Source organism: Ictalurus punctatus, chromosome 21 (assembly GCF_001660625.3).
Source record: "Ictalurus punctatus breed USDA103 chromosome 21, Coco_2.0, whole genome shotgun sequence".
Taxonomy (NCBI): domain Eukaryota; kingdom Metazoa; phylum Chordata; class Actinopteri; order Siluriformes; family Ictaluridae; genus Ictalurus; species Ictalurus punctatus.
The window spans coordinates 9,736,242-9,808,330 of NC_030436.2; the positions used below are offsets into that span (position 1 = coordinate 9,736,242).

General features: G+C 38.0%; 5 protein-coding genes across 7 annotated transcripts in view; 1 reads left to right on the forward strand and 4 right to left on the reverse strand.

Annotated features, from left to right (window-relative positions):
- Positions 1-1,011, forward strand: part of mfsd4aa (major facilitator superfamily domain containing 4Aa) — a 15,442-nt gene extending 14,431 nt beyond the window's left edge. Inside the window, exon 10 of the mRNA XM_017450184.3 lies at positions 287-1,011. Within this exon, the coding sequence (XP_017305673.1) occupies positions 287-345 (59 nt within the window). The 3' untranslated portion in view covers positions 346-1,011. The remainder of the gene's footprint in view (positions 1-286) is intronic.
- A 2,675-nt stretch (positions 1,012-3,686) lies between these two features.
- On the reverse strand, positions 3,687-15,575 carry elk4 (ETS transcription factor ELK4). 2 transcript variants are annotated; one of them, XM_017450186.3, is made up of 7 exons: positions 15,380-15,575; positions 13,668-13,882; positions 12,875-13,555; positions 10,062-10,256; positions 8,986-9,033; positions 7,813-7,929; positions 3,687-6,780 (listed from the first exon to the last, which is right to left on the reverse strand). In XM_017450186.3, exons 2-7 carry the CDS (start codon positions 13,872-13,874, stop codon positions 6,679-6,681), a joined length of 1,350 nt encoding a protein of 449 aa, XP_017305675.1. In that variant the 5' UTR covers positions 13,875-13,882; positions 15,380-15,575; the 3' UTR covers positions 3,687-6,678. The 2 variants fall into 2 exon arrangements, with proteins under 2 accessions (XP_017305675.1, XP_047005490.1); XM_047149534.2 differs by lacking the exon at positions 8,986-9,033 and having other exon boundaries at positions 15,380-15,574.
- Positions 15,576-19,736: 4,161 nt separating this feature from the next.
- Positions 19,737-26,420, reverse strand: si:ch211-117k10.3 (Krueppel-like factor 15). The gene is made up of 3 exons (XM_017450183.3): positions 26,285-26,420; positions 24,144-25,144; positions 19,737-23,822 (listed from the first exon to the last, which is right to left on the reverse strand). The coding sequence occupies exons 2-3, from the start codon at positions 25,055-25,057 to the stop codon at positions 23,654-23,656; spliced, it is 1,083 nt and encodes a 360-aa protein (XP_017305672.2). The 5' UTR covers positions 25,058-25,144; positions 26,285-26,420; the 3' UTR covers positions 19,737-23,653.
- Positions 26,421-28,361: 1,941 nt separating this feature from the next.
- LOC108255092 (solute carrier family 45 member 3) lies at positions 28,362-43,815 on the reverse strand. 2 transcript variants are annotated; one of them, XM_017450754.3, is made up of 6 exons: positions 43,708-43,815; positions 34,785-35,039; positions 33,069-33,255; positions 32,031-32,653; positions 31,067-31,332; positions 28,362-30,941 (listed from the first exon to the last, which is right to left on the reverse strand). In XM_017450754.3, the coding sequence occupies exons 2-6, from the start codon at positions 34,924-34,926 to the stop codon at positions 30,522-30,524; spliced, it is 1,638 nt and encodes a 545-aa protein (XP_017306243.2). In that variant the 5' UTR covers positions 34,927-35,039; positions 43,708-43,815; the 3' UTR covers positions 28,362-30,521. The 2 variants fall into 2 exon arrangements, with proteins under 2 accessions (XP_017306243.2, XP_053530013.1); XM_053674038.1 differs by lacking the exon at positions 43,708-43,815 and adding an exon at positions 36,886-39,571.
- Positions 43,816-49,056: 5,241 nt separating this feature from the next.
- nucks1a (nuclear casein kinase and cyclin-dependent kinase substrate 1a) lies at positions 49,057-59,955 on the reverse strand. The gene is made up of 8 exons (XM_017450752.3): positions 59,670-59,955; positions 57,109-57,158; positions 54,035-54,128; positions 53,207-53,253; positions 52,890-53,045; positions 52,594-52,746; positions 51,140-51,292; positions 49,057-50,773 (listed from the first exon to the last, which is right to left on the reverse strand). Exons 1-8 carry the CDS (start codon positions 59,684-59,686, stop codon positions 50,529-50,531), a joined length of 915 nt encoding a protein of 304 aa, XP_017306241.1. The 5' UTR covers positions 59,687-59,955; the 3' UTR covers positions 49,057-50,528.
- Between the last annotated feature and the right edge of the window lie 12,134 nt (positions 59,956-72,089).

A 72,089-nucleotide genomic window follows, 5' to 3' on the forward strand; every position in this document is an offset into this window, starting at 1 on the left:
AAAGATGTTTAGAAAACTAGACTTGCTGAATGAACAACAGTGATTTTATAATAAAAATAAAATAGCTTTAACAGCTCTGCTACGGTATTTTTCGAGAGCTTGAGTCAGTCTGTTGAAATACTTTGTTGCGTTCATGTGGACCGTGGTCTACCAGTTGATGACCCCTGTTTTTCCACAGAGATAAACTAAAGAACCTGTTAGAGTTGCCTGTATGCTATGCTGGTAAGGAGGATGATGATGATGGAAAAACTGTTTTAAGGTTTCTTTATTGTCTGTCATTGAACAGCTGCTCCCAATGCCATCCCTGAAGCAGAAAGGTCTGGGACTAACGAAGCTGAACACTGAGTGCCTGGTGGCGCTTCGGAGTCGGACCAAAGATGGAACAAACAGACCAAGATGGTCTCCGTCTGAGACCGTTCCGTAGGAGGGAAGGGGGCAAGACTGGATCGTAGTCACTGGTTTGAGACAATCCTCAAATCCTGAGAAGTGTTGGACCTTTTATAGAACTGTAGTTACATAAAGACCAAAGATGATTTGTTGTTGATTTGTGTGCATAAAGCAGGCAGATGTGCCTGGGGAAATAGGGGCTTTCGCTTCCAGATCTTGCTGTCGTTGCCAATAAGGGAAGAAAAACCTACCACTTTCCTCCTGTTTGGACATGTTTGGTATGTCAGTTGGGCTAAGACTTGTTAAAAGCTTATTTTGAGTATTCTGGAAAGCTAAATTTATACCATCACAGTTTGCTTGTGATGTTTGCAACTGATTTCTGAAGCTGTAAATAATTAAACAGTGCAAATGAACAAATAGAACACTTTCAATCTAGTTTAGTTATAAATCTCACATTAACAAATGATGCACTTTTTATTTGGGGGGAGGGGGGAATTATAATTTTTGTGGTTAAGATGGCATTCATTAATTATTGCTTGGGGGGGAGGAAAAAGTTAAATGGATTATAATGTCCAAGATGTAGGAAAATCCAGCAATGCAGTGATTAAACTTGGATCAGATGTATGGCATAAGCTTCTGCGTGAGTTCTTGTTGCGTGTTGTACCATGTATTGCCTGTGGATGGTCTTTTTTTTTTTTCCCTTTTCTTTTTCTTTTTTCTTCTTCCCCACAGATGTCAGCGATTTCCCAGTATACACTTTCCCTACATGACACATGGGTAAACTTTGCCACTTATTAAATTCTGAAACTGCAATACTTCAGCCAAATAATGAAGTTGAAATTATTCCTCCAAGTTCTGTATGAGCTAACTTCTTATTTATTAATTTTTCAAAGTACCTCTGTGGGAAATATTTCTACCAAATTATACCACAATGCTGTTGCGTTCTTGCATCTGATTGGTCAGATCAATGCACTAGTTCTCATTTTTAAAGTAACAGCTTACACAGGGACTCCCATGTAGACAGATCTTCTATATAATACCAATTAAAAAAGGTTATTTAATAGAGAAATGTTTAACATTTTATTTATGGAAGGAGTCTCCAGTGTCAGTGCTACATTTTTTGGTGAGAGGAGTTGGTGTGGGGTTTTTTTTTTTTCTTTCCCAAATCTATTACATTTGTGTACAGGGGGGGGGGTGGAGGTTGTTTAAGCAGAGCGAAGGTTTATAGTTGTTATAATGTAACTGAGAACAGTAACTAACTTGTCTCGTGGATCTTCCACAACATTAATGTAACTATAAATGTATAAAAATTAGGATGTGCTGTACATAAATCGAATTAAGGGGAACAGCTGTGGTATTAATGATAAACACTTAGATACACGCTGTTATGGGAAATTAATCAAGTTTAGGATGGTAATAGAAACTCTGCTTCATCACACCAACGTTATTTTTCTAGAACAGCACATGCCCAAGTGTTTATTTCTCACATAATGTTTAAAAGTATCTAACAATAGAATAGAGGATCAAATATTTAGAGTCCAGTATCCAGAATTTTTGGTCCAATTACCAGTCATTTAATCAGTTATTCACATTCCAAACATTGACAACTTTTTTAAAAAGCATTTATTTTAAACAGAATAAATTCTAATAAGATCAGATCTTCAAGCAGAGACTAAAATGCAAGCGTGCTTTTGCATGCAGAAAGTCATAAAATGCAGATCCTACTAGTTTCTTGGAAAAGCTTCCTCGTATTGTGCTGGGTAGCTGCAGGCATATTGGGCCATGACCTTTGACCGTGAAGAAGCGGTGGTAGGGTTTTAAAATGCCAACGTATTTTTAATATTGGCTGTACAGCATTAAATAGCTGCTTATTTGCTTTTGTCTGGGCTTCACAGGTGTCAAAGCTGCCAAAGTTAACACAACAAACCTCAGACACGGGTTTTTGATTTTTTTTTTTTTTATTCAACGTCTACAATAACTATTAACCCAAATCGACAGTTGTAAACATTTGCGCTGGTTGTCACAGGTTGGGACAAAACATTAGAAAATAGCATTCGGACCTAGTATCATTGTTTTTCTTTACAGGCCAAACAATATTTACATGATATGTTTAGGACTGCTCACTTATCAGGGGGGAGGAGGGGGGGTTATTACTTATTTCACTAAATTTACACTTGTGCATCTTGAAGGCATGATTGTATGACCCCACATCCAGATTCTTAGAAAACTATATTCTTAAGAAAAATAGATTAATTTATAGATTAATGAATGGGCCATAAAGTAAGTATAACTTTGGAAAAAGTAAAAGATGTAGGTGCATAGATTCTTCTTTTGTAGTAGGGAAAATGGAGGCACACTTTTTTTTTTTTTTTTTTTTAAGTTTTTTCCAAGTCTGAACAGAATTTAAGTGCCACAGAGAAAGTTAACACTGAAAAGTTGTACACAAAAATATATTACAGAATTCTGGGAATGCTACAAAGGTTTAACTAAAAGGGGAACGGGGCGGGGGAGGAACGACCCTATTTTGGAAAAGAACATCTGGAACAAATCACTTAAAATTACATAATATTTACACACAAGCAGACAAACGTAGAAAAACTATACATCAAATGTCAACTTTTTTTTTTTTTTTTGGTGGCAAAATATTTCAATTACAAAGTATTTTAATAGCTGTGTAATAAACAGGAAAGAATATAGGGGGGGCTCCCAGTAATCTCCCATTTCACATCACACACTAAATAGGTGTGTGTGTGTTCAAAATACACACTGTAATGAGGGGTGAATACTTTTCTAGGAATGCTCAAGTCTAATAATTAGATCTGGATTTAATCATTTAAAGCGTATGGAGGAAATCTGAGGTTGCAGCTATTAAAGAAAACTCATTACAAAGTATATCCACTTTCACTTGGTTGCTGCTACTTGGAGGGGGCAAAAAAAACAACCCAATGTTTGAAAAAGTCACAAAAACTTATTGCAAAATAAACAGCCTGAAAACCATCATTTCCAACTTTGAGGTGCCTATGGTCCTAAAACACTCACGTTACACGGTAAACCTCATTAGCTTAAGTAGTTAGCATATGTTACAGCTAATATTTCTGTGTTCTGTGTAATTTTGTAAAGTCTGTAGCTCTGTAAAGCACCGACGGCCAAAATATTGACCACTGAGAAACAAAGGAAAGAAGAAAAGAAAAAAAAAACGCACTTCGAATTCACTAATTCACGTTTATTTCATACTTTTCACTTTTTAATCTTTTAAATTGTATTTATATAAAAATTTGACATCTAGTTTTTTTAAAAAAAAATAGTTTTAACTGATGAACATTTAAATGTTAATTTTGTTATAAACCAATAAAGCAAATCTTGTTGATTATGTATTTATATTTGTTACTTAGTAATCGTAACATAAGCATTAGAAAGAATGCTTATTAGAAAAATTTAGCAGCTATATTTTGCATGACTTTTTAAAAACAGCTTTGATGTCTGGGTTTTTTTTTTGTTTGTTTTCATCAAAAAAATTATTTTAGCTGAAATTCTAAAACTAAAATCAAATTAAGTCACTTGTTTATTTTGCCTCTTTTTATCCATCTTTTTTATGTAGTTTTATTATTGGCTGTGTATTTATAATGCCCATGTTCTCTAACTATGCTTTGTTTATAAAGTTAATCACTGCACGTCAAGTTCCACACACACTGCATAAGTGCTTGGTATTTGAAAGTATTTAACATACCTGAGACTCAGTCTGAGATGCTAAATAATTTCCGTTTCATAATCTTTTACTCTGTCACACATTTGACACTGAGCTTTAGGTTAATTTGCTCTTCAAGTGCTCGCAGTGCGCGTGTGCACTGAGCGAATAACAATGCCAGGCTGCGTGTGGCCGTGAATCCAGTTCTGCGTTTGAGTCGTGGCTTGACGAGATCCTAATTCAACACAATGATAGAGGTAGGATTTTGCATTGTGCAAATATTAGATATGTATTTCCTGGATTTCATCATAGCTGTAGGAATTTGCTGGCTTTAGTAATCGAAAGAAATTTATTTGACAAAGACGCCACGCTGCAAATGTAGAATTGTAGATTGTAGAAGGTGGAAACTTATGGAATGAGAAACATACCACTACAGTGTGAATTTATGTGTTACCTACAAATCTTTACATGAATTTGGAAATAAAGTTTTGTAGTTGATTGAAATCATTAATAGTGTATTCCATGGCTGGAATTTGTGTCCAAGGCTTCAAATACAAGATGATAATCAAGTGTAGAATTTTTTTCAAAACACTACATCTGGGGACTTCAGGAAAACAAAGGAGCACATATTTGACTTCTCAATTCAGTCTGAGCCAATTCAGTCATGTTTTGAAAATTCAAGTCTGAATTTGAAGAACTGAGTCTGAAATGGACTGTGCCACCAAAAAACTAATTTGAGTCTTCTATACCTGATTATTATAAAACTAAATTTGAAACCATGCACACATTCAAACCATGGAATACAATTTCAATTTGATGTAATTCAACTATAAAAGTTCATTTAGAAATGCAAAATTATACTTTTAAATTCAGATTGTAGTGACATTTTTCATTCCATAGAAATTAGCTGTTGTCAATTTGTCAACAAAAGTACCAAATTAAAAGACCTGGCTGTTTTACACAGTTGTAAATCTATGCCTTGTTTCTACAGAATATTTGCACCAATCGGAACTTGAATTTCATACATTTCATTTATATTTAAATTTACTTTAAATATTAAATATTTGCTTCTATTATATATATTTCTACTCCTTTATGCTTGCATGTGAAATTAAGTTCAACCAAACTGAACCTGTATGCAAGTCTTTTAAAACCAGATTCATATTATAATACACATTTGAAAATAATATTATGCACAAATTTCACGTTCTATTTATTTATTTATTTTCTGGTGGCACAACACTTCAATTCAGATTCAAGATTGTATGTAAAAGTAAAGCACAGATTCAGCTATTGAGTTTTCAGCCTAATTGAATCTGAATTCGATGCGGTGAATTAGAAACGTGGCGCCTGCCAAAATTTACATTTTGACTATTTTAATGTTTAATTTTTTTTAAAAGCATTAAAAAATTCGAAAGTCTAGTGGCTTAAATATAATTTCCAGATATTCTTTCTATTTCTTTGTCTGTAAAGTTACAAAAATAGCTTTTCCAGAAGAATCCAGGGCTGTTTTTATTTATTTATTTATATATATTCTTTTTTTTTTTATTCACTTTTGACACCTGAATTCAACTTATGTCTTGAAACCTCCATGATATACGAATATATCTCTTGAAAAATAGTAGGATTGCTATAAACCGTATTTGAACAGCCGATACAAAAATAAGCATCTGGATGTTTAGAGTCCCTGTGTCTTATTTTGTCATAACCAAACTAGATTACAATCTCGCGATATTTCTGAAAAGAGTTTTAAATGTCTGAGGCTTAATTAGTGCGTAAGTGCATTGTTAAGTGACTGATACAAGTGTTTGTGTATCAAGTTGCTTGTAGATTTATGGCAACAACAAAAAAAAAGGTGCAAAATGAATGGATTGACCTGACAGAGAGGCAATTTACATATGACGCCTCACGATGGAGAAGTAGGGATGCATCGATAGTCACCTTGTATCAGTAAAATAGGTAGCTAATATGCTTTAAAATCAACTTGGCTAACTTTTATACAAAGAATATGGTTTCCTGATCGCTGTTTAAACTGGGGCAACATAAAATAAGCAAAATGGTCTGTATGTGATTAGATACTAAGCAGGTTACTCATTTCGGTATCTACGAGCACCAAGAAACATACTTGGTCAGGGCAATCGATGCATCCCTATGTAGAAAGTATAAAAAGAAAATCAGTGTCACGTAAGAATCGCTGTAATAGGAGTGAAAACTCCTGAAGAAACAAACTGCGATAACAGTGATTCCCTGAAAGCCAATCTCCGAAAACAACACAAACACTAGCAAATTGAAATGACGGAGAAGTTAACACTAATCCTTTCGGGAACTACGCTTCGATGGCTCGACGACCATTTGAGCAAAGAGAACACCATCACAACTCTCCCTCCAGGCTGAAGACGAAGTTCCACATGAAACCCGTAATGAAGGTCCTAATTACTTATCGCCTTCGTCACCAGAAGGGAGAATTTGGTCAACAGGTAACACGCGGTGGGTCTGCATCTTAACACGGACAAACAAAGGTGTGGGATGAGGATGTTTTGTGTAAAGGCAAACCCACCAATCGCAGCAGTCTATTTTGCTTTTTTTTCTTCCTTTTTTTTATCCTCTTATGTCTTCTGTGGATCTGGAGAAATCGGTCCTGGCGTGTTGGTGCCGTCCAGACTGTGTACCGGCACTGAGAACTGGCTGGAGCTCAGGACGGACGGAAACTACGGAGATAGAGGATGCAAAGAATATCAAGGAGGGAAAAAAAGGGAGTCAAAACTTCAGTATCAAAGTCAGCCACTAAAAAGCTTATGTGTATTTACTTACATACTTAGGTACTTAATTGCATACTTATTTACTCACTTGAGTACTTGCTTGCTTGCTTACCTATTTAGACACTCACCGTCCACTTTTATTAAGAACACCTCTATACTTGTCCGTTTATGCCGTTATCTAATCAGCCAATCATGCAGCGGCATAAAGTCATGCAGATACAGGTTAAGAGCTAAGAGTTAATGCTCACATCAAACTGGGGGGGGGGGGGTTGATCTCTGTGACTTAACTGTGGTTCAAGCTACCAGGAAGTCTATAGTAGCTCAAATAATCACTCTTTACAACCGTGGTGAGCAGAAAAGCATCTCTGAATGCACAAAACATCAAAGCTTGAGGTGCACAAGTTAGAACAACAGAAGGTTCCACTCCTGCGGTCATGTGGTCTTCTGCTGTTGTAGCTCCTCCACCACAAGGTTTGAAGTTTTGTGTGCTCTGAGATGCTTTGCTGCTCAACACGGTTGGAAAGAATGATTGAGTTACTATAGACCTCCTCGAACCAATCAGCCATTTCCAAGGCGTTTCCACTCACGGAACCGTCGCTCACTGTGTTTTTTGCACCATTCTATGTAAACTCGGGTGGGTGTGTGTGTGTGGGGGTGGGGCGAAGTGTGGAAATTCCAGATCAGCAGTTTCTGAAATACTCAAACCAGCCCATCTGCTACTGCCAACCATGCCACGGTTAAAATCACGGAGATCACACTTCTTTTTAACTTTTTTTAAAAATACATTTTGTCTTTCTCGACTGCCGGCACACAATTTTACGTGTAATCCTCTGAGCCTGCATTGTTTAACTTTTTTTTCCCTATTTTAAAGACGAGGCTGAAAAATAAAATAAAACAAACTGAGCACGGTGACTCACACTGGCTGGACGCAGAAGACGGATTAATAACAGGATGTGAAGATGAGCTGAAAAGAAGACTCACCTGAAAGAGTGTGTGCGCGCCTTGTCTTCGGGCCGGGCTGATGGGAGCAACGGGACTGAGCGTGCTCCAGAAATGGATGTTGGAGAGCAGAGGGCTTGGTGTGAGCAACAAGGGTGTCTACGGCAAAACCAATAACAACCAATCAGCTACCGTGCTTACCTTACATTCCTGTTCTGTTCACTGTTTAGCTGCAACATTTTATTTTAAAGTACATAGTTATTCATCTTCATTTCAGTTAATAGCTGTAAAAAAGAAAAATCTCTATACACAACACTAATGCAAATATAACCCACAGAATGGCATCGGCATCTTTCTATACTAAAGCGGTGTTGAATTCCGATTGGTTGGAAGGTGTTGATTTAATTTTCCGTAACAGCAGCAGGTTTATATTAATGCATAGGTTTGAACAGGTATTGCTCCACGTAAACCGATTATATGATGATTTCTGTGTGGAGATGTGCACCATTCATGGAAGGAGTCTCCAGTCTCGGTACTTTCTCACTGCTGAGGGAATGTTTATAGCTGCTGTAATGTCAGGGTAAACAGGAACTAACTTTGTGTTTGTGGACCTTCCACAACATTAAATGTAACTATAAGTGGACAAAAAGTACCATGTCATTCTTTAATAAATAAATAAATGTTAAAATCGCTGTGGGATAGAGCATGGCAGGTAACGGCGCTTCATCATCACACCACCCAGTCGTTGGTTATTTTCTTACGACGGCGTTTCTTGGCACTTTGACACGAATAGAACGTTAAGGTTCGTTTCCAAATATCTTATCGTCGTTTCATATCGGATCAACGTGTAAAAATGTTTTGTTACACTCTGTAACAATGCAACTAGGGGGATGTTTGAGGAACAATGTAAAAAGCACTCTCGTTGTACTTGATTCGTTTTAGGAAATAGAGGAAACCCACACGGGTGTAAGGGTGACAACATAAAAAGTCAAAAACAATACAATCCCTCGTCTGTCACGTAATTTAAAAAAAAAAAGATGGCAGAGAGACAGCTGAGTGCCGTCATCTGGAGCCCAGCAAATATCTGATCATAAAATCAGCCATTGTGTGGCCTTAATGAGGTCATCCATCAAAGCGTCATTCAACCAAATCTCATCACGACCCCTGTGGGTGCGAGTAACCCACCCATGCAGACGGTTTCACAGCAAAACTAACCTCCAAAACTGGTGCGTTACTGCCATCTACTGTCCGAATAACAAGCCTCTGAGTGGAAAAGAGTGAGATTATTAGTCCATATTATTAACAAAAAGCTGTAAGGGGAATATTACAGCCTCCAGAAATGTATTTCACAACATATCGCTTCTGTGGTGGCCTGGGAAAACCCTTCACATGGTCAACTTTGGACATTTCATACTATAGAAATGAACTGAAACTGAAATATCTATCTCTCTTGTTTGCATGTGTATCAACCACAAAAAAAAAAAGGAAAACAACTCGTTTCTTTGCAATTCCTCTGAAAGAAAGACCTACCTCTACATTTATATATATATATATATATATACACACACACACATATATATATATATATATATATATATATATATATATATATATATATATATATATATATATATATATATATATATATATATAAACATTGCTGAGAAAACAAAGAATTATCAACATCATACACATCAGTCTCCTGGTGAATGGTTAATTAATATTAATTAATCAAAAGTAATTCAGTAAATATTATGAAAAATCACAAGAAAACACATTAATTCATCACAGACTTAACTATATTTTTTTATTCATATTTAAAACAATAAGGGAAAAAATATAATGATTAAATAACAAATCATTTATTAAGTGCTTTTGCTTAAAGACGGATTGGTCCGCTATTTTCTCACGTGATCGTGATGATTTACGGCAAGCGCGACCTGAACAAACGGATTTTCGACACGTGCCTAGAAAGGAATTCTGCACTCGGGTGGCATCGGCAAATTGCGAAGCTACTGTGAGTTATAGAGCTCTGACGGAGCCGCTGATTTCAGTGCAATAGTGGCGTACTGTGTGGTGTTGAAAAAAATGGATGAAAAAAAAAACAAGGTGGAATATAGGATTGTAGCCGCTAAGTGTCGGGACAGTCCTCGGAGAAAACCGCCGTATGTGCGGCAAAAAAAAGGAGAGAGAACGCAATCGCACGTGATGCAACATTGTGATGATTTTGTGACCTGTAATCAAAACACTGGCAGTAAATCAAAGACCTGGGATGGAGGGAGGATACTGACCTGCAGGAAGGCCGGCGTGAGCGAGGCTGTAGGGAGCGACGGACTGGACAGGTTGAGTGGACTCAAGTCCGAGCTGCTCACCAAAAGCGTGGGCATGATCTCCAGCCCTCGGGGCTTCTTTGACGTTTTGCCGCTCTGACTACGGCTCAGGTACAGAGACAAGTCCGAACAGCTGGATTCAGATGAGGGCTGAACCTGGGGCAGACAAGTGTCAAACATTCAGCGTATATGGAAGGAGTCTCCAGTGTCAGTGCATTGTCAGACCACGGGAAAGTCTTCAGGATAGAGGAGTTTACACATTGTGGTTTCTCGGTAACTTGACAAGCTGTGTTTTAGGTCTTATTATCTTCAAAGGAGAATTTCGTGATGGATTGACTTTATAGCTGCTATAACACAAGTAATAACAGGAACTAACTTATTCCTCAGCATTACAGCTGGTTCACACTGAGACATTTCTCACAGCGTTTTTTTTTTTGCGGGCGAAGCGCTGAATCTAAGTGCAAATTCACTCCCTGACAGTAGATGGCGGTCATTGAAAAGCAGAAATACCCTGATAAACAAGCTGGTGCTGCACGACTTTCCGTTTCTGACATCCGCTTATCACTGAGAAGAAGAAAAGTGCCAGTATTTACATCTTTGAACGCACTTTCTGCGAACCGGCTCACTGAAAATGGATGTTACGTCTGGAAATGTATGGTATTTGGTGATTTGGCCATGGCAACACATGCTTCTTTAAAGATAAATCCTTGTTTAAAGTTCTTATTTTAAACAATATACTCTCTTTATATAAGTAACGATCTGAATACATTCAAAGTCACAGCAATAGCACTCGCATACTTTTGGGACGGGGTGGGTGTATAGAAGGCAACTATTGTTGTGCCCAAACAACGTTATTGTTCCTGCAAATTGATGAGGTGTTGATTGAATATGAATAATCTTTTTTTTGTGGTTAATATAATAATACAACGATGCAATTATGGTGCACTTAGGTATTTGAATAAGAGGTCAAGAATATTTATATGCACACACACACACACACACACACATATATATATACACATACACACACACACACATATTATCTCACAAAAGTGAGTACACCCCTCACATTTTTGTAAATATTTGATATCTTTTAATGTGACAACACTGAAGAAATGACACTTTGCTACAATGTAAAGTAGTGAGTGTACAGCTTGTATAACAGTGTAAATTTGCTGTCCCCTCAAAATAACTCAACACATAGCCATTAATGTCTAAACCACTGGCAACAAAAGTGAGTACACCACTAAGTGAAAATGTCCAAATTTGGCCAAAAGTGTCAGTATTTTGTGTGGCCACCATTATTTTCCAGCACTGCCTTAACCCTCTTGGGCATAGAGTTCACCAGAGCTTCACAGATTGCCACTGGAGTCCTCTTCCACTCCTCCATGATGATATCACGGAGCTGGTGGATGTTAGAGACCTTGTGCTCCTCCACCTTCCGTTTGAGGATGCCCCACAGATGCTCAATAGGGTTTAGGTCAGGAGACATGCTTGGCCAGTCCATCACCTTCACGCTCAGATTCTTTAGCAAGGCAAAAGTCGTTATCATGCTGGAATACGTCACTACGGCCCAGTCTCTGAAGGGAGGGGATCATGATCTGCTTCAGTATGTCACATTACATATTGGCATTCATGGTTCCCTCAATGAACTGTAGCTCCCCAGTTCCGGCAGCACTCATGCAGCCCCAGACCATGACACTCACAACACGAAGCTTGTATGCCTCACCTGGTTGCCGCCACACACGCTTGACACCATCTGAACCAAATAAGTTTATCTTGGTCTCATCAGACCACAGGACATGGTTCCAGTAATCCTTAGTCTGCTTGTCTTCAGCAAACTACTTGCGTGCTTTCTTGGTCATCATCTTTAAAAGAAGCTTCCTTCTGGGAGGACAGCCATGCAGACCAATTTGATGCAGTGTGCAACGTATGGTCTGAGCACTGACAGGCTGACCCCCAACCCCTTCAACCTCTGCAGCAATGCTGGCAGCACTCATACGTTTATTTCCCAAAGACAACCTCTGGATATGACTCTGAGCGCGTGCATTCAACTTCTTTGATCGACCATGGCGAGGCCTCTTCTGAGTGGAACCTGTCCTGTTAAACCGCTGTATGGTCTTGGCCACCGTGCTGCAGCTCAGTGTCAGGGTCTTGGCAATCTCCTTATAGCCTAGGCCATCTTTATGTAGAGCAACAATTCTTTTTTTCAGATCCTCAGAGAGTTCTTTGACATGAGGTGCCATGTTGAACTTCCAGTGGCCAGTATGAGGGAGTGTGAGAGCGATGACACCAAATTTAACACACCTGCTCCCCATTCACACCTGAGACCTTGTAACACTAACAAGTCACATGACACCAGGGAGGGAAAATGGCTAATTGGGCCCAATTTGGACATTTTCACTTAGGTGTGTACTCACTTTTGTTGCCAGTGGTTGAGATATTAATGGCTGTGTGTTGAGTTATTTTGAGGGGACAGCAAATTTACACTGTTACACAAGCTGTACACTCACTACTTTACATTGTAGCAAAGTGTCATTTCTTCAGTGTGGTCACATGAAAAGATATAATTAAATATTTACAAAAATTTGAGGTGTGTACTCACTTTTGTGAGATACTGTGTGTATATATATATATATATATATATATATATATATATAAAATATATATGTGTGTGTATGTGTGTCCATTGCAAAATAAATACAATGCACTGTCAATCATCACATTATCATTTGCATATTTTCAGGGAAGTGACAAAGAAACAAAGTATTTACCTGTAGCTGCAGCTCTGTAGGCTGAGAGGAAATGGACTCGACGTCTGTGTCAATGATCAGCTCCTTGGAGTCGGCGAGTGTGCTGGGAGAGGGCGAGGGACATCCCAGAGAAGGAGAAATGCCTGAGAGGATGATGTTCATTGGTGCTGCGTCAGTACCAGAGTTCACCTCGAGCGGCGTGGTGGGAGTGAGCTGCTTTTCCTCGGGCTCTGATGTCTGGATCGGGGGCTGAATCGGCTGCGCGGGCAGAGTCGGCTTCTCCATCACGCTCTGTGTAGGCGCTTTCAACAGAGGCGAAGTCCCGAATTTGATGACCGACGGAGGCTGCGCGGCTTCCTTCTTCTCTGCCATCTTCTCTCCTGGGTTTTCCATTTTGATGGACTTGAAGAGCTGCGTTCCTGACTGGAGAGAGGTCAACGTGAAGGACGTGTACAGACCTGAGTGGATGTAGTCGTTCCGGCCAGACGATTTGGGTTGGCTCGGAGCCGCACTGCCAGGTTTGAAGGTGTCCTTGGTCGGTTTGTTGCCCACTGGTTGGCCTTTGTTTGGTTGTTGCTCGGGAGAAGGAAGGGGACTCGCTTCGGTCCCCTCAGCTCGGGCTGCGTAATCAGCTTTTAAAATGTCCGGGTAGGAGACGAAGCGGTATACAAACTTCTGCCCGTTTACTTTCTTAATTATGTTCTGGGAGAGGGAGGGGAAACATTTATTCAGAAGAGAAGCAACTTTCTGAATGGATTTACGTGGACATGTATATAAACAAATTACGGATACATAAAACTCATGCGTCACTGACCTTGTCGTAGTAGTAGCGCAGGGCTCGGCTCAGCTTGTCGTAGTTCATGCTGGGCTTGTTCTTGCGAGCGCCCCACAACTTGGCCACCTGCTCAGCCTGCAGCAGCTTGAACTCGCCATCCTCGTTGGTCCAGCAGATGAGCTGCTCATTGCCAGGGTCCAGCAGCAGCTGCAGCAGGAACTGCCACAGGGTCACTGAGCTGTCCATGCTCTCCTCTATGAGGCAGAAAAACAGCCTACGTTATGTATAACTACCTTGCTATCCACCAACGCTAGGAATTGCGCCGTGGTCACCGGCCGTGCCTTAATTCTCGAATTGACTTGGCTTTTCTCAGATATCTTGATAAAGCTCAAGATGGACGTTCTTACCACTCATTTAACAAACAGTAAACGTTGGGTCATGACGGACCCGGAAGTGGACAGATAGTGAAAACCGAGTACTCTTGATCTGAGGGCTACACGACTACTCGCTCAGCGTGATTGTGCTGCTGAGTAACCAAGAGCCAAACCTGTAACGACAAACCGCAGTGCGTGTTTCACTGTAGAAGCACTATTTTACAGCAATGTTGGTTTGACGGCACTCGGCTGTAGTTGACTATGTTGAGTAGGACTTTTCAAGTCGATTGGGTGGCGGGGGGGCATTTTATTTGGCTTTTATTTGTTGGCGGTTGAAAGATAGCAAACAAGCCCAGAATCGCTCCTGCGTGCAGATGCGAGAACTCACTCCAAGCTTTTCGAGCCACCAATCCAGCTACAGGAATGTTTTTTGGGTTTTTTTGGATACTGGAAGAAACCCACGAGCAGACGGTGCGAGACATCACACGGAGCTCAGGATGGAACCCTGGAGCTGTGAGGAAACACCACAATCCACAGTGCCACCTTGTCTTGTATCAGCACATCCTTACGTCTTCTTTAGTTTCTCCAACCACCATGTAGGATCCTCCATCATAATCCTCATGGATGTCCTTATCCATGAAAGGATTAAAACACCTTTAGAAAGCTAGAACCTTCCAGATTATCCCTATTTCAGTGTCTACAGACATTGTAATTACATTCTAATTACTCCAACCTCAACAAGATCATTAAAATGAATGAGCAGTGGAACTGGACTTGGCTATTTGATTATGTTGTGATTTTACTCAACACTGCAGTTGTATTATTATTATTATTATTATTATTATTATTATGACCTGGTTTAAAGTTAAAGCATCTAACACAGCTAGCAAAAGTGCACACGTAGCAGTCTGCGACCAAAGTTCACTGGCTAGCTAGCAACTCAGTTAGCTACTTAGCTAGCGAGCTAGCAAGCACAATTATTTTAGCCACATTTTAGCTTGCTTAAACTGAGTATTTTTGCGTCAGTGGGGAGAAATAAACACCATGTACACTTGAGCTTTCAGTTTCCATACAGTTAAGTGCTAGCAAGCACTTAGCAACGCGCTAGCTAGGTAACTCTTGCTAACTTATCTTAGCTTTCCAGGTAAACAAAACTAGCTACTTAGATAGAAAAGAGTTAGCAGTCTGATCATCAATACAACGCCAATAATTATTTATTTTAACTTGGGTTGTTGTTTTTTCCTGGAGCGACTTGATAAATTAGTTTAGGGGTTTGGGAATATTTGGAAAGGAGACTAGCTAACCAGCTAAACAACTCACCTTGCTAGCTACGCTAAATTAGTTATGAATATTCCGCTCAATTATTCATAATCATACCTGCCCAATTTGATCCATCCAAAATATCTGAATTCTCGCGTCGTAACAAATAAAAAAACAGTCTTCAAGCCATTTAAAGGATTAAAACTCCGAAAGTATTATTTTGGTTTTAATCCCATCCCCTAGTTTTGTCTTAAACCAAAAACAGGAAGTCTACGTTTCATTCCTGTACTGAGTGAAGTAAAACCGGGGCTTGGGCTGTATCCTAATTTCCTCCCACCGTCTAGGCATTGTACACTTTATACAGCACAAAGTAATGTCTCTAACGACCTAACAAGTGCACTATGTAAAGTACACGGCGGTATTTAAGACGCGACACAGGAATATTAGTAGAAATGTAGGAAGGATTGAAAATGGTTTCAAACAAATCAACAAACAAACAAACAATCAAGTGGGGTGGCAAGGTTTATTTCAGGGGTGGCAGCTGCCACCCTGAGCCACTTCTCAAACCGCACCCTCTCGTAGATTTGAGCAACAAAGTTCAGAAATAACAATAATCTTAAATTGATTTATCTGTGTATTTACGTTAGATGTATTTGGATTTGCCTTTGTATTGATCTGTGATGGTGTGTGAAAACAACCCCATGGATTATATTAATACTTGCCAACTCTTTTCAGGGGAAAGATGCTGACGGCTGTTCAAAAAAGTCGCTGTCACCTGATGACATCATAGATGGACTGGCAGATTCACAGTCGCTGTGATTGTTTGCATATCGAAGCGTATTACATAAGAAGGACGGTTTTCGTAAGAAACCTAGAACATTATGGAATAGAGGTTGTTGTTTTTTCCAGAATAGAGAGTAATAGATTAAAACATATTTCTTAATGATAGTGGTCTTCTTTTGTCACAGCACCTCAATCAATCTAACAGTTTATGTATTTACAAAACTATATAATTTCTACCAAGAATGTAGACAAAATGAAGCAGTGGTAGTGAGGAGCCAGTTACGGATGGAAATCTTGCTTTAGTATTTGTAAATATTGCCAAGAAGGGAGTTTAAAATGAAGAACGAAGAAATGCATGTGTGGACAAGTAATGGTGATCACTGATTAGTCATTGGGGAAAAATCGTGATCAGTGATTGTCGTTTGGAACTATGTTGATGAGTGATTAGTCATTGAGAACAATGGTGATCAGTGGTTAGTCATCAGGAACAATGGCAATTAGTGATTGTTTATTTGTGCGGTTGGTTGTTGGGAACAGTGAAGATCAGTGGTTGGTTGTTGAGAACAATGGTGATCAGTGGTTGGTTGTTGAGAACAATGGTGATCAGCGATTGTTTGTTGGGAACAACGATGAGAACTGATTGGAAGTTGGAAACAAAAGTGATCAGTGATTGGTCATTGAGAGCAATGGTGGTCAGTGGTTGGTCATCAGGAACAATGATTAGTGATTGTTTCTTTGTTGTTTTTTTAACAATGGTGATCAATGGTTGTTGAGAACAAAGAAGATCAGTGATTAGTTGTCGGGAACAAAACGACGTGAAGTGATTGGAAGTTGGAAACAACAGTGATTGTTGGGAACATCAATGGGCTCACACAAATGTGATTCAGTCAGATCTTACACACTCATATTCACTTGAGTGAATTTGCTGTCCCAACTTTTATAACCAGCAGCTGTGATGCAAGCTGTAGAGCTGTATCAAGTAGTCACTAGGACTTGTCGCTTGGCTCTTTTTTAAACATAAAATTGCTAAAAGGGTCTAAGAAGTGTACAAATCTAACAGCAAGGTAAAAAAAAAAAGAAAAAAAAAGAATGGTTGTGTTGTCATTATTTTGTCTGGGAAAATAAACCAACAGTAAATAGCTGTGCGATAAAACAGCAGGCCCACAGCTTTCAGAAGACCTTTTTATCGATCAGACATTTTTTTTATTCAGTCCCTACACCCGTCAAAATCTGGTGATGCATCAACAGGTTGAGCGCATCAACAATAAAATTATCCTCTATTAGAAAATGGGGACATTTTTTGTTGACAGTTAAACCTAGGTATCAAAAAATGGGCAAAATAGGCCTAACATAAAAAATCCAGTACGACATACTGTACCATTACTGTAAACGAACATTACAGTACGGATGCTGTAAATATTAATAACAGTACCTACCTGCCAACTCCACTACCAGTAAGTTAGTGTAAATGTACAGACATATTTTTTTAAACAGTGTGCATCAGAATCAAATCAAATGTTGAAATTCCCACCTTTAAACTTCTCCATCTCCAACGGCTTAATCTTTTACAAATGCCCAGGTTTTTTTTTTTTTTTGACGATGGAATGGTATTTTAAACAAAAACAACAGCTGGCTTCTGAACCTGCCAGTTATACCGAGTCTGCTATGCTTTTTAAACCCACACCAGGCCTTAAAAATTCACCACAGAGAGCCAGACATTCCTGTTTAACAGGCTGTCCAGCTTCCAGGGCCGATACTCAGATTCCTTTCCCACATGCTTTAGACAACGCTACAGAGACAATCTGCTACGGAAAAACCCTCGAAACAGCTTCAATTCGGAGACTCTGGTTGGGGAGGATAAACGTGTAATCCAGTACAACAGGCAATATATTACAGTGTCTGTAATATGACATATGTAATATCTTTAATATGTAAAAACCGAGCTGCTTCACCTCCGGTAATTTATCAGAACAACCCAGAAATAATCTTTTCTGACTTTTCCTGGAGGAGTTTGGTCTTTGACAAGCGGGCGACCATATTTTAAACGGAAAAAAAAAGACCATCTACAATATATAACATATATAAAGCGTACCTACATAGGGCCTTCATAACATGTTCATAAGCTTTGCATAAATCTCTGTCATAAGACAACGCTGGAGAATTCATGTAGAGCTTATGTCAAAAATTGTGCAGTCCCGTTAAGAGGTTTTATATAACGTGTATCTGATGTCACAAGAAAAGTGAATAACCCTGTTATAATGCATAACGGAACGACATGTATTCTTCGACATAATGCATAAATAATTTTCTCTGACTTTTGCCCGATGAGTCTGGTCTTTAAGGAACAGGCTAACATGTTTTAAAAGAAAAAGGTAGAATGCTTTAACGGGTATCTACACAGACCCTTCATAAGACATTCATGAACGCCGCATAAATCTCTCATAAAGCAATCACGGAGGATCCATGTAAAATTTATAAAGCAGTCATTTCATTCCCATTTACATAGTGACATATATGGGCTTCTGAAATGCGTAGAAAGTATACACTAGTGCTTCATAACAGTGTTATAAAGGCATGATTGAGTTCGAGAACAATATGGGATAATAAATAAATAAATAAATAAATAAATAAATAAATGAATGAATAAAAGAATGAATTAATGAATGAAGACGTAGAAGCTGTACATTGCAACGGCATGGTGCTTTATATTAGTGTCCTAAACCCAAATTAACACAAGTCTTTCTATTAAGTAGATATATAAATACAAAAGCTGGCATAACAGGTCAATACTTAAAAGAAAATGGCATAAAGCATCACAAATGTTCTTTTGATCATTAGACAAAAAAACAACAAACACAACAACTGAGAGCTCTTCTATAACCTAAATCATAAAAACTGTAACGTCACCTCACAAGTGTTGGGGGGAAAGTCTTATATAAATTCTCCAGAATTGCTTTATACTGTAAGAGATTTATGTAATGCTTGTAAATGTGTTATGAACAGCCAAAGCAGTGAAAGGCGCTCTATGTATTTGGTCTATAAAAAAAAACAAGCTGCTATATTTTAAAAATGTCACATTTCAAGCTCTATACAGTACTTATAAATACTGTTTTAATATTCAAGGTATCTACATGTATCATAATACATTCATTACACACACACACACACACACATATGTATGTGTGTGTGTGTGTGTGTATATATATATATATATATATATATATATATATATATATATATATATATATATATATATATATATATATATATATATAAATAAAATGAATATGTAAATGATTCTGGAGGATTTAAAAAAATTAATTAAATAAATAAATAAATAAATAAATAATGTGCAAATTATAAGCTAGCTTTTAGTATTGATGTTAACATGTACGAGTTTGAATATAAACCTTACATAAATCCTCAAGAAAGGCTTTATAAAGAATTCATGAAAGAAGATGTAGAATTTGGAAGAAGAATCGAGTCCTGTCATTAATGTAAAAAAAATAAAATAAATAAAACATAAAACCTCAGTTTTTCATATTTCATAAATAAAAATCCCTCCAATTTCCTTTAATTACTTTTTTTATAAAATGCTTATGAATGTGTTATGAAGGCCCGTTCCTTCAGAAGAAGTGCAAATTGCGTAACAGTTTTTATGCAACGTGAAAGAACTGCTAGAGCTTTTCAGTGAATTGCTTCTTGTTTTATTGTCGTACATAGGAAAATAACATTTATTTTCTTCAGTTATTCAAAAAAATATAACCTAAACATCTCCAGTTACATGGCTGAGCAGCTATACTGGATGGCTTTAATGTTGAAATTAAAGTGTTAATGCATTAACGCGAGTCTGGTAAGGCAAAGGAGAGAGAGGGAACGGACAGGGAGATGGCCAGCTGCTGAGAAGGAAAAAAAAATTGGAAAAAAAAAATATATATAGCACATATCTCCAACAAAGTAGTGAAAAATCAAAAGAGGTCATGAAACGTGTTTCAATACTGGTTTTAAGATGCCCTCATTGACGTCCTCTTAGCAATCTGTGCATGAACTTGCGACACAAAATCCAGATTGAACGTAGAAACTCCAATGTTACGTTCACTGCCAGTCGAAAGTTTATGAATATGCTATTAGAATTTTAGTTCAATCGACCTCATTTTAAAAAGTGTTTATTATTAAATGTTTGGTGACTTGAGAAATATTAGCAATGACTATTATACTGGAACAATCTAAATCTAAATCTAGTCAAATCTTTAAATCACTCGAAATACTCAGAGAGCATGATATGCCAAAAATATATCACATATATCGTATCACATCACAAAGACATTTCTACGATACGCAACGTGTGTCACGATATTAGAAATGTCGAGCAGGACAGCAGTAGTGCTGTGTCAAATAAAGGGGGGGGGGGGGGGGGGGTTGGGGGTTATTTGGTGTCTACAAAAATGAATGACTCCACAATGCACAATGAAAAAGGAAAAAAAACATTTCTATAGATTTAGAATGTTTTTTAAAAACCAAGTACAAAATTTGATCGTTAAAAACATTTTGAATTATTAAAAAAAAAAAAAAAAAAAGAGGTATCACAAGATCCGTGATATCTCAGAAAAAAAATGTATTGTGGCGTAATTTATCACGATATCGATACTATATCGTCACACTGCCACGCCCTTCTAATTAGACACTTTAGGCACCACGTAGTTTTGCTTTCACAGTTAATACTAAGAGCTTTTATCGACAGGCTTAACGTCTTTACCCTCCAAACGCGTCCACCTTTAATAAAGCGCTCATTTAGAGTCGTGTTGGGGATCCAATAGCGAGAAGATTACTCTTTCCTTTCCGTTTACTTTCCTTTATTCTGAATCGTGTTATTGAACTGAAACAAAACATCCAGGTGTTCAAAAAAAATGTTTCGTTTTTTTTTTTTATTGACAGCGTCTTCAATATTTGTTATTTTAATTTACACCACAGCACTGCCGAATTCTGGATTCTGATTGGTTGGGAGGTGCTGATTAGTTTTCTATTACGGCAACTCGAACCGTACCACAGCTGCAAATCCCACGGCCCACGTAAACGGATTTTTTTTAAAAAAACATGAATTATTGTTGAATCTGTAAGGAGACGTTTATTTAACGTTTACGGAAGGAGTCTCCAGTGCTAACGCTTGATAACAGTCTAAAGCTGTAACAGACGAGGTTGCATTTTGCGGTTTCTCAAAAACGTGACAAGCTGCGTTTTATTAAATTGTCTTATCAACTTCGGGAAATGGCGAGAGACGACGATGAAGGAATGACCATTCAAAGCTAGTATAACGTAAGCGATAACAGGTGCTAATTTGTTTTATGGACGATTGGAGAATTTGGAATTGTTGATAAATAGCTGTGCTACAAAAATACCAAAACACTTCCGTATGTATTCCTACAACATCACGAATGTCGTTTGTACAGTATTCCTTAGGTTTTTGTAATGGCTCTGGCTTTTTAAAACACCTTTGTCCACCATTTTGTTATGTTTTTATATAATCGTAAAATAAAATCGTGTCGGAACGCAGTGATTTCTGTCCTATGGCCGACGATTTCGTTACTTTCGCAAGATTCCGCCCTAGCGGAAGTGACGAGGGTGTACTAAATACAGTATTGAAACAGACAACATAAAAGCACCCTCGTTATGTGACACCACCGACCACTGTAACATGTTACTCGACGTCCGCTCGTACAAGAGCTGGAGTTAGTAATTAAACAGTGAAAAGTGTAATTAACCATAACACCAGATGTTCCATAAAGGCAATAGTGAGGAAGATTTATGAGCTATTGATCAGCTCTCTTTAAATGAATGGAACTTAAAGGACGGAGTAAAAAAAAACAAACAAACAAAAACCCTTCACTGATTCATGATTTACAATCATAACAGGATAGCTTCATTAATATCGAAACGTTAGAATACGAAATACGAAACATTCATCTGCTCCTGATGAACTGAAACACTATACAGCTCTGCTCTTAAATGTAGCTTATAAACCTCAAGTTTGGATTTGCTGTCCCTAGCAGGGATGCATCGATACCGTTTTTTGAACATTTCCTTTTGTGTTTCAAACAGCGACCATGAAAAGCGCACACGTAGCGTGTTCGTGTGTTTACGCTACTAGGGTCGCTCTTTATAGTGTTAGCTACGTAACTTTAAACGAAGTGCTTTAACTAGCTACATTAGTCTGCTCGTATTGGGCTGCAGGGGAAAAGAGCAGGGTTTTGGGATGGTCCAGAAAAGCGCTTTTGTACAGCTGTATTTAAAGTCCCTCGTCGTTAACGACTCATAACGGAAGAACAACCGAGAATAATTTCACTCGTCTGGCGTCGTCTGTAGATATTTTTTCTCGCCTTGTTAGCTTTTACTAGCTGGAGTTTTCTACCGAAGATGGTTTATCAGGAGTAGGAGGAGAAGTAAAGCCACAGATTGATCTGAACGCCATCGTTACTCATGAAATACATCCGGATTGCTGTCTCTCACCGTCATCTGTCCGTTAACCCGACAGCGTACGTTAGTCTTACGTCACATGGTATCAGGTCATTTATTTATTTTATTTGCTCGAGTACGAGTAAATAAGCACAGTATCTGATACCAGATACCGGTATCTGTATCGATGCATCCCTCTTCCTTTAGCTTATGCGTGTTTTTACAGTACGTGAGCGGTAATTCCTTAAAACGTAGTCAAACGCCAAAGTCCCACTGATAACCGGGATCTCTGGTTTGGCATATTAGCCTCTCTCAACAATCTGAAAGAGATGCGAGGCACAGCATAGACGCACTTTAACATGATTTGGTTCAATCAGGGATGTGATTGGGCCGGGAAGAGGACAGGTAGAAAAAAGAAAAGAAAAAAAAAGGGAAATAAAATCAGTAACATCAGGCATTAGTACGAAAAAAAAAAAAAGTAAGAAAGTTACATCAAGATACATCACGGTACAAAAAAAACAATCACACTGGACCTTGCATTGATTTTCAGAGGCAGGAAATGTTAAACCCTTACCTTAAGTGCTATACATTAGATACTATTCCGTGATAGTATAACGATTATCCAATTCAAGCTGAAGTGCATATTTAGAAAAAGAAAAATCAGGATTATCTGATTCGGTTTGTCCGTTTTAGCATACACAGCATACACAAGACTTTTTTTTTTCACCTTTACAAGCCAGTATACATGATGCTTAGGAAAGACACTGCTTTAAATATAAGGCAGTCTAGAGACATGCTCACATCTGGACTTCGAAGCTTGTACAGAGTCCTTTTTCCGATTCAGATTACTAGGGAATATTCACAAAAACGCACCAGTTTAGCACCATGCTTATCCTCGTGCCAGATTTTTGCATCAAAATCTCAGAATTCCGAATTACATCAAGAGCGTACAAGGGTAGTGAGTTGTGTGCAGCGGGGCTGCTTCGGGGCTGAACAATCACATCCCTGAGGTTCAAGTTAGCCAGCGTTAGCACCGAGAAAAGCACAGATCTGGAGAAAACCAAGCAAGAGGAAGAAGGAAGGAAGGAAGGAAGGAAGGAAAGTGGAAAATAAAGGAAGATCTAGCTTTTCCGGGTTTAGTGGAAGGACGGTGCTGCTTCAGATGCTCGGTCTGGCCAGTCTGCTCGCGCGCGGGCTCCTGTGCACCTTAGTGTGTTTGGACAGGTGGTCGCTCCTGGCGAACTTCTTGTCGCACATCGTGCATTTGTAAGGCTTCACGCCCGAGTGCGAACGCCGATGACGGGATAATTCATCCGACCGGGAGAACCTACGAGCATAGTAAGGTGAAATTGTTGGGGTTTTAAAAAAAAAAGAAAAGAAAAGAAAGCAGAAAATATGGACAAAACACACCTCCTGAACAAGAAAATATATTTATGTGTGATTACTTATACATCTATAGTCAACTTCAGAAATACTGGCACCCTTCATGTAAATAAATGGCAATTAATATATAATATAAAATGAAAAAACGCATAAAACAAGTGATATTTTAGAATAATATTACATAATGTCGATAACTGAAACAGGCTAAAAACAATACAGAAACAAAATACATTTGGAAAAAAATTAGAACTGTAAAACGCCTCACCTCCAGCCGCAGTCTGGCCAGCTGCACAGGTACGGCTTCTCCCCTGTGTGTCTTCGGAAGTGAGCCTTCAGGTGGCTGCTCTTGGTGTACATCTTCTCGCACCCTGGATGGGAACACTTGTGCACACGCAGGTTTTCCGTGGATGACCTGGGTGAGCATGGAGGGATGGCTTTGACCAAGCTGGTCGCTGCTATGCCAACCGCCCTAAACGCGATGGGCAACGGGGCGATCTTCACATACTTTTGGTCTTGGCATCCGGTCTCACCCACTATGGGCAGCACGGTCGCAGAGGGCACCGGAGGGTAGAGCAGGGCAACATTCTGCCCACCCTGGACACCCAGCACCAGGTGGGCCACCCGCAGCCCGTTGGCAGGGGGGTTCGTTTGGGGAAGCGGGTGGCTGATCTGCACGGGCTGAATCTGCAGTACCACTGGAGCGCCAACTAACACTGGAGCAGAGCTAGCTGTAGCACTAGTGTTCTGACTAGTGGGGGTTTGGGCGGAAGATTTGACTGCCGTACTGTTTAGCTGACTCGCAGGAGATGGCGCGTCTTTATCTACCGCCTGCTCTGTTTCTGTGTCTGGAATGACGAGGTCTTTTTCTTCCGGATCCATCTTCTCCATCAAGAACTCTTCGATGTCCTCAAGAGTCGGAGAGAAGCTGCTTGAAACGTGCAAGGTGAAATCCGGAAATCTGGGAACTTCCTCCATACCTGAAGTGAAGTCAAAGTTCAAGAGACCATCTTCCTCTTCTTCTTCTTCTTCACCCAGACCGGTGGCAGTGTCGCCCGTCTCGGGGCTGGAGCAGGAGACTGAGCTGCCTCCTTCACTGCCCCCCACCTCCATGCAGGGCAGCTTGAGCAGCATAAGAGAGTCATTAGCAATGGCCACTGGTTTATCACTTAATGAAACCATTTATTACAGTCCGGATATTTAAAAAAAAAAAAAAAAAGGCAGGTGAGTGAGGGAGTGTATCACCGCAGATGCCTCGCTTTAATACCCCTAGAGCACAAGAAAGAAACAAAATTATGGTGGAAGTAAATAACTCATAAAGCATTTCAAAGTGTGTGTATTATTAACATGGGATACACGAATGTAAAATTTAAATAAATGCAAACATAACAGAAAATACTCAATCCTATAATCTTATAATATAGCGAACCGGTACATGAAGAAAATATTTGCAATCAGTATTTAAAAATTACACTAGTAAAAATAAATTACGCGACGAAAAAGTGACGGAAAATGTAAAAGTCGATTGAATACAAATAAGCAGGGAAACCGTAAAGAAGTAAAAATTTAAATTGTAAACTTTTAGCCTATGATATGGTCAAATGGAAAATGATTGGCACACCACGACATGCATAGGGGTGCCGATAATTTTGAAATGAGTGTTTTGCAGAAAATAAAAACATTAAACTAGTGAAGAAGACTTAACGTATTATGTGAAGTAAAAAATGTAAGGCAAAAGAAAACCTACAAGAATGTGAAGTGAAATGAACGCAAAATGTACCATTGAAAAAAATACTTTTGAAAAACGAGCAAAATCTAAGTCACATCGACTCAAACTGGTTTGCCAATAATTTCGCAATTAGTTTTCTAATGCATTAAAATGAAACTATACAACGTCACCATATGTTTAAGCTTTGAACAAGCTCAGTGCATGTTAAGTCATATTTTTTTTGGAGTTAACTGTATATTATAAATATCAAATAATCGATTTTTTTTGTATATTGGATTTCTGTTGCTCTTAAAATGCATGTGTCTTTTTTATTTTATTTTTTCTGTTTTTAAATGAATATTTTGAAAGTCTGTTCTGCGCAAAACGTGCGCAGCCACAATTCCAGTAACGCAAAAAGTGCGTCAGCCCTCCGGATTCGCAAATCGTTTGCGTAAAAAAAATCGCGATGGGATTAAAAGAAAAACTCCGTAGCTAGTTAACGATTTTCTCAGCAAAAATCCACATGAAAAACACCCTACACACGTGTCGCAGAGGAAAAGCGCACACGCGAAAAACACAGTCTGCGTTTTTGCAACGCAGGGTCATCGAGAAGCGCCCCCCATTCCTTTTCCTAAACCCCGCGTGCAACTTTAAACATTACGCATTTAACCGTTACAAAATGACGTATTGTTGCCCATTACCTCCAAAGTGTGACGGATGCAGAGTTCCGGTGTGTAATTAAACAAAACTTGGCCTGGACCTAGGTCCCTTTTTCGTATTATTGTAGCTGAAGATCTCGCCCTTGCCTCGCTTCCATGTTGGCATTTTCTCGGAGGCCCCCCGTCACATGACAACACGGATCCGGTTCCTTCGCTCTGATTGGCTGCTATTCCGGAGGCTCGCCTTCAGTCGACGCGTCTGATTGGTCGCACCGCCACGTTTCATGCATTATTTATTTTGAGGAAAGCCAGGCGAAAGCACGAGGCCACATTTCTGAAAACAGAGCCAGTAAGCCATGCAGCACAACAAGGGCGCGTGCGTGGACAAATATCCTCACCGGTCACTTTATTAGGAACACCACATCAATACTGGGCCCTTTACATCGCTCACACACACACCCAGCTGCACCTGCTAGGACCTGGACTGTTTTATCATATCATTAATTCCAATAGTACACACATCACACACATACACCCCAAATCATTCATGTACATAATGTCTATAGTATGTATCAAATGCACTTGCATTTTGCAATGTGCATTCTGTACAAAGATATTTATTGTTATTTTCCCTGCACTGTATTGTCCTGCAATGTTGGTCACTTTATGTCTTACAGTACGTGTATTATGTGTCTTTGGTCTTTGTAATGTTTGCAACTGTAATGTGGGAACTTGCGAGTAATAATTTCACTGCAAGAATTATAAAACATGTTTAAGTGGTAAACATGTAAGGTGCTGTATAGAAGTACACTTCTGTGATTTGTTTAACATCATTCTCAAACAACTGGCATATCAGACCACAATAGAGTCAAGCCACTGAGCAACTATATGCAACTCTCCATAAATCAGTTTTATATCGAATTACTGAGAAACTCTCCATGTTAAATGGAAATGTGAGGAATTGGTGGTGTGGTGATGAATTTGGAAAAGATGACAATATATATCATCATAATTATATGGTAATTATTAATAATTATTAAATTATTATTATAATTATAATTACAGATCACTCAGACACAAATTAGTGATGGATGCAACAGTTCTTTATTTACATGTCTTTACAGTCATTAGAAAGTCAATAACAATAATAATAATAATAATAATAATAATAATTTTATATTAGTAAGATGAAGGTCTAAAGATCCAGCTTGCCAAATTTTTGTCCAGTGAACACACATTTTAATAGTTTGACTTAAAGTTACCTCAGACCTAAAAGTAGGCTGATGCAAGTGAAATTCTATAGATAGCAGCAGGACAAAACTTCCTAGACAAACCTTCTCCTAAAGTGTTGCAATAACAAAAATGACTAGCAACACAATGCAAGCACACCATCTATTATTGAAGATGTATAATTCAATATAGCTGTCAAATAAATATATCCCTTTCAAGTATTTACACCCTTGCATTTTGCAGTGTGGCACCAGAATGGCAGTGAATATCTATTCATGAATATCATATAATTTTATTTTATTTTTTATATATGTCAATGATTTTACAAATTATATCAACTTCACCCACCCCCCCACCCCCCCCAAACTCCCAATTGCAATATTATGTGTGATTTTGTATACATTCATGATGTAAAATCTCTATGAAGTCCATGTCTTTTTATGGTTGTAACACTACAAAAGGCAGAGAGGTTCAAGGGGGTGAATACTTATGCTATGCACTGTATAATTATGTTCGAATGTAACAGAGAAAACAGACTAAAGTCTATTGTTCATGCTTCAGCCTTACGAATACATTACACGTACATTACCAAAGCACATAGCCAGAATCCAGCCTCTGAGGCAAAATTATAAAAATTGTGATAAGGGAGTAGTCAGCTAAAATAAAATAAATATAATGACAATGAGTTGCTTATTTTCATCCAAATTTGTCATGAGAAAGCAAAACATACACAGAAACATTTGTTTTAAAAATAATTAGTTCAGCAATTTACAGAATTTTCTCAAATGTAGTCAATTAAGTGTTTAATATCTGCTTATTGGTGTCTTAACTTGTAAAGTCTTGATTGTGAAATAACAAGGACGTTGAACACTGTTGCTAGGCAACTGAGGAACATGAACACCAAGCACAAGGCCTTTATTTCGCTACCCAGTTTGTAGAAGAGTCTTCTACAGACAACATAAAGAAAGCATGGCAGTATAAACAACACAAAAGTGTGAGGAACGTCAACGTTTCCCTCAGATATGTTTGTAAATTTCCCAGAAAAAGGTCTCAGTGAGCATTATCACTGTAATTATGGTTAGCATAGCATGCTAATCAAATATCTGTGAGCGCCGCCATATTGGGAAACATCAAATTTTTACTTTAAAAGTCACGAGTAGAACAAGTCTGGACGCATATGTATTATGATTGGGGAGTGAATTATTGAAATATTAAGCATATTATTTAATATTTTTGCTCTTCACTGGAGCAATGGAGCTTTTTTAAATATCTGAATGTTCCACCAAGAGACCACATTACATCCAAGTTGATATTACTTATAGGTCGACATGTTGGAGCTATTCAGGTTTGAATTAAACCTGTTCAATTCAAGTGATCAGTGAAAAGAAAAACAGTAATAACTTTGATAAAGCTGCATTGTGATTTCCACCATTTTAATAAAATGAAAGAAATCATGGATCCCAATTTAAGAACCAGTGTCTTATGTACAACATGGGAAAAGGATTATTCACAAAAAGCAGAAATACCAGAACAAAATCTCTTCAATACATCTTCCAGTCTCAACATAAAACAAAGAATCAGTCACCTCTACAAATATTCTCTGACAATAATATTCTCTGAGTCTATGATTAAGAAAAGCCAAATAAATACATTATACATTCAAATAAGTTATGAAAGTGTCTTAAATGAACTCAAACCATCAATAAATCAATAACACTACATTCACAATAGCAAACGACTTCATTACACTTCCAAGCTCCTACCCTTGGAAGGAAGTAGCAGAGATCAGTGGTGTCTCTAGTGTGTGTACATAGCTAGTACAGTTAACTGGCTTTGTTAATCTGCCAGTGAAGCCTAAGACATAACGTATTAAAAAATAACCAATTTTCACATCAATTTGTGCATTAGTTAATTTGTGTTTAACTAGTTAGCTTATACAGCTACTATTGTTTCTCATCAGAATGAAGAAATGCCCACATAACAACAGCAGTCACTACATGACCACAAGAGACAAACTACAAGTGGCACTACAAGTCACACTTGTCTCTTGCTAGTGTGAACATAAATTGCTACAATCCTTTCTCTAACTAGCATGAGACAATAAGCAATAGCATCTATGTAGCATGGTGATGAAACCAGATGTAGTAAAACAGATGTGTACTAACAAATGAAACATGTGTATTGAATTTATATTTTTACACATTACACATTTAGTGAGTGAGAGGATATGGAGTGTGAAAACCAAGTGTGAGATTTTGAGAGAGAAGTATGAATCCTTCAGTCTCGTGTTCATGCTCATGTGAGCAATATTTACACAATGTGTGATCACATTTGCAGTTTTGCACAAAAAAAAATACATTTCCTGTATCGTTGATTTTTTCAGACGACAAAAAAAAAAAAAAACCAACGGAAAAAGGATCACATTTCACTAGAATTCAAACATGCGTTACTTCTATTATGGTGTAAAAATGGTGTTCTGACACTTTTTTCCTGCTCGTTTGTTAGCTGTAATGGTCTGACTTAGTTCACCTATGATCAGATAGATAAACAAATTTGAATCTGTCCGAATTCCTTCAGGAGTGGGCAAGATTGTTAAGAAATCTATTGGGCGTGGGGGAGATTTGTTGGAATTCCTTCAGGAGTGGGCAAAATTGGTCAGATTTCCTTTGGGAGCTGGCAGGATTGGACAGAATTGTGTCAGCGGGAGAGATTCATATGAATTCCACCGGGAGTGGGCAAGATTAGTCAGAATTCCTTTGCGAGTGGGCAGGATTGGTCAGAATTCCTTTGGGAGTGGGCAGGATTGGTCAGAATTCCTTTGGGAGTGGGCAGGATTGGTCAGAATTCCTTTGGGAGTGGGTGAGATTGGTCAGAATTCCTTTGGGAGTGGAATTAAAATACCAAATGCACACCTCTAAGTCATGGTGCCTGTGTTCATTTGTACATTTAAGGCACTTGAAAACATAATGCTCTGTTGATCCAGAATGCACTTGATATGATATATATTTACAGCATTAAATGCTATAGACACTGTCAGTCTAAAGATGAGTCACTTTAGCATTTCCATTTCCTGCCTGGTGAAGATGATCCTGCCGGAAAAGACAATGGCTAGCAGGCTGAGGACCGATGCGCACACCATGTAGGCAGTGACGCTGCTGAAAAGCTGCACGATGGAGCCCATGAAGAGTGATGGTATGACCTGCGACAGGAAATATGCACTGTCCAGGATGGCGATGTCCAGACACATCCCTCTCTGAGACTGGTAGGAACCTGGCGATGTGTTCATGTCCAGGGAAACATGGGATTTAAGTGACGAGGAAACAGCGGGTTTGGTTGTGGAGGGTACTGCAGCATGGCCATTCAAACACCCGTTTGGGCTCCGGTACATGGCAGAAATTTGCTTATGAGCTGATCCAACCAGGTCACACCTGCTGGACGGGTGTTTGGGTCTACTGCTGGAAAAGAACACCTGAGTGGGGGGGAAAAAAAGACTGTTTATTCACATTTCCACATGTAAGTAATATGTGATCATGTGTGAAAAGGTACATTTCAACAGACGTCATGTCCTGAAGATGCACTTGTCTTGCAGCTCACCTGCTTGTCTGAGTGGTAAAGACAGGCGAGTGTGTACGGCAGGATCTGCAGAGTACAGAAGGTGTAACCCGTCGCTGCAGCCATCGCGGTCACCAGGATGACATTCTTAGAGACTGTCATTACGGCCGTGCTCAATGCCAGCAGTGCCAAGCTACTCAGATAGAGTACACGTGCACCAACACACGCCACCATCCGCTCCATCAGTATCGAGAAGGTCACCGAGGTCACACACTGCAGGAACAGGCCGAAACTGGCCACGCGCACACCTGAACAAATCAAACAGGTAAACCGATTACTCTTCTACACCTGTATACTGTAATGATTTATAATCTCACTTGTCATCAGGCAGCACAGGGAAGAGGAAGAGTTCGAGAGTCTGGTTCCTTTCACGGTTTCGCATTAGGGATCTAAATCTATATCTGGATTTTTGTAAAGGCATCCTCAAGATCTATAATAATCTATATTACAATAACAATAAAATATAATATACAAGTCTTTTTCATTAAGGGAAAAAAGCCATTTATTTTAAAAAGAAAAATGTAACTATATGTATTATATTTTTGGAGGAAAAAAACACCCAGATATAAATGTATTATATATTTATTTTCAAGAAAAATAATAATAAGGCAAGTTGATACCCTTTTAACTATAAAATGAATGAATGAATGAATGAATGAATGAATAAATAAAAAATCCATGCATCTGCTCAATCCAGATGTGTTTAATAAATTAATCAAACTACTCAATTATTAGACCAGTTATTTAAATGTGCACAATAATGTTTTGGCTATTACTTGGGGCCATAGCCCCCCCACAAACACATTTTTGTTAAATTTGTATGAGATTGTAGATGATATTGTTGTAGACATTCAATTATTTATTTCTAAATGATTGAAGTGACCAGTTAAACAGATTAATAACTATAAGGAGTCAGTATTAATGGACTGTGATGGCAAAACAATACCATCCTCGTAGCGAAGTCTCTCTGGAGAGCCTGGTTTAGCGCTGGGCACGCCGTCATACAATCCCTCCCCCATGAAGTCCGTATAAAAGAGCACAAATGTCATCAGAGCCATCCAGCTGCACAGCTCGGCCACAAACAGCCTAGCAATCACTCTGGGAATGTGGCTGCACAGTGACCGGAGTCTGGGCATGACTGCGAACAGGCTAACTATGGTACGCTTCAGCGTCTGCGCCCTGGAGAGCAACCCAAATGGCCAGCAGCACATGCCGTAGAAGTTCTGAGATCTCCTGGATGACTCTGTCACTGCCTCGGCCGTCTGCTCCTCTGAGATCAAGGTTGTTGTCAGGAGGCACATAAGGAAGAGTCCAGTGAGGAGAGCATAGATGAAGGCCTCCTGGCCTCCCAGGAAAGAGGATGCATCCAGACCTGTCCAGTCCACGGCTGGGAGCAGATACCCGATGCATCCTCCCAGGCTGAGCATGATGGAGTAGATGGAGAACGCCTGACGGCTCTCCTCTTCTCCAGGGTAGAGATCAGACACCAGCGCCTCCAGAGGGGTGAAGCAGGCCTGACCGCAGAACTGCAATACGCAGATGGACAACACCAACAGCAGAACCTCCAACCTGATACGAAAATTCGACATTGACCACCAAATATCACAGTAGCTCCTGGACAATTGGGTGCAAAAATATGTACACTCTTAAGACAAATTTAATTTCTCGAAACATTTAAAGATAGCACATACAGTGAGGCCGTAGAAACTTTTGCATGCAGGACAAAGTGATGGAACTTTTACCAACAAGATATTTAGCATGTTAGGGTTCAAAGACAGCATAAATATTAGAGTGCGTAAGTTTGCACACCCTTAAAAGGAAAAAAGGAATTTATACCAAAACTTTTAAAGATATATGCAGTCATGGGCATAAAAACATTTGCACTCGTGACTAGGGATGCATATACTATTATTGGGTATCAATCTGACACCTTGCTCATTTACTCATAGGAATGCGTTTACATGAATAGGTTACGTGAATGTACCAATGCTGATGCTGTTCGGAGGACAGAGAGGCGATCTGGGAAGCACGAGGAATAACCACAAGTCCAAGCAGCACACCAACACACAGGGGCCAGATGAAGGGGCGCCGGCGCCCATAACGACTCTTCCATCTGTCACTTGCTGAACCGAGCGGAGGGACAAATATTAACCCCAGTACAGGGCCCACACCTGCACAGCAAGGAACAATGTCAATGAATAAAACGTTAAAGATTCTGCATGAACATTTTCATCTGTAAATACACCCAAAGTAATTCAAATACAAAAGTTATGAGAGATCATTTCTCAGTGCTGTTTGTTCTGAACACATTTCCATGTCATAATGTTCATGAAGGCTATATTCATGTGGGAGTAACATTAATTACCAACTACTGACCTTTTTTAAAAAAAATAAATAGATAAAAATTGTAAAACAGGCATATTTCTGACAGCAGAAACATTAGCAAGAGATGTGCCAATGTCTAACATGAACACAGATGTATGCAAATTATATGAACAACAACAAAAAACAACACAATTGCAATCACAATTTTTATCTAATTACAAAATGGCAACATGTGAACTTTTTCAAGTTGGAATAACAGGAAGTTTTTCCATTCTCCTGAATTCTCCCACTTGGTCAAGAATGCTGCATTCATGTCATATGGGGAAAAAATGTCATATGGGAAAACCACCTTCTGACACTATATTGGAATTTCTAATGGGTAAATTTGGGAGCCTTCTGAGAGGACCAGTTTTTCCAAATAAACCAAACAGAAACAAGAACATAGCCTCAAAATAGGAATGTACAAATTGAGATGTGCTGATGTTTAACATGAACACAGCTTTTTACGAATGTCATTTAATACTAGATAGAAACCAAGCAACATTTAATAACATCTAGTAAAAAGTTGAAAAACAGGAAGTTTTCCCAGTCTCCTGTATTGTCCCAGTTGGGCAAGGATGCTGCATTCATGTTGTATGGGAAAAACCACCATCTGACTGGACAAAAACTGTACACGCCGACCACTAAATTGGAATAATCAAGTCGGACATATGCAAGCTTCCTGACAGGACTGATTTCTCCAACATGAACTCAATGTGTAAACTCTTTCAAGTTGGAATAACAGGAAGTTTGCCCATCCTCCGGAATACTCATTTTGTCTGGAATACTGTCATTTTGGAATACTTACTGGAATTTTTCTGCATTAACAATATATAGGGAAATCGTCTTCTGACTGGGGAAGAAAAAGCTCAAATTGACCTCAAATTGAAAAACCTTGACATCAACATCAATGCTGGAAATTCAAGTCGGAAACGTGGGCGTGTTCTGACAGCATAGATTTCTCCAACTAAACCCAGATGTGAGGCAAGTAGGAAACAAGATGGGAAAACCACCTTCTGACTAGTTATGTGGAATAACGTTCACATTGACAGGAAGGTTGGAATCTCGAGTCAGAAATGTTGGAAATGTTCTCCAACTAAACCAGGAAATTGATGACCAGAAACAAGAACATGCCATGTGTCCAAAAAAAACCCTCAGAGTTTTCAAATAAGAATTGGACCATCAGCTTCAGTTTGATTGAGATGATATGTGCCATTATGTATTGTTTAACATAAACAATGCTAAAGCATTGCTGAAGAACCCCTGCACTAGTGGGAACCTTTTGAAAAATTTCCCAAATTCCCATTTAATTTCAAACTCTCATGAGCTCACTCACCAAGCACCATGGTCATGAAGCGTTCCTGCACTCCGGCCTCCAGGAGCATGGGGGGAATGTAGATGGTGCTGGTGGCCATGCATATCTCCAGCCCCCACGTCAACACATTGACCAGGAACAAGTCCAAGAGCCTGTTACGCATGGTCAGAAGATCTAATTTTCTTTCACACTAATACTGCTGGTGGGTGAAGAGCGCTCCTAGTGACGATTTGATCTGGAGGTTCATCCTTGACTGTGAATCCTCCATGATGTTGCCTGGAAAACACGGTACAGTTATAGTCTTAACATCCGCTTCCACAGCTTTCATTGTGTAACTTGATCATGGATGTTTAGGATTAGAGTGTGTCACAGGTGTAATTAACTAACCACACCCTCAACCGCTTTGCATGCTTAATTGGGAAGTAGGTGGGAAGTAAAAAACAAAAAAAAAGGGATAATGTTACTTTACTTAAGTCTAATTTTGAAGTATTTTATTTCACACAATTACTTACATTTCAAAAGCAAAATCTCTGTCTGCTCACCATATTTACAATTTCATCGCTACATTTCTCCATAAATCATATATTTGTTTGGTCATTAGGTGACTTTTGAGCAGTTAAACATTAACAGATGTGACAGTGAGAATAAGACAATGTGTCTGCTGCTACGTACATTTTTGTACTATTAGCATTCCGCTAGTTTGTATCATTCTAGTTAACACTTGCGATATTATGTAAAAAACGGAATAAAAGTTGTGTCTTCATGTAATTTTGTGCAGATGCATGTTGTAGTATTGCGTTTATGCTGTCCATGAATCTGATTAATTTCTCATAGGATGCATTTGGGTGTGTTAATTAACCACTAATAAAGTGTTTAGATGACTGATTTTCATTGACTCAGCTCAAGCAGGCCATTCCTGCTGATTATATTACTACTTTCTACTACATTAAGGGTGGGGATCCTTATAGACTGTGGAACAGAAATGTACTCAGTAGGTCTCCACCAATTTATTTCACATTGGAGTACAACCATTAGTCTTTTTTACCATTATGGATGAAACACCCGTTTCTTTTAAAACCTCATCTTTAAATGTTTTTTCTACCTCCTAAAGAACCCTTGGACTTAAGAGAAAATTTTCAGAGTTGTTGACACCCTGCTCATGGGTTCTGAAGAAATTGTCAAACTAACATCTTGGTTTAAAAGTCAAGTCCTCTCTCATTTCAATAGGTTGTTGGTGAAATACACAGCATTCTTCTAGGGGTATTAGGAGTTCTCAGAGCAGCCATTGTAACAGATAGTTGCAGAGTGTCTTCTGTTTTAACTACAACAAATTAACCATTATTTAAGCATTGAGAAGCACAACTCTCTCCTTAATTCGTTAACATAAACACATTTGTAAGCATTCTGGTGTGCAAAACCCCCAGAAAATACATGTCTCTATCTCACACAGACAGACAACTACCAGGAAAGATCACACATTCAGATCAACCAGTGTTACTAGAGGTCATAAATTTACACAACTTGACTATCAGCCAGTGGGGACATGGGATGTCAAACCATAGACAAAATCTTATGTATTTAGCAACAGTCCTGTGCAAGTACCCTCGTTGGCGAACCATTTTCCAAAATTTGTCCATAGTTTAAACAAAACGCACTATTCTTTTAAAACATCATCTTTTCAACGTTTTTACCTCCTAAAGAACCATGTTTAGAAGGTGTGTAATAAATATTTTTTTCATTTCTTCAGACATATTGTCATCTCAATCTCCACAAAGAATAACGCCGATGGTTGGTTTCCATTTCAATAAAAAAGAACAACGGTATCATACAACATCGAGGGACTGTAGAAATTTTATACACATCACAATGTTTTCTCAACGATGTAATCAACAAATGTTTCAATTATTTCATGAACAACATTCTGTTCATTTATGTCCACAATTCTAATACATCTACCACATTCAATCATCATGTATTTTCTAACAGCATAGTTAAACAAAACGGAACGACCGCATTAATACATACACGTATCATAGCTAATGCACCATCATTTGATTCACTTTCTTAAATCATCCAGATTCACCTACACCATACTTAAGCTTCAAAATCAAACAATACTTACCACAAAAAGCAATTTCAGAAACAAATAATCACTTATACCACAAAATGTATACATTGTGTGTGGGTTAAAACTGTAAAAAGCACGGTTCACACCAAACTCTTTAACAAAAACATCTCCTAAGCATTTTCTGATTAACAAACCCATGAAACACATACCCATTATCTCGCTCTCACACACACTCACAACGTCCAGTAGCACACACACCCACATACTTAGGGATAACCCCCACCAACCCTGGTCATAAATTAGGTGCAACTACAGAACTGTCAGTCAGGGGAACATAGAGGGTGATATCATCAATCAATTTGATCGACAGTTTGATAAAAAGTGTATGATATAACTACCTTCATAGTATCAACACAATTTGCATTTAAGTGCCTGCAGGCCACAGGGTGTAACAGTATGCAATGTATCTAGCTAATGATTGGTCATATAAGAAACATCAGCTGTAATGAGAAATAATTACTCATCACCAGTGATGTGTGAATTGAAAACAGGTTGGAAACTTTGGTTGCTTCATCTTATATGACGTCTGAGAGTTAAACTTCCAATCACAGCCTTGCCGTCCTGAAACTCTGGTAGTGTGACATTCCTGTGGTTGTAAGCTGTAGTTTTTCTACTAATCCGCATTGGTTACCGTAATTAAAAGTTCACTGCAAGATGATATCTGAACAATGGGACCTATGCAAAGGCTATTGTTAAACTCGCTTCTGAATAACTAAAGAAACTAAGCCAGGGAGCATGTTTTGGAATTATGGGTAAAGCATTTCCTGTTAAGTGTCCCGATAGGTTGGATAAGTTATTGTGTTAACAATAATGCGCTCAATCACTCAATTGAGTAGCCACTACAAAACCTAATTTCCTTTTTGGGTAGCTACATTTTGAATAATCAGGGCTGTTCTAAAAATGTGCAAAATTTTAAACCATTGTACACTACAGTTTTTTTTGTAATGAATTATCATCAATCATTTATAAACGTAATAAGTATTACTCATTAAATTTTCTAATTATTATTATATATTTAATTATAGTTATTACATACATTATATTGTCTTTCATTATACAGGGAGTGTTCATTATTAAGTACATAAAGACATAACACATGTCTTTCTCACACCCTGGAATGTTTTTAAAAGGACAGTATTGTGTAAGTGTATTTAACCCTAAAACAGCACGACAGAGTGTTTTATTACTTTCTAAAAGTCCTTGGACCCAAATAATGTAAGTTTGTTAGATTGTGAAATAAACATTATAATAGCCATTAAATATTTTTTACTTGTAGATCCCTTAGATTAGTCAATTATGTCATTCATACTTTTTTCAATATTATTTAATTTTCGATCACTTTAGTGTACAATAGTGCAACTGTAAGTGTAGCTGGATATAATTAGCATACTCTTTTACTGAACATGATTAATGATGTAGAACCTAATCCATCCACAGAGCCGGTAAACAATCTAATGGGGTGTCACCAAGCAGCAAATCACATTGCAAATGAAACAATTGTTGGTGATGACACTACACTATAATAACAATACTAGAATCCTACATGTAACTGCGATCAATCACCTGAACAGATAATGCACAGCAAAGAGAACACACCTTGACAGAGATATACTGTATATACATGGTGCTTTAGGATTTGCTTAATATTTAAATGGTTCACTAAATAGATCCTACTGTTATGATTAATGATTCAGAAAAAGAAGAAGTACATTGAGTCACTGTAATATTGACAGTAATGCTGCCTTCGTCAACAGTCCCAAGGGATTTAGCAACTGGACATTTATTTCCTAATAAATTTCTTTAGTACTGTATGCACAAAGACATTGGCAGTTATTGATAGTAATGCATAATTTTTAAACATTTATGTACTCTGGTAATTACACCACACATAAATAGTAGACATTTTTCTTCTCCGATGCTGATACTGAAAACCTTGAATATCTGCGATACTGGTACCCATAAACATGATTTTTTTTTTTTTTTACAAACTACTTGGCTTTAAAATGATTTCAAACTAATGAACTCAAACAAAATACAGGATCACTAAAAACACAACTGTAGGAGCCATGCATGTAATATACTGTGTGTGTGTAAATAAAAAACATCACCTATAGTTGAGTCTGTAAATCTAGTTTGGAGAGAGGGTCAAAGATTCATTCTTTTTCTCCAATATCTGGATATTGGATCAGTGCCAACTCTAATAAAGTGTGTTATATTTTTCATTTTTCAGGTTCAAGTCCACAATGTGGTTTGAAATATCTCTGTATTAAGCGATAAACTGTTTATTTCCTAATATACCCTACACTGTAATGGACGCACAGGAATAGGTTGTTGTGTGATGCAAATCAGCACGTGACTGGTAAACTATTTTGTACATTCTAAATACGTTTTTATAACAAAAATATAAAATATCAGACTGGAAAAGTCTGGAGTGGATTCCTTTGGATCACCTTTTCGAGGCAAGTGTGCAAAGATGGCAGGAAGAAACACTTTTCGTTCACTTGACCGGTTCTGACATGATCACCTGCTTTGTTGTTGTTGTTTAGGAGAATATTGCTAGATTTCATAATGTATTTCCCCTCAGGGATCAATAAGGTACATCCATCTGTCCATTATCTCTTTTTTAGTAAATGGGTGCAGAAATAATTAGTTAGTGTTTAGCTTTCATAATAATAATAATAATAACAACAACAAATTAATAATAACAACAACAACATTAGCAGCAGCAGAAGCAGCAACAACAACAACGAGATGGTTGGTATTGGGTCAATACCACCAAAAAATTTTTTTGAAAAAAGTTGGATCAGGATCAGATCCTTTAACAAATGGCAAAAACTGGAATTGGAAAAATAAATTTTTGGAACTGGAAATTATTCAATTTAAAGAGACTTGACAGTTTCAATTTTCCTATGTTAGGACTAATTTTTATTACATTTATGTATATTGTATGTTATTAGATTTACAGTGATTTTTGTGTGACAGATTTTAATTGTGAAGTGCTTCAATTGAAAAAAAATAATGAAGTTAAAACAAAAACAAAAAATAACTTTTTTAAAGCTTTTTTTTTTTTTTTTTTTTAAAAGAAAAACAATATAGGATGGGTATTGGTATCGGCTGATATTCAAAGCTTCGGTGTTGACCTCGATATTGGAAAAGAAAAAGTGATCTCTCTAATAATAATAATAATAATAATAATAATAATAATAATAATAATTGTAGTGCCTTTCAGAGTATCAACAGCCACTGTACGGATGCATACAAGCCTTCAATATAGATAATAGTAATAAATATATATATTTAAAATTTAACACTGGTGCAGAATAGTCTGAGAAAAAGTTCATGCACTCTATCGTCTTCATAAAAAAAACCAACAAGAATACATCATGAATATATCTGTTGATGTGGCTCGTTTTGTTTTTAAAAAAATTTTTTTTTCCATGTCCAGTGAATACCTGCGTCCTCAGCAGTAAACAGTTAGTTTCCAGTGCCTTGTGTCCTTAATCAAGCTGCATTATAACAAAGCAAAAACTACCGTCTCTTCCTTATTGCATTCTGTTTACAGGTAACTTCCCTGTGACGAAACATTAATGAATAACGCTTATGAAAATTCTTAGTCATTTCTGTCACACTGCCGGGATTCGCTGTCCGGAAAACCGCTGGTGCGTTACTGCGTGGCTTTATTTGCACCAAAAAGTTGGCATGTGTTAACAGGAACAAGTGACTAAAAGGATCTCTAAAGCATACAAGCAGGAAGCTGAAAACTGTATAACTGCCACAGATGCATCACCACCCATTTAGTCAACTCGAGTCACACTGCTGTGCAAACACACATGGGTTACTATCATTCTAGATTAAAAAGTGTGTGTATATATGCCTGTGTATATAGACTGGTGGGATGTTTGCAGGTGTCTGAGCCACTAATTGCACACACTTACTTTTCTGCCAAGCCAAAAATTGGTATTTAAAGAACTCAGTGTAGGATGTATGGATTATCATCATTATTATTATTCAACAATGAAATGTAAAATGTAATGATTTATAATCTGGAGTCACTCAGAACAGGAAGGGTTCCATTTTGAGTCAGGTTCCTCTCAAGGTTTCCTCCTCAAAGGAGTTTTTCTTGTTTTGGATCTAAACCTGCATACATGCAGATTTCTGTAAAGCTGCTTTGTATTGATGTCTATTGTTGTTGTGCTGTTAAAGGAAAATCATCCATGATGATGTTTTATTCCACTTATACTACAGCAACTTGCCAATAGTTACATCTTTAAAATTTATTAAAGAACATCATGTCTTTAAAAAAAAAAAAAAAAGATTTATAGTTGTTCTCGTTTACGTTATAGCAACTACGTACAGTCAGCGTCTCTTTTTTTAGTTAATAATAAAAAACGAAAACAGCTTGTCGTGTTAGTGAGAAACTGTAAGTAAGAAAATCAAGGAAACTCTGCAACATGTGGAGGAGCTCGTGATTTTTGAAAATTATTGCAGATTTTGGGCAATCAGCCAAAGCCGTCTTTGATTCACGTGCGTCAAACATGAATACAGCTAAAACCGTCTCGTTTACCAACAAAGGTTACTGTGAAAGAGTGTGCGAAACTATTCTGTGCAACTGCAATTTCGGCAATTCAAGTAATATTCCGTAAAAAACTCCGCAAGTTCCATCGCAAACTTTCCATCTTCAGCATTTTTGGCTGAAACAAATCACAAACAAACAAACAAAAATCTCCACCAAATCATGTCCGGACTGCTAAAGCGTAAACTCATCTGTCCTCCTGACAAAGCACCGGCACTGGAGACTCCTTCTGTCGATATATACGAACAATTATACGTATATAACTATGTTCTTCTTTGTTAAATAATAAATGCGTTCTAAGCTTGGGCATTCTAAGGTTTAATAAAGATCAGAGCTTTCCTACCCTAAATCTTAGACAGGAAATGTGCTTCGGAGATTCGACACTAACGACATGGGCCAATCGGCTCACTTGGACAACTCGGGCTTAAAATCTTAAAAATAAGGGGTTAACATCCTGATCCTTCCCAGGCTGACAGACGTTTGGTCAAACACTTCTTATTTGCTTTCTTACATTTTGCCATTTGAACAGGCGGAATCATATCGCACCGATGGAAATGAACGTGACTTGGAGATTACTGAAATCACAGGAAATGCACGGTTGAGTTTTATTGTGGATTAGTAAAGCTAGGGGTGACGCAGACTAGGCTGAGAACTCAACACATTTGCGTAAATACAACACAGAAATGTTCAATAAGCTGAGACAGAAAAAAAATGGGAAAATGGCAAAACAAGGAAACGGTCTTTTATTATATTTATGTTTTTCTTGGGACGCACTAAAATACTAAGTTAAAATCAAATGGATTTTTTATGAATTTAAATGCGAAAAAAAAGTTAGCTATTGTACAGAATGTTCTCTAGAAAGTTGTTCTGTTTTCATGAAATAACATCGGGATCAATATTTACAGAAATAAACCTTTCGATTCGTTATATTCAAAATATTCAATATTCTTTTTTTTTATTATTGAAAGGCACCAAAGGTGATCATTAATCTACATTCTTCTGTATTTGCTTATACACATCTGGTTCATACATTTTGGCCCCACAAAATGATGTATGAAATGATGAGAAGAAAAAAAAACAGGCGGATGAGAAATATGAGAGCTGTAGATTTACAGCTCGTTTGCATGTAAATTTTTGGACAAATTCATGAACGTAACATACATGGACCAGGATCCTGGACTGGTCATGTAACTTTATAGAGAAGATCATAAATTGACTTAATTAAATATATAGGCTATTATAATATTCTCCATATGATTAAAATATAGAGTCAACACTCATCTTTTAATAGTCCTTATAGTTATCTACAACAAATAAAAGAAGAATTCACACACATTCTCCATGATTAAAATTGTAAAGTTTTCGAATATTATTTGGTTAAGTTTATAATCATTTACTCAGCACTTGGTAAAGACTTCAGTAATATACAATAAGAAAAGATTTTAAAAACTGCACATTTATCGTAATATTTTTAGCTCATTTATGCATAAATTATTTGAAAACATATCCAAATTTTTGTGTTTATATCACATGAATTTGGATTTTATCTAAATATCACAAATATTAATCTTTTTTTTTTTTTTTGGGGGGGGGGGGGGGGGTGTTAACAATAAAAAGAAGAAAGACAGACAGAATTATTAAAAATGTAGTTTTTAAAAAAAGATAAGTGTTCATTGAAGTCTGGAAGAATTATTTATTTATTACTGAATTTGGAATTTTGTGTAGAACGTTTATAAAGATACCTCGCTCATGCCGCTCTGACAACGGCACATAATCCAGACAGCAAAAGATAATGTTTTTTGTTAAATGACAGCATCACGTGCAAGTGATTTGGAGGTGATTTACATCTTATAGCTTCCCTGTAAGTATCCACACTGTAAATGAGAGCATTAAGTTACACAATAACTTGTTTAACCACAATTTCACTCAAATTAAAAAAATATACATATATACATATATATATATATACATATATATATATATATATATATATATATATATATATATATATATATATATATATATACATATATATATATATATATATATATATATATATATATATATATATATACATATATATATATATATACATATATATATATATATATATATATATATATATATATATATATATATATATATATATATATATATATATATATATATATATATATATATATATATAATAATATTGTGTCTCATTCTAGTTAAAAGCTAAAACAGAAATACACAATACGTACGTTCAGGTTCAGTGTGTGTTAAGGATCCTTATGTTCAGTCCTCTTCTCACGTACAGTGTGACACAGTGTGACCGGAGTTTCATCTCGAGAATAAACACAGCTGAAAGGAGGAGTCTAATAAGGAAGTCTGTACTACTGATGACGGAAAACAAAAACCCTCAGTGTAGTGTACAACCTGAAATTCAGCTTTTTAAATTGCTGACATTGAAGTATACGTCATTGCTCATTCACAGAACAAGAGCGCAGGAATATGAGAAATATGTGAAGAGGAAAAATCATGTAGAAGAGCACTGAGCTGTTAAATGATATTTTATTATTGAACATTTTTACATTATTATGAGATTCTTCCATAAATTATAAACTGCTCCAACATCAGTTTAATTTCTTGAATATTTTAGTTTACAAGAGAACCCAAGTTAACCAGCAGCCTCTAAGAATAGGACATTTCACTTTTTATTTTATTTATTTATTTATTTATTTTTAAAAAAAGTTTGCTGTTAAACAGGTTTTTTTTTTTTTTTAACTCAAAGAATTTGATTTCATATTTAACTTTCAAAGTTTCCGTTTAAGTTTCCATTCACAATTCTGGCACAAACCTCTCGTGTGGGCGGGGCTTAACAGTGATTTACAATCATTGGCTAGTGAGATTTGGAAGGACAAATGAGATTTTATTGAGACGTGAAAAGTAGTACACACAAGCAAATTATTATTATAATATTTTTTTTTCTTTAACATGCGCAAATATTAATGCAAAGTTACTTTTTAAGTTAAGTTTTACTTTTGCAAAATATGGGGGGAAAGTAATCGTGGCAACTTTATAAGTTTGGACACCCTTCACATCTCAGAACTTAAACTGAGAATTGTCATTAGCAATCGTCAGCTGATGACAATTCCAGAGCATAATAAACTCTCTGAATCTTCAACCCTTGTGCTAAAACTCAACACCTAAGCAGCTTCCCGAGGATCTGAAAATGAATCTGATTGATGCCTAAAATCAGAGGAAGGCTATAAAATGATACTGTATCACAGCCCTTCCAGCCACGTTTCCATTGTCCGAAACGTCATTAAGAAATGGCAGTCGAGGGGAACTGTGGAATTCAATGCAAAACCAAGAAAACCCTCAGATAGAACTGCTTGTATGCTGAGCAGAAAGGCAAAGCGAAATCCCCTGAGGAAGGTTTAATGGAGTAGTGCTGGAGCATTCTATTCTGCAGTGTTGCTTGCACAAACATGAGCTGCATGGAAGAGTCATCAGAAGCAAAGCTTAGCATCACAAAAGTCAGCGTCTGAAATAAGTAACACAGTATCTAGATAAACTAGAGGACTTCTGGAAACAAGTGCCGTGGACTGATGAAGTACAAAAGGAACTCTTTTGGTCAAAATCACCAAAGGTTTATATAAGGAATAGCATTTAACGGAAAGAACGCTTATTCCGAAGGAGGAGCTGATTATTAAGCATGGGGTGGACCTGTTACGCTTTGGAGTTGTGTAACAGCCAGAGCTACACGAAACACTGCACAGCAGGATTGAAGAATGGATTCCAGTAAACAAATCAACAAATCCTGGAAGTAAATTGTGGAAGCATAGTCAGTCACGAAACCGAAAAGAAATTGGCTTCGACAACAGCATGATGACCCAAAACATGAATAAAACTGGCAAACATATTGTAAGCAGTAACTTTCGGTTTAATGGATTGTGTTACGTCATTTAGAAAGCATCAAAATTTATCACGAGATGAATCAGTGGCTTTAAGCGGAGGTTGAGATCTGCTCTTACTTTCATTTTAGTCCCCCCCATTATAAATAAAATAAATGCAGTTAAATGAGTCAGTCTGGATGCAGTTTAGAAGCATCCTGCAAAGACCTGATCTTGGTGAACACATCTGCTTTTATTTCCATTACAACACTACAGCGTTCTTAAAATATTCGAACCATGCTCATATGTGGAGGGAAAAAAAAACCCCACCCAATATAAGGAAGAATTTAATTTGCATAAAGTTACCGTAGAATGCTACAGCCGTTCTCATTTTGCTGGTCAGTTTCACAGTTGGTTTATTTCTTGATGAGTCAGACGTGCAGCTCTTCACAAGGAAGTGGAGGGTTTGTTGAGAAGAACGGCTGACGAAAGAGGAAAATAAAGAGAGAGAAAACAACAACCACCCCAAGCCAAACATGTAAAACTTCCAAATGGCACTTTTATACACACTATAAAACATGCAAAACATCTACAAGTGACAGCGCAGCATTATTAAACTTCCCATTCCGACTTGTTGATTTATTCTCTATAACAGCAGTTTAACTGCTGGTCACGTTAATATCATAATATTAATATGCTCATTCCGATACGTTACCGTTTCTATAGTAACAGCTCTTTCACAGGGACTAACGGTGGACGCTCAAGAAAAACAGATTTTAAAAAATAATAAAAAGTGTGTAATCGTCAATATGGTGAAGCTTTCTGTAAGGAGACGTTTATGAAACATTTATGGAAGATGGAAGGAGTCTCCAGTCTCAGCTCTTTGTAACAGCAGGTTCTCCGATATGATGTCCGAACAAATTTTTTTTTAATCACATGACAATTTCTTTTTTGCTTATGTAGTTCAAGAGAGAGAGAGCGAGAGAGAAGGGGAAAAAAAAAGAGAGGGTGGTGAGGGAGCTAATGTTTCTAGTAGCTACAACTTAAGGCGGATATTCCTCAACATTAAACGTATTTCCCATATTAATAGGTAAAAAGTATAATGTGCCAGTTTTAAACAAATAAGTCATTATTCTGGTCATCTTATGCCAACTGCTGTGGCGTAAGAGGAAGAGTAGTAAATCCAGATCGTCACATCATTGATCATTTTAATTTTCCTATAACAGCATTCTCTTAAGTGTGTTACTCCTTAAATAGTGAACATGTAATATTATTATCCGAGCTCTTTCTGGTCAATTCGTTCAGCGGAGACAAATATAATAACGTTTTAATTAATCCACAGTTTGGATATTGTCGTCATTGTGTTTACAAAATCGCATCATAAAATAGACTTTTGTACCTCGTCATTTAAGGACAAAAACCTATGCAATCTGTACTGTGTATTATTTCCCTTCTCCCCCCCAGCCAGTTCCTGTGCACTGAACCCATTCAAACCAAGCGATCCGCACAAAAAAAAAAAAAACTTCCTCATGGATAGCTTTACTCGAGGAACTCGAGCACAGACACGCAATGTTTAACGGTCACTATAATCGTTACACGATACACATTTCCCAGATAATCAAGATACCTTTTTGACATTTAAAAAAACATAAATAAGTATCACTTCAATTGGAAGGAACTGATTTTAGGGTAAAAGTTTTGGCCTGAAGATTTTAAAAAGTGTTAACGTTAAATTATTTAAACGATTTTATCTACCTAAATTTGGGAAAGAGTGACGTCATGTGGCCACGAATGAACAGAGCTATACTCGAAGAAGGAGAAGGAGGAGGAGGAGGAGGAGGTTCCCTCTAGCATCATTAAGGGTTTCACAGCTTGTCTTTCAGACCAGGTCCTGACTAGAAACCGGACAGCATCGCAAACACTGTTCTCAGGTTCTACAGTGAACCTTTAATGGTTCTTCCCAAAAGGGTCTGAAACTCTGTCTCAGCTGACTTATTAACTTATTACATTAAAATTAGAAGATCTATTTATATCATTATTTTTTACTTGTATTGTTTCTTTTTAAATAGAGAACCAGATTCAGACATGATATTTAGATTCCTAAAAATGTTGATTTACCAATAAAAAGACATACATTTGTTTTAAAATCAAGATACATTTTTATTTCTTTTCTTAAAAAAAAACCCAAAAAAATTACAAAAAGTCTGAGGAGAACGACAGAAAAATCAATCAAACAAACAAAAAAAATTGTCCAATTTTTGGGGAGGGGATTTTTGAGGGTTGAAACAATTCGAGACAACACGCTCATCCAGAAGCCGGAAGAGTTTAGGGGTTAGGGAAGGGCGCGGTACGGGTAACACTCGGTGATGCCTGGCACAAAAATGACAGAACTGTGTTGTTAGGTTGCTATTAAGCCTCATGAGGAGTTCATGCACATGAACAGACTGTACAGATGAAGTAATGATCATAGTCCATCATGTTAAAGCACTGAAGCCGGAACGGGAACAGAGGCAGAGGGTGAACAGAACGTTACGAACTCCTCGAACTGGTTTAAACGGAACCGATTCGCTTCAACACCAATGAGGGGGAAAACAAGTTCCTCGATTTTTCAGTGCTTAAGGCTATGAAATAAACTCCTCGGTGCAGGCTGCGAAGAACTCAGATCTGGGTTTAAAACGTTATTAATAAAAGCACGTTCACGCTGCTGGAGTCTAATGAGAGAAATTCTCCAGAGCGTTAAAGCATTTACATTTACATCTCTGGCTAAAATCAGAGCATGTAAAAAGCGTGCACGGGCTCAAATCATCACCAAAAAGAAGAAGAAGAAGGGGAAAAAAAAAACCCTTCTTTTAAAACATCCTATACCATTACACTGCTTAAGACTCCATCACTCTCGCACACACACCCACACACACAAACGCAAACGACGTATGTTAAAACCGCAGAGACGATTTCGATGTGAGATGACATAGTGGACGAAATGAAAAATATACAGAACAAACAAAGAAAAAGGAAGCTCTCGCAACGAAGAAAGGTTACGCGGATTATCATGTGCGTGTGCGTGCGCTGGATGCCGGGCGACGCCGTTTACATTCGCTCGAAATGAGAAATGTGTCCGTATCTTAGGAAAAGGAACCAATTAAGCTCCTTAAAGTCACACACACAGCTCTGGGTTTAAAATGAGTAACGCTTATTTTAAAAAAAAATAATAATAAAAAAAAATTTAGAAGTAGTTCATTACAAAATAAAATAAAAAAAGAAAAAGAAAAAACACTGAGGAAGAATTTGAGAATTCCACGTAAAAACACCACACTTTTTTCCCCCTTTAAATACAAAGAAAAAGAAAAGCAGATAATCGGATGCTACGTGGCACGGAGCTACTACGGTTATATCGGGATGATGGCTTTATTATGGGGAATTGTGGCAGAAATGAAAAACAACCGCGTAAAGAACGCTAATTTCCTCGCAAAACAAAATCAAAGTCAGAAAAAGGGGCGTTTCCTAAATCCTTGCACTGTTATAACTTTTGACTACGTATCTTCTTAGCGTTTTCCTGCTCAAACACTCCACCGCAAACTTTTATTCATTTTAATACGCTTTATAAATAAAACTCGTTTACTTCTGTATTACACACGCCGCACAAAAGGCAAGTAGAAGTAAAAGGCTCAGGTTGATTGTAAAGCAGTGTTTAGACTTTACTCACAGTTTAAATGATTCTTCTTTTTTTTTTTTAAAAAGGCCCTGAAACGTTTTGTAGGTCGATATTTTAAAACACTGTTTTCATTATACCTATGAAAAATCAACTCGTTTTTTGAAACACCTGTGATTTGTATGATCTGGCAACCCTGCGAGTCAGTAAATATAAGCTGGTTGTTTGCGTGCTAAATTACGATTACAGGCTCATCGCTGTAGCTTGTGGCGGTCCCTCCTGCATTTTGCGATCGCAGAGATGAACGCAAAAGCAAACGCCAATCTTTTCAGAAATTACTGCAGATTCGGGCTGTGACGTTCAGACAAAGGCCTCTTCGATTCACGTGCGTCGAACACGAGTACAGCTAAACAGTTTCATTTACCGGCAAACATCACCGCGAAAGGTCGAGCGAAATCAAGCTTTTCCGCAAAAAGACCTGAAAGTCGCATTCACAAATTTTGAAGAAAAAAAAATCCACAGCAAAAATCAAGCGTTTTTGGCCGCAACAATCACAAGCGAAATCCTGTACGGACTGGCTTTGGGGGAGTTTACTGTAAAACCCTGTATACACACACACGCACGCGCACACACACGCGCCAATTAGCATTAAAGCCTCCTCGAAGTCTGATTTAAATTTCGGCTGAAAATGGTCAAAAATGGCAACGGAATCCCTACTGAATATATATTTGTCTAACGTTAGCTAAGTCGATCACACACACAGATTTATTTCACATTTATGGACTCAAAACACTCTCTGTTTACTGTGACAGAAAACTTCAACGCATCTTTCAAGAGAGAAAGAAAAAAAGAAAAAGAAAAAAATCAAGCACCAGCTGAAAGCTTATTAATTTGAGAGGCAGAGAAGGGGGCGGTGCTTCCAGGAGGCGTCAGTTACGCAACTTTTCAAACATTCCAAATTCATAAAATGATCAAATGTGTAAATGTTTGTAGGTGTGTGTTTCTACCACTTGAAAGGAGCTGGGGGAAGAGAGGGGAGGAGGAGAAGAAAAAAAAAAAGTCAAGGCAAGTGTGTTAGAGCAGGAAAAACACCGGGACCAATGCTGTGGAAACACCAGGAACTATGTGGAGATGATACCAGAACTCAAGAAGAACCGTTAGAGCAGCAGCCCGTTAGCAGTGGAGGAGCGTCGGGCTTTTCTTATAGTTCTTACCTATAAATAAAAAATAAAATAAAAAAACAAAAAGACAAATCCATCATTCTCAGACAAATGCCTCTCTCTCTCTCTCTCTCTCGCTCTCTCTCACACACACACACACACACACACACATACATACATACATACACACACACACACCTCCAGGGACAATGTTTACGGTTTACAGAAACTGTACGTTTTAAAAAAAAGCCAGGTCACCACAGAGAAATCAAAATTAAAAAAAAAAAAAAAAAAAAACCCTCCAAAGGAGAGAGAGAGAAAAAAAAAAAAGACAGAATAAGAAAGGAGAGAGAGAGAGCGAATGAGACGCAAGGCGGCTAATCTTCTCCAGACGGTGCATCTTCTTCTGAACCGTCCTCCTCTTCCTCGTCTTCCTCGTCATCGGGGGTGTTTTTCTTCTTTTTGGCTGATGGCGGCGGCGAGCTTTTCTTCTCCACCTCATCCTCCTCCTCGTCCTCTGGTGGACTCTCAGGCTCCTCCTCCTCTTTAGGCGAGGACTTCTCCAGGGCCTTCGCCGCACTTGGGCGACCTTTGCCCTTTCCCTTCATGGGGCTCGGGGTGACTGTGAGATGGACACAGGAGTTAGTGTGAGGCAAAAAAAAACACAGGGAGATAAAACAATATGGAGGAATAACATTGGTCTGTAAACACGAAACAATAAAAAAGGGGATTTTCTCAATCTCTCTATCCCTGTCTGTGTCCACCCGTCTCACCATCCCTCCATACTTTTCTGTGTCCTGCTGTATCTCCATCCCTGTATCTCTCTCTCCATCCCACTATCTATCTCTCTTTCTGCCCGTGTTTGAACCTCTCTGCCTCTCCACCCCTCACTCTCTCCACCCCTGTCCTTCAACCTCTCTGTCTGTCTCTCCAGAACACTGATCTCACCACGACAGAAAAACGCTTTGAGGAGAGCAACGCTCCGTACCCGTGGCCTTTAGTCTGGGCTTGGGGGATTTCTTCTCCTTCTTTTCCACCTTGCGTCCTCTCTGGCTCACTTTCTTGCCCTTCTTTTTGGAATGGCCGTAGTCGCTGTCGTCGTCGTCATCCACCATGAAGTCCTCGTCACTACCGGACTCTTCTGCAACACACAAGTGTAACCATGAGGGTCAGGATTAAACGTTACAATAGAGACGAACTCAAATAAATAAATAAACAAACAAACAAACAAACAAGCCCAAAACACTCCGACAGTGTGAAATAAATCACAAATCCTGTAAAACACTCGGCTGCCGTTTGTAAATTGAACGTGGTTATTTATTATTACTGCCATCAGAAAGCACTTGTAGGCTGAACCTGGCGTCTGGTTTGAAGAGCAGAGTCTCTCTGGGTTATTGCTGCGAAACCTCCTGGAACGAATGATGCTGCAATCATTTTTGGGAAGTTGAAAAGCTTCTCAGAAAGAAATCCATTTCATTTTAAATCAAAACACCGTCACCTCGGGCACGTACACATGACTCAGTGGAGTCCTGCCTCATAGAGTCACACAGACACAATGAAGAGACGCAGAAAGACAGGAGGAGGAGGAAGAAGAAGAAGACAGGAAAAAGAGAAAGACAGGAAGGAGAAACAGAAAAAGGAGGAGGAAGAAGGGGAAGAAGAAGCAGAAGAACAGAGAACCAGGAGGAAGAAGAAAAAAGAGAAAGAAGAAGAGAAACGGACAAACGGGAGGAGGAGGGAGAAGAAGGAGAGACACGGGGATAACAAGAGAAACAGACAAAGAAGAAAAATGAGAAGAAAAAGAAGGAACAGGAGGAGGAAGAAGAAAAGAAGACAAACAGGAGGATTAAGAAGAACGAGAAGAAGAGAGACAGGAAGAAAAAGGGAAACAGACAGAAGAAAAAAGAAAAACAGGAGGAAGACGAAGATAAGGAGGAGACAGGTAGGAGAGAAACAAAGAAGAAGGAGGGAGACAGGAAGAAGAAGAGAGACAGGAAGAAAAAGAAGAAGGAGAAGAGAGACAGGAAGAAGAGAAGAAGAGATACAGGAAGAAGAGAGACAGAAAGAAGACGAAAAAGAAGAGAGAGAAAGAAGACGAAAAAGAAGAGAGACAGGAAGAAGATAAACAAGCAGACTGAGAAACAGATGAAGTGAGACAGAAACAAAGTCAGTAGGATGGAGAGAAGCAGTATATTTTCAGGGTCATAAAGCAAATTTCTGTCGAGAGTTCACTACTTCACTACGCTGCCCCTCGAACAGCCACACGCCTGCTGAATCCTGATTGGTCAACGGGATTTCTGAAGTATTGGTCAAGTATTGGTCAATTGGTCAAGGGATTTCTTTCTTAATGCCCAGAATCTCAGCTTATCTTTGTTTTATTTATTTTACTCAGAGGAAATTGTTCAGGTCGTTGTTTTACGAGGAGAAAATGAGAGGACTCACGGTCCACGTAGGTGTGCTCATCTTCGTCTTTTTCCTCGTCCTCGCTCCCTCGGTCCCCGAGCAGGATCTCTCTCTGTTTGGACGCAGCCTTGGAGGCGGCTTGTCTCACCTGCCTGGGCTTCCGGCTCACCTCCTTATCCTCATCACTCTCATCTGCCCAGAGGGATACCACACACACATATACATATACAGAGCGTCATACACACCCTCGAGAAGCATTACTAAAGAATGTGTCTATATTAAACTAAATAAAACTGGAAGAAGAAAAAAAAAAAGAAAAACGTAATCACACCCACCTGAATCCCGTTTCCTCTTCAGTGACCTTCTACTAGGCTTCTCCACTTTGCCCTTCTTCCCCTTCTTCCCCTTTTTGGCTTCATAATCGCTTCCTCCGTCTTCGTCCTCCTCCTCTTCTGCCCCAAAGTCGTTCTCTTCCTCGCTACCGAAATCATCTGACGGCCAAAAAAACAAAACAAAACAAAACAAAAACAAAACAAAAAAAAAACAAAAAAAAAAAAAAAAAAAAAAAAAAAAAGAAGAAGAAAAAGAAAATGAGGAAAATTTTAATTCTGCGACGGCGGCTCCTAATATCATCTCGGACAGTCTCGCTTACCTGCTGAATCGTTTTTAGGTTTGGAGAGTTTGTCATCGGAGTCCTCACTGGGAAAAACAAACAAAACAATAACAACAAAAAACATTTAAAAAAAAAAAAGAATTAGTGTTAGCTCAAGTACCTTGACATTGGTATTGGCTGACATGTTATCTTTTTTCATTTGGGTTGCCATAACGATGCCTTCTCTCGCAGTGTGGTTCAGCCGTGATCGGTCAGGACAGATGGGTTTATGTTTTGCGCTCTCAGTGACACGACGAGCCGCGGTGGCGGCGTTGTTGTTTATCTTATTAACCACGAAAGTGAGAAATAAATAAATAAATAAACGAGAGTCTGGGGAGAAAAAGACTATTTTACAGCTGCTAAGTGAGAACGGGAACTGATTTGTTTCATGGACATTCCAGAACATTAAATAATAACTAACTATTAATGGATAAATACATAAAAAAAATAAAACTAAATAAGTATTGTAGTGGTGGTATAACTTGGCAAATTGATATAAAATCGGTACAAGAGGAATAAATTTTTTTAAAACACGTGGTTGTGCTGTTTGAGGAAAATAATCAACTTCAGGGTGGTAACAGTGAATCTAATTCATCACACCGTCCTGTCGTTAATTAATTTCCTATAACAGCATGACACAGTTTTGTTCTTTACTGAAGTTAAATGTTTAATTTCATTCGACGTCTGCACCTAGAGTCAAGTAAACAGGCGTTCTGTTCTTTTCTCAGTACAGGAAATGTGTTTCTGGTCATTGGTAACAACACACACACACTTTATATATATATATATATATAAGTGGAGAATTCCTTTAAGCAACAGCAACCCCACCTTTCCTCCTGTGAGTTCTTGGACTTTTTGTGCTTGATTTCACGCGGCGCTGCACGCATCTTCTTGGGCTTGTCTGCGCCTCGCTCGTACTCATCTGGAAACGCATCAAAACAATCGGCCGAAAGATACAACGTTCAGTCTGGAATGTTTCGTTTTTCAAAAGCATTCGTTAAAGATGTGGATCCGAAGAAAAATTGAGCTTAAAAACAACATTTCAAGCACATTTTTTGTTCCGCAATGCGACTAATGCCGCGCTTGTCTAAAAGTCGCAATTCTAAAAGTCGTAATCCAACCTCCGACTAGGAAAACAAAACAAATAAAACCAATAAAGATACATCAAGTTTCCTTCAAGTGCTCCTCAGATGAGGTAGGGGGTGGTGATTACGACGTTAGTGCGTGTTCAAGTGTTTTTTTTTTTTGGGGGGGTCGGAAATAACAGATGAAGAAATGCAGACCTGAACAGTTAACGTGTGAAATTTCCACTTACACCTTCCCGTCTGCTCCAGATGTCATGTTCTTATGGGTGGCTGCCATGAACTTTTATTGGCTATTGACACTCCTACACCTCGGAAAGTCAGCGCTCGTAGAAACAAACATCTTGGAGGCGTTCGTGTGCGCTCACCTCGTAATTATGATATTTCTGTCAGGACTTTGAAGGCAGCAAAAGCTACGTTTAATAATAAAGCTAAGTAAGTAAGAGTTAAGTCAGATGCAGCGTAAGTTCAGACTGAACAGTGGATTTGGGTGGGCGGGACTTTACTTGCTGGAATTTGATTGGTTTGTGAAAAGTGGGCTGAACAAAACAAATCTAGACTCTGACCTCTTTCTATAGATAATATCAGACTTTAAAGCATCTTTAAAGCATAACTGAGAATGAGAGAGAGAAGTATATTAATAAGTTTTGTCTGGCTTCTCTGTTAGCAATGATTTTGAGACTTTTGGCACTTCAGCCAATCAAAATACAACGATTTAATCCATTTCACACAAGATTACACTGCGAAGATATCCATTGACATTTACACCAATTATTAATTAACTACCGAACCAGCTAACCGCTACACTTCCACCAGTTATCATCAGAGCATGCGAGAACAAGTCATGACTCGAAAAATATTCCAAAACGGTCTACCTTTTCTCTCCAGTAAAATAGAAGACGAGCCAATCAACAAAGCAACCGGAATGACTCGAGTATGTGCTTTATACTTGCCGATGTTAACCTTGAAACCCCGCCCAATTCGCCCACATGTTCTTGACTTTGGGTCACGGAGTTTCCTTGTTTTCTGTCTCAAAAAGTCTGGTAAAATATTTTGACCTAAAATAATGAAAACAGGCCACGACAGAGTGTCAAATCTAACACATTACAATACAACTCTTCACAAATAATGTTTGTGAAAATTACAAAATTAATCTTTACTCAATATAAACTGCACAATTACCTAAACTTCCACCATCCAGCCTTCATGATTGCCACTGCCAGCAAGCAGTTCCTGACCACACAGCTAATATTACACACTCTCCTTAAACCTAAAATGTCGAAATATCCTAAATATTTCTTTCTTCTAACTAAAATAAATTTGACCGAACAACGACGTGTTTGATGACACGACCAAATAGCCCAGCAACCAGAGTGAGATGCGCGAATGTCACCACCTCCACTTCCAGCAGCCCGCTTGGAGAAATGAGGGGGCGCACGCTTGCACGAGCTACGTGCACGTGTGCTCAGCGAGCGCATGCTCTTCGGATGTTGACAATTGTTTACTGTGGACACGTGCTGTTGTTTTGTTTCTGTTCCGGAATATTCTGTCACGTCGCGAGACGTAAGGGAGTAGAGTACGGAAGCAGGTGCAGGTAAATACGTACTTATTTAAGGGCAGGCAGACAAATCCAAATCGCAATCTAAAAAACGTAGTCAAGACAGGTAAAGGGTCGGGCGATCGGCAAACAGGCATCAACGGGGCAAAGCAGGAATCAAAAAGTCACGGTCACAGAAAACAGGGTCAAAACACAAAACAAGAAACATGAACTAGTACTATGGACTGGGAGCGGAAAAACCAGCAGGGACTAAATGAACTAATCTATAGTTTAAACTAACTAAATCTATCAAGGAACATAACATTAACAACATATCTAACTACACTATATCTACTATAATACTCCGCGAGGTGTACAGGGACGCGAGCGGTATATATCCCCAATATAATCAGCCGTATAGAACCCAATAGAACCATTTTTTGCACTCTTGTCAATGCACCTTTTAATGCACTTTTTAGTTGAAGACTACAGCGTGTTCCATTCTTTCAGCAGTCAGTTATAGGCCTCACATAGGCTATTCAAGGGGGGCTCAAAGATGACCATATCAAAATATTTTTATTTTACTAATTCATTTATTTAAAGTTATATTGTGCCTTGTTGGTAGCCTATGCCCGGTGGAATGAAAAAAAAAATGTTCAGTGTTAAATAAATATTTTGAAATTGTAGTTTATGTAATTGATTTTTTTGAAAAGCAAGACGACATAGTAAAAGGCACATTTTGACTATTTAATTTATGCAGTGGTGAAAAAAGTGGCAAAATAAATGGAAAAAATGTGTTTGGTATTCGACCTTCAGCCGAGTTTTTCATTATATTCGGCTCCAGCCAAGAATTTTCATTTTGGTGCATCCCTATCCATGATTGTTTTTTCTCTCTTTTTTTTTAAAATAGTAAATCCTGAGCAGGGAATAATCAATATTGCATAAGCCTAGGAAAACTGGGTGTGGGCGAGGTTGAGGTGAAACATGACATAAAATGAATATGATTCCATATTATAGTTTTGTCTACAGCAACATAATCAAAAAAATCTGCACATTAGTGTGGAGAAAGACATTTTTCTTCGAATCGATTATTAGGGATGAACCGTGCACAAGGACACCCGATAACACAGTTACAAAAGGTTTCTGATTTCAGTTTGTCTATAAAGCGGAAAGTTTCATGTCTGATTTTCTAAGCTGAGGCGGTTCATTTTCATGTTTTTATCTGTGTGCAAAAAAATAAATAAAGGATTCATTTTTTTAAAAAAAAATTAAAAAGACATTACCTGCATCATCAGATTCGTTGAACTGTGAATAATTCACCACCTTTCTGTTCCTGTAGAATGAATACAGTAATATTGTAAAATTGGTCACCCCAGACATAACAAAGATTAAATTGACAAAAATTTAAATTTCTCTCAAAACATTTGCTTCGCTATTGACCCGGAGGCTGAATTCAATCTGACCCGATGTTTGCAGAACCTGCCTTTGTTTCTGAAAGTCTTTCCAATGGGACGTTGTGGTGGAGAAATTAAAAACAATTCTGAACAGCTTTCCTTAAATTGAGAGAGCTGACGGATGCGACAGAGAGCGACTTCACCGCATAAAAATCCGGTTCAGGACATACCGAGGACGCGAATCGGGTAACCCAAACCACACGTCCTCGCCTCTTCTGGTCACTAGAACTGAATGAAGACGCAGCAGAAGCGCCGATCGTACGAGTGTAGCGGCGTATGGCCTCCTGGGCCGGATAATCTCACGTCTCAGCTGAGTAAAGATGAAATATCAGCAGAGCCATGGACGATAAACCTTCCCTAATGGGTTCAGTTACAGAGGAAAGGATAGCAGCAATTCAATAACCTCCCGTAAAACAGAGCTCTACTACTACGCTCAGGTTACATTTTTAATAGTGGTCATTTTTCTGCATAACTTTGCAATACTTATATTTAAAAAAAATAATAATAATAAAAAAAAATTATTAATTGAAAAAAAACTATATAAAATTATAGTGAACAAGCTGTTCTTTAAAAACTATTACTTTTGAAATGATTGCATAATTGTTACTTTTTAAAAACATATACATAATTTGTGATTTTCCATTTAATTTCGTAAAGCTATTACATGCTGACTTTTTTGTTGCATTATTGAAATAGTTTTGCTTAATTCTATAATTTTTCTGGAAATACTAATTATTTGTTATTTTCTATCAAGTCTTTTGTATTATATATATTGCTTATTTAAATCATTTTACATATTTTCAGTTAGTGTGAGGCTTAATATTTAATTGACTATATTATTTTTCATAATTTGATTATTTTGTGTCATTTATTAATTTTGGAGTGTGGTGAAATATTAATACATATATCTTTTTATATAGTATATCACATGTATATTTTGGTAATATTTTCCATTCTATATTGATTGTTTTATGTTATTTAAACAGTCCGTATGGGATTGCTGCGGCCAAAGATGCTTGATTTCGCTGTGGCTTTTTAAAAAAGTTTTTTACTGCGATGAAACTTGGTAAATGACCTTTTAGCTGTACTCGTGTTCGACATACGTGAATCGAAGAGAGCTTTGGCTGAATGCCCGTCGTGATGATGTCACATGACTCTTCTTGGCCGAAATCTGTGGTAATGTTTTTTTTTTTAACGCAAGCTCCTCTGAATATTGCAGAGTTTGCTTGATTTTAGCTTAATTTCTGAGATCCTAGGGGAACCGATTTAACATTTTGGCTGTTACTTTTTTGTAATTTACTATATTCTATTTTGATCATTACGAATATCAATTATTTATGGCGCTATTTAAACAATAATACACTTTATATTTCATTGATAAATTACACAGTACATACACAGCCATTTATAGTAATTTAATTTTTACATAAATTTACAGATCACAATCAAAATAATGAATTCTTTGTTTAAAATGCCCAACCAGCCGTACCAATTCACCATAATTTATTTGTATTTTTCTTCCAAACAAAAAACAAAGAAAATGAACTATAAACATCATTTGATTTAAATTTTGAGATAAAGATTCAATAGTTCACATCCTTATCTGAACGGATTGTAGATGTAAATAACTCTCATTCTGACACATTTTCAGTAAATAAAAAAAGTCAAAATAAATCAATCATAAACGCGAAATTGAGATATTTACGTATTTATTTTTTAAAAACCTTTGACTAGATTAGAGCGCAAAGGAGGTGTGGTCACTAAAAATGCCCCGCCCCTTTGTTGCGTCACGACGTCATGTTAATTGAGCGCGAGCCGCAGCAGCGTCTTTTTTTTTTTTTTTAATCAAACGCGTTTTCAACACAAAAAAATGGTAAAATATATATCTATTAATCTTCGATTGGTACAAAATCGATTCTTTAGGCATGGTGGAATAACGCTGCGTCTTCTGCACATCCAGACAGGCTTTTCATTTAAAATAAAATCTCATCCGTAGACCTTCAGTGTAAAGATTTTATTCCCGTTCCTGAGCCTAGTATGAATGGGAGGCCATGTTCTTGCTCGGGGAAAAAAAAATCTGAACCTGATTGCGTTTATCAGGCATAAATGTCTGCAACGCTGCGTTGTATCTGGATGATTCATGCACATTAGGAAGGGAAAAGAATGAAGCATGCAAGACAGATTTCCGAATATGCATTGTGCACAGGACGAGCAAAACGTCTGAATAAATACAACCTGAATCATTAGAAAATACAAAAAAATAAACACTAGTAAATCGAGGTTATTAAGCAAAGCAACGCTGGCACATGCGTGAAAGCCAACAAACTCCTGAGTGCACGCGTGCAATCGATGCAGCAGCGCACGAGGAGGACATTTTAAATCTAACGTACCTCACTGGTCTTGACATTTTTGCAGGAACACTGTGGAAGGGTTTTTTTTTAAAGGAAAAAAAAAGGGTAGAAAATAAAAAATAGGTTTACCAACTGACAGACTCAATGTAACGTCGCATAAAAAACACCAACGCCCCCCTTTTCCCCGAATCGTAAAAGTAAATTAAACGAGTAGAAAGCTCTGCTGCGCTGAAAGGGTTTTACTTTAATATTTTACCTTCAGCTACACAAAATGGTGAATAAAACAAACTGAAACTGCAGCCCTCGCGCAACCTAACGCTCAAGCGCTGTGGGCGGAGCCTGCCTCGCGAAAAACCCGCCCGTTCCAGTGCTCGCGGCGCGCGCGCTTTTCCATCCAGCGTCACCATTGGCCCGTTCGAACGCGCGTTCGCACTCTGATTGGCAGCTCCTTTTGTCCGTCAAATCAGTGCGCGCGTGACCCTCCCACCCCTCCCTCCCTCTTCTCTCTCTCGCTCTGCCTCTGTGTGCGCAGATAGGTTGCGCGGTCACTCACTGCTTCAGAAAACAATAAAGAGGCCCCGTTAGAGACCTGGAGCTGCTTCGGTTTACGTGTAAAACAGAAATATTGCGGTTCAGAATGTTGTTATTTGGACACCTAGGTCGATTTACAGTCTACGAGATGTATTCACATGCATTTACGATTGATTTTTCTTCACACATTGTGACCTATTTTGGCTTAAACAGAGGGTCCAAAATGGCACCCCACTCCCCTAGCCCCTATTCTCTACAAACTTAGACACAGTATCCCACTAGGATATATTGTTTTGTTCAATAACCTGGGATTTCACAAGTATTATATATTCTACATTAAAGGATAATATATTCAACAACCCTTGTGCCTTGATTCCCTACCAGCGGCAAAGTGTATTACAGATATTATACATTATTTTATATACAGATTTTATTTTATTTTTTGGATTTCATGATATTTTGACATTTTCCACAATGTCTCTATAATAGCGCACTATATAGTCAATAGGGTGCAGTTTCAAATAGTGGAAAAATGGAAATCATGGATTTCTTCAAGTATTTGTTCCATCAAGTTTCATTTAAAAATGTGTTAATGTTTATATAGTTGTTTTTTTTTTTTTTTAAATCTCTTTCTTTTTTTGTATCGGGTTTAAAACAATGGAAATCAATGGAAATGCTTTTAAAAAAGGATTCCTCAAGCTTTCACTGGAGAAATAAATATTCTTAGCTTCCAAAAAAAAAAGAAAAAAAAAAAAGGGATTTACTGCTACAAAGAAGTTCCCCAAATCGAACCCTGGCTTTTCTATGAATACTCTATATGTAATGTTCATCATCAGCTGAAAATGTGAATTTGCAGCTATAAACATAGAAGATATATTTTATAAACCACTGTGTATTGCATTTCAAATCCCTGAGAGACTCTATAACACATCTGACAGGTTTTTCCAGTGCATTCTGAACCTCACATGGATGTAAAGACTCTTTACATCCACAAATAGCTGAAAACCATCACCCTTATGATAGCAGAGCTATTAAGAGAGCTCATTATGTTTACATTAATCTGACCTTGCCGTGATCGTGCCAGCACTCAAAATCCTGCATTTTTTTTCCATGAAAACAAGAAGGGGTAAAAAAAAAATAATTTAAAAAAATTCATGCTTCTCGTCGTTACTCACTGAGTACTGAAGTGAGGAGAGAGACTGTTGCCATGGCAACCAGGTGAGGCAGCGCTTTCTCCTCACACGCTCTCTCTCTTTTATTCCAATCCGTGTGCTGTTTACCTCCACTAACCTCCAGACAAGCCTCTCTGTGCGTCTCTGGTTTACTTACGCACACATCATGTCGATTAACATGCAGGAGATGCAGATATAATGCATGCACACGTGTACAATATAATGAAATGCTTCTGGGCCAGTTTAGGTGCAGATCAGCATTTCAACGCACAACATAATGCGAGAGCAGAAACCCAGAAGAAGCAAAAGCAAAAGCAAAAAAACAAAAAAAAACCCCTCCAAACTGACAACATGACTGCAATGCTATGTGCAATGTAAGTGTTAAGGTTTTACAGTGGAAAGAAATAGATCAGCAGTGCAATCTGTATAATAGGGTAGATTATGAGAATGAGAATAGATTTATTTGTTCGTCAGACACCCTTATCCAGAGCACAAAGCAAAAAAGCCAATTCAGTATACTTTATTTTTAACATTACATTAAAACTTCTGATCAAACTTCTAAATGTTTGTAGTACTGACATTGGCAAATCCTATTTTTTATGGTATATATTTGTTTGTTAGTTTGTTTTAAAGACACTGACAAAAAAAAGTGCAAGAAAAGAGCAAATTTTGTATTTTTTAAAATACAATTAAAAAAAATTAAAGGAAATGTGTGTATACTGTTAGAAAAGACAAAAGCGAACACAAAAGTAAAAGTTTAAAGATGAACCATGTCAGGTCCTAAAAATGCTTGAAAAACCTACCATCTGATTTTATTATTATTATTTTTTTAGGACAATATTATTATCTTTAAGGACAAACGTTTAACTTGCCAAAGACAAAAGCTGGACATACCAAATATTGATCTTTTTTTAAATATTTTGTAGTGCTTTTAATACAGTATTTTAAATAATAATAATATCGTATTTCTAATAGAACACTTGTTATAGTATTTTTACTATAACATACATGCAAGCATTTTAAAAGTGTCATTACCTTGCAGATTTTTTTTACAGTATTGTGTACTACTCTGAGATGACCTGATGTGATCCACAACTGTCATGTATTAAAGTACTGGAAAAGAAATGTCTGAAAACACTGAGAACTCTGTTTGTTTTCTATTGACGTTTGAATGGGTTTCTGTAGTAATCCGCCAATAAAATGAAACACAGGCCTAGTTTTTATTCCATTTATTTAGTTTTAGCCAGGAAAAGTAGAAACCTTTTTGTTTGGGGTAGATGAAGGACACCAGCTCACTCTTCTTTCAGAAATGGTCCAAAGGAAGAAGAAAAAAAAACCCAGAACAGCCCTAAACATGTTTAATAGAAACCAGTTGAGGACAATTGGAAATGTGATATGGGATGGAAATCCCCAGGAATTTTAGCACATGGGGTTTCTACTGCAGACTTCAGGTCCTTCCGGCCTTGTGGAGGTTCAGGTTTTCCTGCCCCCAACATTCCACATTCAGCTGGTGTAAGGCCTGATAATTAGCTTATGAGCTGTGAAAGTTGTGCTAGTTCTGGAAAAACAAGAAACTCTTCACATGTACTTTGTAATATTGCATTTTGACGTAATGCAAACTTGGACAAAAAAACAAAATTAAACAAACCAAACAAACCAACAAACCCCAGAAATCCGTAGAACAGTACGTGTTCAAAACTCTTACTACCGCATGATGAATATTGCAAAACTCCAGATCAATTATTATAAACGGTTCTAATTCATCATCATGTTCTTTTCCCAGTGAGGTTGTTGCAATTCCCAATGCAACAGTCTACCCAAATTCTTAATCAAAGCCCTTAATCAAATTCCCTACCCAAATTCTTAATCAAAACAAAATTCAACTGTTTGCATTCTCACCAAATCAAACACAAATCCTATGAGGGATACCACAGGGTTCCAGTCTTGGAACAGTTTTTTAATTAATTATTTATTTTTTTACACTGGCTGTCACTCTTATAGAATTAGCCACTTGGAAAGTATTAACTTAGAAAGTAGGAAAATACTTATGCCCACTTGGACAAGTAAAGCAGGACAAGCAAACTGGTGTATCCTTGCTTGACAGACAATCAGGAAGTCATTAGATCTTGTAACCTGCTTCTTAATCCTGACTTAATGACTTACACGTGTATACATGCAAGAAAAAGTAGTACAAAATAAGAGCAACAGCTCTGTACATTCCCAGTGGGGCATGGTGGCTTAGTGGTTAGGACGTTTGCCTCGCACCTCTGGGGTTGGGGATTCGAATCCCACCTCCGCCATGTGTGTGCAGAGTATGCATGTTCTCCCCATGCTTCGGGGGTTTCCCCCAGGTACTCCGGTTTCCTCTGCCAGTCCAAGTACATGCATTGTATTTATGGCTGATTGGCATTTCCAACGTGACCTGTGATGGCTTGGCACCCTGTCCACTGTTCCCCCATCCTTGTGCCTAGAGTTCCCTGTGATATGGGGTATGGAAAATGGATGGATGGAGTACATCGCCAAAGCTAAATGCTGTGTTAAGCAACCCAGAAATCCACGTAAAATAGAGGATTGAGTGAATACATATGCGTTATTTCTATAGAGCAGATTTAAACCAATACAGATATGAATAGTAGGTGCACAATTGTATATTTTAGAAAGCTTGCCAGAAAGCTTCACACTGACACAAGGTTTTTGATGCTTGTAGTAAGAATTGCCAGGTTTCAGCAACATTCCCAAACGATATATATCTCAAAATCACACAAAAAGACTAATCCAAAAAAGTTTGGGCATTGGACAAGGAAGATGCATTTTTCTGTTTTTATTCCTCAGTTTTTGCATTGGACACAAGTTAATAGTGGTGAGCACACATTTCTGGTATATTTATAAAGCCATCGCGCCATACAGAATTTGAATATGAAAACTGATATGAATATTCGATGCACTAAACCAATACACATATTGATGCTGATACATTGCATTGCCTCAATGCCCTTGATTATGCAGTTGAATGATGTAAGGATGTAGAAAGATGTCAAATAGTGCAGGATCTTCGAGGATGCCCTCAATGTCAAATTTAAAACCAAAAATCTTATGGAAGTGTCAGTTATTTAATAATACATTTTTATTTGTAATGTCAGTGGCTCTGAATGGTCACCAGAGGGCAGTAGAACATTATGTTCTACAGATACAACTCAGTGAAATACAGAACTGTGCATGGAGGAAATAAACAAATTAACCAGGCAAAAACAAAGTATGTCCTGTTTTTTTCTTGGTCTTCATTAGAAAATGGTATTTTATAATTTTTTATAATGCTTCCAATATGTGTCAGCATGACAGTGTGATAGTTTATCAGAAATCTGATATAGTTGTAGCATTAATGTTAATATTTACCAGGATTAATTATGACATCAACATTGCATCCTAATTTCTAACAGGCTGAAAAAAAGTCTGAGATAATGGTATTTATTGGATGTATACTTTAAAATAAATAAATAAATAAATAAATAAATAAATAATGTAGTAAAGTAAATAAGAATAAGAAAGACAAACTTGTTACTCATTTACACTGTTTATTGATGTACACATTCCCTGATGTATTAATTGGTAAAATTCTCAAATTTAAAAATATGAAGCCGTACCCTGATACTGTGAAAAACCAAAACCCCTGAGAATTAGTTGTACACTGATTAATAGCACGAATAATTAAAAAAAAAAAAAAAAGTTTCACCTCTAAGAACAGCTGTTTACTTTTTATTATACAGGCTTTTCACAGATAACTGATTTACTACTGCTACTACACCTACTGCTGCTACTGCTGCTACTACACCTACTGCTGCTACTACACCTACTACAACTACTACTACTGCTACTATTACTACTGCTAGTACTACTACTACTAGCACTACTACTGCTACTTCCACCACTACCAATACTGCTACTACAACTACTGCTACTACCACTACTACTGCTGCTGCTACTACCACCACCACTACTAATACTACCACTACTACTACAGCTACTACCACTACTACTACTGCTACTACCACCACCACTACTACTACTAATACTGCTACTACCACAACCCAACTACTAATATTGCTACTACTACTAGTACCACCACCACTACAACTACTGCTACTAATATTGCTACTACTGCTACTACCACTACTACTGCCACTACTACAACCACCACCACTACTACAACTACTGCTACTACCACCAATACTGCTACTACCACTACTACTGCTGCTGCTACTACCACCACCACTACTAATACTACCACTACTACTACAGCTACTACCACTACTACTACTGCTACTACCACCACCACTACTACTACTAATACTGCTACTACCACAACCCAACTACTAATATTGCTACTACTACTAGTACCACCACCACTACAACTACTGCTACTAATATTGCTACTACTGCTACTACCACTACTACTGCCACTACTACAACCACCACCACTACTACAACTACTGCTACTACCACCAATACTGCTACTACCACTACAACTACTGCTACTACTACAACCACCACCACAACTACTGCTACTACCACCAATACACTACTACCACTACAGCTACTACTACTGGAACTACAACTACTACTACTACTACTACTACAACAATTAAAACAAAACAACTTCCTAAATAATATTAAAATATTTGCATTTAGATAATTATTGAAATCTGAACTTTCAGATCTTTTTTAAAAAAATTAGATTTGGCCAAATTATTTTTGCCATGACTTTTTTTTCTTTGCTAAAAATGTCACTAAACTGAAACTTTCCAAAGCTCCAGGTAAGAGGAGGTACATTTATTTACAATCCCCTCTGAAACTATTGGAACAGCTAGACCAATTCATTTATTTTTTGCTGTAGACTGAAGATAAACATTTGGGTTCGAGATCAAACGATGAATATGAGAAGAGAGTTTAGAATTTCAGCTTATATTTCCTGGTTTTTATATGTAGATGTGTTCAACGACATAGAACATATCACATTTTCTTTCCATCACAAAACCCAAATTGTAGGCAAGCAAAAATATTGGAACATGTGACTGACAGGTGTTACGGCCCAGTCTAAGTTGGGCCGAACAGAGTAACCAGCTCGGGATTCAATTGGATTGATCTTTAAATAAGGGAAGCCAGGAATAACGACGCAAACAAGGTTGTGTGAAAAAGGTTGTGGTATATTGTAACAGAGAATATGTACACATATAATTGTACAAATTAACCAAACCAGGCATATCTTCAGGGTGGGCCAAGGCTAAAATAATAAAAAAAAAAGAATTCTATTGTTTAGTTAGCTAGCTTACCTAAAAGTAAAATAAAGAAAATACACATATACTTCCCTAACTACCTAAGCAAAGAACCAAAGAAAAAAGGACCCTCTCTGAAAAGAATGGCAGCCACACCCCTACTGCCAGTGAACCAATTGAACAAATATACAAAAGTGAAGAGAATGCACAATAAACAGATTTAGGGATAACCAAACTCGAAGTCAAAATCCAGGCAAAAGTCAAATACCAAAACAGCAGTCAGAAAATAGCGTACATCCAAACACAATCTCCAAACACAATCTAATGTAATTAGATTGACCATCTCACACATTCTCACTCTGTTTTCCTCTTTAAAAATGGCCACCAATCTGTGAGGCCATCCTGGGAGGCGACAGCAAGGAGGGCTAGGGCAGGCTGGAAAGTCTGGGAGGGAGTTCGGACCTGCACACAAAATGTCACAGCACACAAAACTTCCCGTCCCAAGATAGTGGGTTGTAACACAGGTGTTTCTTGTTACCCAGGTGTTAGATTGTTTGTTGATAAATAGCTCTGAACATCTAATCTTGGTTTTAGTATTCAGTTTTGCCCGTGAAGACTGCATTTGTTGTTAAAAAGGATAAACCAACATGAAGATCAGAGAGCTGTATATGGGAGAAAAGCGAGCCATTTTAAATCTGAGAAAAGAGGGAAAATCAATCAGAGGCATTACACAGGATTGGGCGTAGCCAATAGAACAATCTGGAATGTCCTGAAATAGTAAGAAACCATTGAGTGTACTGAGCAACAGACGCTGAATGTGACGGCCAAGGAGATGATAGTAGCAGCAGAATGAATTCAGAAGTTTACAGGAACATTCTGTCTGCCAATTTACAGAGAAATGCATCCAAATTAATCAAGAGGAACTTCATCATGCAGCAAAACACACTACCAACTCAACAAAGGATTTCATCAGGGGGGAAAAGTGGAAGGTTTTAGATTGACCAAGTCAATCACCAGACCTTAACCCAATTGAGCAGAATTTCACCTCCTCAAGAGGAGACTGAAGGGAGAAACGCCCCAAAAAACAAACAATAACTGAAAGAGGCTTCGGTAAAAGCCTGGAAAAGCAGCACAAAGGAAGAAACCAACAGTTTGGTGATGTCAGTGATTCACAGGCTTGATGTAGTTATTGCAAGGAAGGGATACGCAACTGAATATTAAGTGTTATTTACTTTATTTCAGGGGTGTCCAATCTTATCCAGAAAGGGCCGGTGTGGGTGCAGGTTTTCATTCCAACCAAGCTGAAGCCACACCTGAGTCTATTGAAAGCCAAGATCAACTGATTAAACAGGGGGAATCAGGTGTGGCTCCTGCTTGGTTGGAATGAAAACCTGCACCCACACCGGCCCTTTGCGGATAAGATCGGACACCCCTGCTTTATTTCAAGACTGTGCCAATACTTTTACTTGGCTAAAAATTTGGTGTTCTGATACAAAAGGTTCTCTGTTTTATGTTGTTTAACACATCTGGATGTAAATACCAAAAGGATTTAAAAAAAAAAGTAGTTTGGGTTTGAGATCTTTTGTTATCAAACCCAAATGTCTTTGGTTTAAAGCACAAACAAATGAATTGGCCTTGCTGTTCCAAAAGTTTCAGAGGGGACTGTACATATCGAACCACTGATTGACCTGCACGGATGATATTTTCAATCTGGTGCCCATCTGATGCCAACCTGAGCTCGCTGTCTTCCTCAACGAGAGAAATTTGAATCTGAATCTTGAAAAAATCCAATCGGGTTCAGAGGAAAACATTTTTTTTTTCTTTTAAAAATTAACCAATAAATGTGCAATTTGAATATATTCAGTCTAATTAAAATGGCCTGTGTCTGAAAATGATGTTTCATCCTGTAATGACTTTGTTCTAAATGAAGTGAATTGCTTGAGGGGGGAAAGCTTTTCCGTCGTTTTTATCGCTTTTATTGTTCCTCATGTCGGTTTCAAAGTCCTGCTGTGAGCCATCTGGAGCTCGCCTCCAATTATAAACCAGCGCTGCGTTTAGGAAGCGTTTGAGAAAGATTTATTTGGTGGTGAAACGCGCAAAACACGTGGATTGACATGACACATCTGTGTATAGAAGAAACATCACTCCAGGACTCTTGGGTTCTTCTATTCCTCTGTGGCACGGGCCGATTTGAATACCCTTTATACCACAGCACTGGTGAAGTCTGGACTCGGATTAGTCGGAAGGTGTTTTATTATTTTGAAATGATGTTATATGTTTCTATAGTAACCACTCGTTCAAATAAACTGATTAAAAAACGTGTGTAATCGTTTACACGGTGAAGTTTTGTATACGGTGACATTTAGTTATCACGTATAGAAGGAGTCTCCAGTGTCAGCACTTTTCCGATATCTTCAGGACAGAGGAGTTTGTGCTTTGTGATTCCTCTGTAGCATGATAAGCTGCGCTTTTTTTTTTTGTCTTATTAACTTATTAAAAGAGAGGTGAGTGAATGACTGTTTATAGCTTCATGGTGGCACCAGTGACTCAGCTTTATTACACCACCCCTTTGTTGATTGTTTTCCTATAACAGCATGACACAGAGAGCTTTATTCCTTACATATTCGTGTGAACTGCATTAAAAGAAACTAAAGAATATTGGCCATTTTATATACTCACAGAGATTGCGGTTTAGAAAGTAACACTGTCCAATTCCAAATATTCAGATTCCAAATTGTCTAATTTTTAGTATTGATTAAACTCTTTCACACAGGCTAACGCTTCTTCTTCAGACCAGTAAATACGTTTCATATTTCACACCTTAAACACGAGCGGTTCTGAAGTTCTCTCTCATAGTATAACACCAGAATCATCCGACTCGACTCGACAGCGTACATCCGTCACGACCTTGTGCCATGAGGTCTCGTGTGATTGATGTCCCTTCATATGTGTGCAGTGCGATTGCTCCATTTCTTCCTTTCCTTAAGTGAAAAATGAGCAAGCGATCGTTTATCAAAGGCGTCGGACGCAATCCGTACTGATTTATGACTTTTATTAAGACGTATTAACAATATAAATGATCTGTTTAATTGAATATGGCGATATATCACAGGCTGTGCTGGTGAGATTATTATTATTATTATTATTATTATTATTATTATTATTATTATTAGTAGTAGTAGTAGTAGTAGTAGAATTCTGGTGTAGCCTCAAAAAAAAAAGTTGACCCCGTTTTTCAATCAGCATCTGATAGAAAAAGAAAGGTGTGTATAGTAAATAAGCATAGTATTACATTTCAGAATGCCCTGAGTGTATAATACTATGCACATTCATAAGGCAACACTGGCAGCTGTGTGTGTGTGTGTGTGTGTGTGTGTGTGTGTGTGTGTGTGTGTGAGTGTGTGAGTGTGTGTGTGTGTGTGTGTGTGAGTGTGTGAGTGTGTGGGATGGAATATTTGAATAAATTCCCCTCAGTGCCGAGTGAAACACAGCATGATGGGTTCAGCTGTGGGACATGGGCTCCAGAGCCGAGCGAACCACCGCGGCAGTGTCTTTATGTCTCTTTAGAATAAAAAACAAACTGAAATCATTTACGTAATGTCTGTAGATTGAACCTCGATAGCTAGAAGTTACTTTCAGAAGTCGATTATGTTCCAATAACAGCATTTCTCGATTATTTACGTTATACATTTTACAGCATTGTGGGATGTCTGCTAAACAACTTCCTGTTCTCAGTTGCGATCTAGCAGCTCCAGCTACACACAGTAGTTCCCTCACCAGCCTCTCGTTTTTTTCTTTTTTGTCTGTTTTTAACTTGTCACTGGATCGTAAGGTCAATATCAGAGGCAGGACGCAAGAGTATAAAATCGACATCCGTTTTCTTCAGGCGAATCCGACAACATGACACAGGGGTAATACGTAAGCCATGAAAGAGAAAACAAGCATGGGGGTTAAAAACCAGGACGTTTAACCTAGGATTAAACGAAAACAAAGGAAACACGTGCGAACGTGGCTCAGAAACGTACATGACGATGACAAGCCGTGGTGCTGAAACAAAAGACGCAGGAGGGTAGAAGTAGACAAATTAATCAGGGACTAAACAGGAAACAGGTGGACAGAATCAAGACACAATAGAGAGATAAACTAATGACAAGACAGGGGGCGGAGAATCAAATCAAAACGAAGAAGGAAATCAAAGCAAAAAAACATGTTGCTATGTAAATCTGGTGGCTCTGCCCATTTTCCACAGCGCATAGCAGGCTCTGAGAGCACGTCTAAGCACGTTTTCCAGTGTGAACACATTTCTCACTCTAAAAGCGTGTGTAAAGAGTAAAGAGAGTAGAGATACAAATAGATAGTTGGAAAACATGCACATGCGTTGCATGCATGACGTCATTTCCAATAAGAGAACATAGCGAGTATCGATGCTCACTGTTTTTTTTTTTTATTGAGGTGCATTGTGGGATCGTTTAGGGAGCGAACGTTCCGGTGCACTGGAAGGATTCCGCGATTGTGACAGCCCTTAAAATGGCCGCATCGCCAATCAGCATCCTGACTACTGAACCAGGGATCTGATTGAGATGCATCCATAATTCTGTTTTTCACTTCCTCTTCGTGTTTTATTCACACATCTGATTTACGGACTTTAAAAGCGCTGTGGCTACCTGATTTGCGTCTCCGGCCCGATCGGGCAGGAGATGCGGATAGGGTAGTGATGATGCTGCCCAACTTAACCCGCTGTTAGGAAACTTTAGTGCTCGCTGCACTACGAAATTTTTACCATAATGTAAATCGTATCGTTAGAGTATGGTCTTCTAAATGTCGTCCGTTTTGCGTCTTGAAAAACGCACTTAATCAGTTCATGTTAAGAGAATTTTCGTCTAGCCTTGACTGAATGCAGTCAGCGATCTTTTTGTTACATAATGACACGATATCAGAACTATCCATTAAGATCCGCTTTCCATGACTCCATTTTATGTTCGTATAATATTGCAGCTACAAAAAGAGAATTTTTGCAGTGTTGATTTAATAACATAAAACATGACAAAGGCGTGCGTGTACGCTGCGCAAATTGGGCAGGAGGTTTACGTCACACCCATATCCACGCAAAGTCTTTCTGATATATATCCTGAGGCTTTATTATCTCGCATTGACCCTGTGATTCCCTGTCTCATTTACGATCTTGGATCATCTGCTTTTGGTATTTTTATGATCATTAGTGTTGACTGTTTCGTCGATGAATAAACCACTCCGCATGGATCCTAGTGCTTCTCCTGACTCTAACCTCCTCCAACATGCCTCTATGGTCAATCACGAAGCACGTGATTCACACCTTGTCTGAACTCCATCCCAAATGTAGTGCCTGCTGAAGTGGGTTAATGTAAAGATTCACTTGTTAATCCTCAAGCACTATTTAAAGGCTTGCCTCACGTGTCCGTGACCTGGAATAAAAACACGTTAGACGTTACATGGAAATGAATTCATCC

Coding starts and splice junctions, on each gene's coding strand:
- nucks1a (XM_017450752.3), bottom strand. Junction 53,254..54,034: donor AAGAACTCACAGGAGGAAAG/GTGGGGTTGCTG, acceptor TGTTTTTCCCAG/TGAGGACTCCGATGACAAAC. Junction 53,046..53,206: donor ACCTAAAAACGATTCAGCAG/GTAAGCGAGACT, acceptor TTTGGCCGTCAG/ATGATTTCGGTAGCGAGGAA.
- elk4 (XM_017450186.3), bottom strand. CDS start 13,874: ATGGACAGCTCAGTGACCCTGTGGCAGTTCCTGCTGCAGCTGCTGCTG. Junction 9,034..10,061: donor TCACGCCGGCCTTCCTGCAG/GTCAGTATCCTC, acceptor TTTTCCACTCAG/AGGCTTGTTATTCGGACAGT. Junction 7,930..8,985: donor GTAACGCACCAGTTTTGGAG/GTTAGTTTTGCT, acceptor GTTTTGCCGTAG/ACACCCTTGTTGCTCACACC.
- LOC108255092 (XM_017450754.3), bottom strand. CDS start 34,926: ATGCGTAACAGGCTCTTGGACTTGTTCCTGGTCAATGTGTTGACGTGG. Junction 33,256..34,784: donor CTTCATGACCATGGTGCTTG/GTGAGTGAGCTC, acceptor CTTGCTGTGCAG/GTGTGGGCCCTGTACTGGGG. Junction 32,654..33,068: donor TCCGAACAGCATCAGCATTG/GTACATTCACGT, acceptor TTTTCGTATCAG/GTTGGAGGTTCTGCTGTTGG.
- si:ch211-117k10.3 (XM_017450183.3), bottom strand. CDS start 25,057: ATGGTTTCATTAAGTGATAAACCAGTGGCCATTGCTAATGACTCTCTT. Junction 23,823..24,143: donor TGGCCAGACTGCGGCTGGAG/GTGAGGCGTTTT, acceptor CTATGCTCGTAG/GTTCTCCCGGTCGGATGAAT.